The sequence below is a fragment of the Salvelinus alpinus genome, chromosome 1, assembly GCF_045679555.1.
Source record: "Salvelinus alpinus chromosome 1, SLU_Salpinus.1, whole genome shotgun sequence".
Taxonomy (NCBI): domain Eukaryota; kingdom Metazoa; phylum Chordata; class Actinopteri; order Salmoniformes; family Salmonidae; genus Salvelinus; species Salvelinus alpinus.
The window spans coordinates 40392046-40464134 of record NC_092086.1 but is presented as its reverse complement, the minus strand read 5'-3'; the positions used below and the strand labels follow the sequence as shown (position 1 = coordinate 40464134).

General features: G+C 43.3%; 2 protein-coding genes across 2 annotated transcripts in view; one reads left to right on the top strand and one right to left on the bottom strand.

The window, feature by feature from the left end:
- The window catches only part of LOC139575891 (SEC14-like protein 1), a 19830-nt gene extending 11606 nt beyond the window's left edge, over positions 1 to 8224 (top strand). Inside the window, exons 5-17 of the mRNA XM_071401305.1 lie at positions 1273 to 1401; positions 1796 to 2003; positions 2193 to 2302; positions 2464 to 2653; positions 4302 to 4390; positions 4511 to 4581; positions 4668 to 4839; positions 5003 to 5137; positions 5342 to 5476; positions 5679 to 5933; positions 7163 to 7341; positions 7608 to 7709; positions 7821 to 8224. Coding sequence (XP_071257406.1) covers positions 1273 to 1401; positions 1796 to 2003; positions 2193 to 2302; positions 2464 to 2653; positions 4302 to 4390; positions 4511 to 4581; positions 4668 to 4839; positions 5003 to 5137; positions 5342 to 5476; positions 5679 to 5933; positions 7163 to 7341; positions 7608 to 7709; positions 7821 to 7893 — 1848 coding nt within the window. The 3' untranslated portion in view covers positions 7894 to 8224. The remainder of the gene's footprint in view (positions 1 to 1272; positions 1402 to 1795; positions 2004 to 2192; positions 2303 to 2463; positions 2654 to 4301; positions 4391 to 4510; positions 4582 to 4667; positions 4840 to 5002; positions 5138 to 5341; positions 5477 to 5678; positions 5934 to 7162; positions 7342 to 7607; positions 7710 to 7820) is intronic.
- Positions 8225 to 47303: 39079 nt separating this feature from the next.
- LOC139575884 (neuronal pentraxin-1-like) lies at positions 47304 to 56607 on the bottom strand. The gene is made up of 5 exons (XM_071401291.1): positions 56072 to 56607; positions 55440 to 55647; positions 54088 to 54332; positions 53620 to 53799; positions 47304 to 49435 (listed from the first exon to the last, which is right to left on the bottom strand). The coding sequence occupies exons 1-5, from the start codon at positions 56531 to 56533 to the stop codon at positions 49214 to 49216; spliced, it is 1317 nt and encodes a 438-aa protein (XP_071257392.1). The 5' UTR covers positions 56534 to 56607; the 3' UTR covers positions 47304 to 49213.
- Between the last annotated feature and the right edge of the window lie 15482 nt (positions 56608 to 72089).

Sequence of the window (72089 nt, the reverse complement as noted above, 5' to 3'; positions counted from 1 at the left end):
ATTAGTGATTATAATATATTAGGATTGAGCTGCCTGTGTAAACATAGCCACACTCTCTATCACTGCAACAGGTTTTATAGCCCTTTATACTCGTACCCATATATGGGTTGAAAAAGTCAGATTTGGGGACTGATAAGCGCCTATTAATGACGTCGGAGCTCAGGCTCTGAACTTCACAGCTCAGTATGGGTTTTGAACTTGAGCACAGCACGCGACAGGAAGTTGCCCCATCCCTCCTGCTAATTGGACAACTTGTGCAAATTTTTAGTTGTCTGAATGAGGAAAATGCTATAAATTAAGAGGACTCGATGTATTTTTAAGGATGAGACGTTGAAGATGGTAATAAATACCGCTTTGATGTCATACAAGCAAGCCAAACACCCGTGAGTCCAAATGTGCACATCACATTTCCAAATCATAAAAGTCATGTCATATACAGTGTCAGTGTTTATGATCACTATGTTTGATGTACAGTTACAAGGTGACATGGCATCATATCCTGGTGTTTTTTAACAGAATGAGATGATGTTTGTTGTATTGTGAAGAATAATCTCAGTGGAACACATACGTGAATACATGCGTGACTCTTTTCTATGCGTACCAAAATTGACATCTGTTTCTATGAATTACCCTGTGAAAGCCTAACACTGTAAAATCTTATTTTATAACTTAGCTAGTCGTGGTGACAATAGAACAAGCTTTCACTCGATGCCCACCTGACCCAGATTGTGATTTATAATGGGACATTTTTGGATTGTGTAAGCAACGACCGTAATTGTGATGGTAGGAATGCAGGGTTGTGTTCCTTACATAACAACTACAAGAGAGCCAAAATATAGCACCTCATAGTTGAGGACTGTTATTTGAGTCTTAAGTGCATTGAAGTTACGTAGGAACTGCACACTTTGGAGAGGTGTGTGGCTGCTTGGAGACGCCAGTTAGTCCTCTCACTCAAACCCTTGTCACTTTTCTTCTCTTATGTTGCACCTACCCACATTTTCCAGGAATAGTCTCATGTTACTGAATGTATCCAGAGTATTTTCAGATTTGATCAACAAATGTGCTGAAAAATATAGTAAATGGAAAATCAACAGTGTAATGGTTGTGGCCTAACAATTTCGCCATAATCTCCAAACTGTTCCCTTTCAATTGCTACCATGCTTCTGTAAGAAACATTTAAATGTCGCCCTATCCATATAGGCCATTACCCACCAGTGTAAAGGGTTCATCCATTTGGCGTCTGTTTTGTGATGAGTTGTGCTTCCTCCACAGGTTCACCCAGAGAATGAGGAGTGGACGTGTTTCGAGCAGACAGCCAGTCTGGACATCAAGTCCTTCTTTGGCTTTGAGAACGCGGCCGAGAAGCTAGCCATGAAGCAATATGCCAACAGTATTAAAAAGGTGTGTTCATGTGTCAGTCTGTGAGCATGTGAGTACAGTATACATGTCAGTGTGGGGGATGGATGAGGCTATAGGATATATCATCATCATCATCATCATCCAGCATGCTGCTCCCCCATATAGACCCAGTGTTACATGAGCATGCTTTCGCAGTCTATTTCCAGGCGTTCTGTGATCCAGTCTGGCAGATCTGTGTAAACTGAGTGTGTTAACCAGGATCTTCTCACATTTGCCTGTTGGGCCATATATCCTGCTCAGCTTTGTCACACAATGGGGTGTGCTCGTATGCGGCCAGGCGCGTGTGTAAACAAACCTGCACTATTTACCCACAGTGTTTGCTCATTACACTAGCTACCTGTACTGTCCTTATGCAGTCATGTGCTCTTTCCTCCAGGGCAAAGAGATCATAGAGTATTACCTGAAGGAGTTGGAGGACGAGGGGGTGACCCACGTCCCCCGCTGGAGCCCCCCTCAGGCCCCCCCACCCACTGCCAGGCTCCAGCTGCCACTCACCAGTGCCCCTGCCAATGCCATGCCTGTGCCCACTGCCAAAGAGACCCCCACTGCCAGCCCCACAGATCTACCGGCTGGCTCCCCAGATGGTCAGTGTTCCGAGTCAGAATCAACACAATAATAAACGCACACAATCTGAAGGATCTGTCACGGCTGAAGTCCCAATCTCATTCCACTGGCTCTGAAAGCAAACATTCTGGCCTTGCCTTGGGCTGGTAGACTGTGGGTATGCATTTGGGTATGTGTGTGAATTGACTGTGTCTGTGTTTCGATTGCAGACAAGTTGGATGCAGACTACATCAGGCGTTACCTAGGAGACCTGACGCCGCTGCAGGAGAGCTGTCTTATAAGACTACGCCAGTGGCTGCAGGAGACCCACAAGGGCAAGGTTGGACACGTGTATGAACACACCTAACACTCAAACTCTGACTCAAATAGCTGCAAGCGAGCAAAACTTGAATCCAAAGAACGTAGATGTAAGTAAAACACACATCCAACTCACACACACCACAACATCTGAATAAACACAATCTCCTCTCCCTCCCCTAGATCCCTAAGGACCAGCACGTGCTGCGTTTCCTGCGGGCCCGGGACTTTAACCTGGAGAAGGCCCGGGAGATCCTGTGTCAGTCGCTCACCTGGAGGAAGCAGCACCAGGTGGACTTCCTGCTGGACTCCTGGGAGAGACCTCAGCTGCTACATGACTACTACACCGGGGGCTGGCACCACCACGACAGAGGTAGGTACCTCTCGGAGCAGGATAGGGTTTTAACGGCAGGGTAGTGTTCAACGGGCACAGACAGAAGATGAAAATATATTTTGAAATGGGAAATTAGTGTTCTTATTGCACAAATTCAGGAAGTACTGCACCACCACAGTTTCACAGTGTTTTCTTCCGTTTGGTTTCTAGTGAATGTGTCCCAGCTCTTATATGTATTGGTAATGACTAACTGTAATGTCTGGTTGCTTCTCTGGAAGTGACATCACTAGCTATGTTTCCATGAACTTGTCCAGTGATTATTTGTAGTAATTTTTTTGGGGCATTTTGCATACAAAATAGTTGCTACAATTGCCTGCTATGGGGCATTTCTGTTGAACTGTTTTGTGTCTGTAAAAACAGCTGGACGTAATGACGTCACACCTAAACATTTAAAATACGATTATTTGCAAGAACCTAGTGTTGAACACAAATTTAAGTGATTGAAGTGTTTTCATTATCCATTTTGGCAAATTGTGCATTAATAAGCCTGTATGCCCACTCCCACCGATCCGTTTCATGTCTCAGGTAGCTTGCAAAAGTCAGCATGGATAGAATGCAAGAAATGACAAATATTTCTCATGTGCCGATGTATGCCACGGACTGTGCCATGGTGAAACCTGCACTCCTCTAGCTCAGAAGTAGTTGGATGGTGAAACAACCAGAAAAGCAAGGCAAAGCAATACAGGCATTCTTGAAAGTCAGGACAATCCTTGTCCTGCAAAGAAACATTATTTGTATAGTTGAACATTTTGATTTAGCAAGCAGCAGGCATTTAGAATGAAATGTGGAGAGGAGCTTTATAGTTACATGATGACGTCACGTGACCCGCGTACCGTCAAAATTATTGGGCAATCATTATTTATTCGAAGCACCGTTTCATTATTTATTCGAAGCACCGTTTCTATCATTTGTCACAATAAGGAATGTTGGACAAAATAAAAATCCACCCCTGTCAAACAGATGATACAATGTTGTTGATCTTTAGAACGTTTCCCCTACAGCTGCCGTTTCCATTTCACTGCCACAATGTTTTTATATTTGTATAAACCTGGGTCAATGGAAACCTGCCTACTATGTGTCAAGGGAAATCTCCCAGTCTGTGGGGCATGAGTCAGACGGGTAGCTGACAGATTGCTATAGCATATGATGTGGTTAGCAGAGATGTAAAATACCTGTCCAGGCATTGTAAGATCTGGCATGTGTCAGAAACGTCTGGGCAGAGGAAATTACCCATTATCTCCACTTAGCTGATAGCCAATCGGACATCTAGGACCTCAGACCAGGAAGTGGCCCATAGTAACCACAATAACCCCCACCTAAAAGCAAATACAGCTGGTAGTAAAATGTCTATATTTACATGAATGATTTTAATGTGAGTTGTAAATGGATATACTGTAGATGTGATTATGGTCAACACAACTCAATAGAGAAACTGAATCAGATTAACTGAATACTGTCTGCGTCTGTTTAATGTCATGATCATTACTGATCCTCTGTAGCTTTAACAGTGACCTCACTGTTAAAGCTACAGAGGATCAGTAATGATCATGACATTAAACAGACGCAGACAGTATTCAGTTAACTCAATAGAGAAACTGAATGTGTTTGTGTCCATGTCTGTCTATAGATGGACGCCCTCTGTATATTCTGCGACTCGGTCAAATGGATACCAAGGGTTTAGTGCGCGCCTTGGGCGAGGAGTCCCTTCTGAGACAAGTGAGTATGACACACACACATCCAGATGCAGGGTATAAACACACACATAAATACATAAACACATACTATTTGCAAATGCTCTCCCTTCCCCTAACCTCTCACCTCTTCACTCTCCCTCAGGTCCTGTCCATCAACGAGGAAGGTCTGAGGCGTTGTGAAGAGAACACCAGAGTCTTTGGCCGACCCATCAGGTAGCTACCATTTCACACTCACTCCTCTTATGTCTCTCATCCCTGAATACAATATGTCCTATAACCCTCCTGTCTCTATCTGTCAGCTGCTGGACGTGCCTGGTGGACCTGGAGGGGTTAAACATGCGTCACCTGTGGCGTCCGGGGGTTAAAGCCCTGCTGAGGATCATAGAGGTGGTGGAGGCTAACTACCCAGAGACCCTGGGATGTCTGCTCATACTGAGGGCTCCACGGGTCTTCCCTGTGCTCTGGACCCTGGTGAGAGCCTGTAACATCACACATTGTAGTGTACATTACATTGTACAGTGCTTTCTCTCTCTCTTTCTCTCCAACTTGATCACGTTCAGTTGTATTCAATTGCATGTGCAGCGCAAACATATGAGACGACCTTTGACCCTGAGTGTCTGTGCTCTGTTCTCAGGTCAGTCCATTCATTGACGAGAACACCAGGAAGAAGTTCCTGGTGTATGCTGCGAATGACTACCAGGGGCCTGGAGGTCTGGTAGACTACATCGATAGAGAGGTCATCCCTGACTTCCTGGGAGGAGACTGCCTGGTGAGTCTGTCTGGCAGACCGGAGTCTCATCTGGCTGTTGTAGACAGTACCCTTCTACATGCATATGAATTCATATTGGCTAATGCTGCTAGTACATAATATAGTTAACATTGGGTCATCTTATTATACATTTTCCTAGCTGTGTGTGCTGATAGAACTGTGGGATGATTGTGTCTCTTGTGTCCTCTCTCATGTCATATCCAGTGTGAGATCCCTGAAGGAGGTATGGTCCCCAAATCTCTGTACAGGACAGCAGAGGCGCTGGAAAGTGAGGAGCTGCGGCTGTGGACAGACACCATCTACAAGACTGCCAGTGTCTTCAAGGGGGCCCCACATGAGGTAACCTGATCTAAACAGTAACTACAGTATGTGTTTTCCAGCTTCTCAGTTGACTGTGTTTAAACAGTGGGTTAGGTTGCTCCCCCTAGTGGAGAAATACAACGTTACAGCAAAAAGCTATAAAAACCCATTACAGTGATTTAACGATCATTTGTCTGTAGTTTTGTCCTACTGTGTTCACTCACTACCGATCCTGTTCCAGCTGCTGATTGAAATCTCCGAGCCCTCTTCTGTGATCACCTGGGACTTTGACGTGTGTAAAGGGGACGTCATCTTCAACATCTACCACTCCAGGAGGGCGCCCCAGCCCCCCAAGAGGGACGTCCAGGGGGCCCACGGCAGCATCGTGTCGCCAGCCACCAACAACATGCAGCTGATTGACAGATTCTGGATTCTGGGGAAAGACTACAGTATGGTGGAGACAGCACTCACCTGCAAGGAGGGAGAGAGTGTTCAGGTAAGAGACTGAAACAGGCACCGTCACATCCACAGCTGGTACAGGTGGGTCTGATGATTGGTAGTACCTCATTTGGATTTGTGTAAGTGGGTCTGTTCAATTGGCTGTGTTTCTGAACGTTTCCGAATATATGTGTTCGTGATAAAATGTACTACTTTTTATTTGGATATATTTTTTTTAACCTTTATTTAACCAGGTAGGCTAGTTGAGAACAAGTTCTCATTTACAACTCCGACCTTGCCAAGATAAAGCAAAGCAGTTCGACACATACAACAACACAGAGTTACACCATAAACAAACATACAGTCAGTAATACAGTAGAACAAGTCTACATACAGTGTGTGAAAATGAGGTAAGATAAGGGAGGTAAGGCAATAAATAGGCCATGGTGGCGAAGTAATTACAATATACCACTACGGAAACGAACCACCAACCTCAGATCTGAATCCTAAGACGTGAGTGTAACTGAAACATCTACTGATGTCAATGGGAGTTCTGTGCTGTCTCTTCATTCCTAAGCAGTGTCTCTGACCAGTGTTTCTGTCAGCTGGTAATTGCTGGCTTTTGGATGTTTTTTTAAAATGTTTTTTTTACATTATATATATATTTATATACCTAAAAGCCGACAAATAAAAACATTGTAATGCATTGAAGTTGGTTTAGGTTGTCTTTCAATCCCATCATCTGTCTACTCCGGCTGTCTGTCTTTAGTTCACATTCTCACTAGCAAACTTGCAACATTTTATCAGCTGGTACCATCCCACAAAGTTTCCCGTGCCAGCGAGTCTAACAGACAAAGCTGTGTGAATACAGAGGATAAATATTAAAGTATTTTATTACGTTTTGCTAGATGAATCTCTCTAAAAGACCATTTACAGAGATGTCATACAAGTCCACCAAGGAGGAGAATTTAGATGAAGTCATTTAGTTTCCCTCTTCTAATCTAATGCCTGGTCCAGTAGCCAAAGGGACAGAGGGAGACATGCAAGGAGCTGACGTTCAATTTGTAGGCTATCCTTCCTCCTCCTTGCGTAGCTCAATAATCATTGCAGTCACTTCCATGTGGTGTCACTCGGCAGTGGACACGCCTTCCAAAGTATTTGCCTACATATGAGGGAATTCAAATGGGTTTCTATTACATAAAGTCTGTCATTTAGCTATTGCCGGCATTTGAATGGAAACGCTGCCTTTGACCCTCCACCTCACCTGTCTCCTCCTCCTCTCCCCAGGGCTCCCATGTGACGCGGTGGCCCGGGTTCTACATCCTCCAATGGCGGTTCCACTGCTCCCCGGCCTGCTCTACCTCCAGTCTGCCCCGGGTGGACGACGTGCTGGCCTCCCTGCAGGTCTCCTCCCACAAGTGTAAGGTCATGTTCTACACCGAGGTGCTGGGCTCCGAAGACTTCAGGTCAGTCACCATTCACTATACTGTATAACGCAGTGTATTGTTATAGTGATGCTTAGTGTGTAGGGCTGCTGCATGTCAGTGAGTAAATGTTTTAGGCTAGCTTGTTTTTTTAGGCAGTGTGTAGTTGTGTGGGGGAAATGTATTTGTGATAATTTATAAGGGTGTTTATAAAGATTCTTAGGGAAACAGTGCTCTAAGAAAAGGTGTTTGATAGATATTTAATCTATTGTCTGTGTGTCTGTCTGCCTGTCTGTCTGTCTGTCCAGGGGCTCTATGACCAGTCTGGAGTCCAGTCACAGTGGCTTTTCCCAGCTGAGTGCCGCCACCACCACCTCTAGCCAATCACAGTCCAGCTCCACCGTATCAAGGTAGCATCCAGCCAATAGGAGGTGAAGGAGTTTGAGTTTTGCAACATGGAGATCCCATTTAGGATCTAACTGACTTCTGATACTGTTGACTTCTGCCCTGTTGCCTTAAAGAAAAACCAGTGCTGTACCAACACCTGCCAATGAGGACTTAACCCTACCCAAGGGGATGAGAGAACTGTTATGAACTGTGTGGAACAAGGATAGCCTATCCTTAATGCCATGTGGTGGAACAGTGGAGTTCCTACCTGTGAGCACCTTCTAGTACTTGCATTTAAAGCACTGGAATATATTATTAAAATATACATGTACATTTTTTAATCTGTATCTATAATTTGCGACATTAAGATTGCTCTGGAAGTGGAACATCTGCTATATGAATAAATGCATATGAAGATGTCTTGCAAACAATCATCATCCTCTTTCTTTCAAAACCATTGTTCTTTCTTTTTTAAGGGAGGTGACAGAAATGTTTCCCATTTTATTGAAACTGAATAATAAAGCGCTTCCTATTTTCAGCGTTTGTGTAATACAATGATGACTACTGTTTCAGATGGTACTGTTGAAGTTACCTTTATTCACCATAGGATGTCAGTGTGTTACACGAGGAACGGTGCTACACACAACCATACTAGAGTAGCCCTTCTCCAGCCAGTGATTGTCTTACCAGCCACTCTGTCACTCCTTCCTTTGTACTCAACCTTTTATAGTTGTGTTGCTGAAATGGAGAAAGGCATAAGTTATAACTGATATGGCCTATCAGCGATATTACTGTGAGAGGTTCCTAAACCTCCGCCATGTCTTTTCTAAAACACTATTTGACCTTGCGTCAACAAGGTGGTACAGGCTACTGGTTGTTACATGTTTATTATTCTGTGCTCATTTTAAATGCAGTATTGCGTTCCTTCGCCCGCCTTGTGGTTGTGATTTACATAAAACTTTTAATTTCCATAAACTCATCAGATGCCTCTAGCTAAAGCCGACTAATTTATTTTTCCTTTTGTCGTTCCGTTGCCCTTGACTGTATTGTGTTATACAGTAGCTGCTGATACGTACACAATCAAATGGCTGGCGGCTGCAGTGCTTGGTTGAGAGGCGGCCTGCTTTGCAGTGCTTGGTTGTTGGGCTCCCTGCTGGGTTGTCAGTGTTGGTAAAACAGGAAGTGTGCTGTCTGTTGTTACCAGGAGGATGTTTGCTGAATATTTCATTCCGCTCTAATGACCTCCTGGGACACATGTTGTCCACAAACTCCGACTCGGAGCCACACTTCCTCAAGTCTCATTGGCCAGTTAATGATTGAACTTTGTGCCCTTTACAGTCTAATTCCGTTCTCTTGATCGGGTAACCATCCGCATTGAGTTGGGGTCGACCAAATCTCTGTCATATCCAAGCTATGTCAATAAACATTAGTATTCACCTTTATTTTCCAAACACATTTACATGTACAGGAATTTAACTTGGTGAAATGGTACTGCCACAATAAACAATATACAGGCAGACAAACTATATATATATACAGTGGGGAGAACAAGTATTTGATACACTGCCGATTTTGCAGGTTTTCCTACTTACAAAGCATGTAGAGGTCTGTAATTTTTATCATAGGTACACTTCAACTGTGAGAGACGGAATCTAAAACAAAAATCCAGAAAATCACATTGTATGATTTTAAAATAATTAATTTGCATTTTATTGCATGACATAAGTATTTGATCACCTACCAACCAGTAAGAATTCCGGCTCTCACAGACCTGTTAGTTTTTCTTTAAGAAGCCCTCCTGTTCTCCACTCATTACCTGTATTAACTGCACCTGTTTGAACTCGTTACCTGTATAAAAGACACCTGTCCACACACTCAATCAAACAGATTCCAACCTCTCCACAATGGCCAAGACCAGAGAGCTGTGTAAGGACATCAGGGATAAAATTGTAGACCTGCACAAGGCTGGGATGGGCTACAGGACAATAGGCAAGCAGCTTGGTGAGAAGGAAACAACTGTTGGCGCAATTATTAGAAAATGGAAGAAGTTCAAGATGACGGTCAATCACCCTCGGTCTGGGGCTCCATGCAAGATTTCACCTCGTGGGGCATCAATGATCATGAGGAAGGTGAGGGATCAGCCCAGAACTACACGGCAGGACCTGGTCAATGACCTGAAGAGAGCTGGGACCACAGTCTCAAAGAAAACCATTAGTAACACACTACGCCGTCATGGATTAAAATCCTGCAGCGCACGCAAGGTCCCCCTGCTTAAGCCAGTGCATGTCCAGGCCTGTCTGAAGTTTGCCAATGACCATCTGGATGATCCAGAGGAGGAATGGGAGAAGGTCATGTGGTCTGATGAGACAAAAATAGAGCTTTTTGGTCTAACTCCACTCGCCGTGTTTGGAGGAAGAAGAAGTATGAGTACAACCCCAAGAACACCATCCCAACCGTGAAGCATGGAGGTGGAAACATCATTCTTTGGGGATGCTTTTCTGCAAAGGGGACAGGACGACTGCACCGTATTGAGGGGAGGATGGATGGGGCCATGTATCGCGAGATCTTGGCCAACAACCTCCTTCCCTCAGTAAGAGCATTGAAGATGGGTCGTGGCTGGGTCTTCCAGCATGACAACGACACGAAACACACAGCCATGGCAACTAAGGAGTGGCTCCGTAAGAAGCATCTCAAGGTCCTGGAGTGGCCTAGCCAGTCTCCAGACCTGAACCCAATAGAAAATCTTTGGAGGGAGCTGAAAGTCCGTATTGCCCAGCGACAGCCCCGAAACCTGAAGGATCTGGAGAAGATCTGTAGGGAGGAGTGGGCCAAAATCCCTGCTGCAGTGTGTGCAAACCTAGTCAAGAACTACAGGAAACGTATGATCTCTGTAATTGCAAACAAAGGTTTCTGTACCAAATATTAAGTTCTGCTTTTCTGATGTATCAAATACTTATGTCATGCAATAAAATGCAAATTAATTACTTAAAAATCCTACAATGTGATTTTCTGGATTTTTGTTTTAGATTCCGTCTCTCATAGTTGAAGTGTACCTATGATAAAAATTACAGACCTCTACATGCTTTGTAAGTAGGAAAACCTGCAAAATCGGCAGTGTATCAAATACTTGTTCTCCCCACTGTATATATATACACACATGCAGACAAACTAGCTCCGCCTCAATGTAAGAGCACGGAGTATACAATATACAGTTGAAGTCGGAAGTTTACATACACCTTAGCCAAATACATTTAAACTCAGTTTTTCACAATTCCTGACATTTAATCCTAGTAAAAATGCTCTGTCTTAGGTCAGTTAGGATCACCAGTTTATTTGAAGAATGTGAAATGTCAGAATAATAGAGATTTATTTCTTTCATCACATTCCCAGTGAGTCAGAAGTTTACATACACTCAATTAGTATTTGGTAGCATTGCCTTTAAATTGTTTAACTTCTGTCATGTTTATTCCCGTGTGGCTCAGTTGGTAGAGCATGGCGCTTGCAACGCCAGGGTTGTGGGTTCATTCCCCACGGGGGGACCAGGATGAATATGTATGAACTTTCCAAATTGTAAGTCGCTCTGGATAAGAGCGTCAGCTAAATGACTTAAATGTTTAGGGTAGCCTTCCACAAGCTTCCCACAATAAGTTGGGTGAATTTTGTCCCATTCCTCCTGACAGAGCTGGTGTAACTGAGTCAGGTTTGTAGGTCTCCTTGCTCGCACACACTTTTTCAGTTCTGCCCACACATTTTCTATGGGATTGAGGTCAGGGCTTTTTGATGGCCACTTTGTTGTCCTGAAGCCATTTCGCCACAACTTTGGAAGTATGCTTGAGGTTGTTGTCCAATTGGAAGACCAAGCTTTAACTTCCTGACTGATGTTTTGAGATGTTGCTTCAATAAATCCACATAATTTTCCTCCCTCATGATGCCATCTATTTTGTGAAGTGCACCAGTCCCTCCTGCAGCAAAGCACCCCCACAACACGATGCTTCCACCCCTGTGCTTCACGGTTGAGATGGTGTTCTTTGGCTTGCAAGCCTCCCCCCTTTTCCTCCAAACAGAACGATGATCATTATGGGCAAACAGTTATATTTTTGTTTCATCAGACCAGAGGACATTTTTCCAAAAAGTACGATCTTTGTCCCCATGTGCAGTTGCAAACCGTAGTCTAGCTTTTTTATGGCGGTTTTGAGCGGCCTTTCAGGTTATGTCGATATAGGACTCGTTTTACTGTGGATATAGATACGTTTGTACCTGTTTCCTCCAGCATCTTCACAAGGTCCTTTGGTGTTGTTCTGGGATTGATTTGCACTTTTCGCACCAAAGTACATTCATCTCTAGAAGACAGAACGCATCTCCTTCCTGAGCGGTATGACGGCTGCGTGGTCCCATGGTGTTATAATTGCATACTATTGTTTGTACAGATGAACGTGGTACCTTCAGGCGTTTGGAAATTGCTCCCAAGGATGAACCAGACTTGTGGAGGTCTACATTTTTGTCTGTTCTTTTGATTTTCCCATGATGTCAAGCAAAGAGGCAGTTTGAAGGTAGGCCTTGAAATACATCCACAGGTACACCTCCAATTGAGGTCAATTAGACTATCAGAAGCTTCTAAAGCATGACATAATTTTCTGTAATTTTCCAAGCTGTTTAAAGGCACAGTCAACATAGTGTATGTAAATGTCTGACCCACTGGAATTGTGATACAGTGAAATAATCTATAAGCAATTGTTGGAAAAATGACTTGTGTCATGCACAAAGTAGATGTCCTAAACGACTTGCCAAAATATTTGTTTGTTAACAATCAATTTGTGGAGTGGTTAAAAAATGTGTTTTAATGACTCCAACCTAAGTGTATGTAAACTTCCGACTTCAACTGTATATATACAATATACAAGATATACAGACAAACTAGCTCCACCATATTGTTTTATTTACTTTATTGCTCTTTTGCACAGCAGTATTTCCAAAATTTCTACTTGCACATCATCATCTGCACATATATCATTCAAGTGTTAATTTGAGTTTACACAAATCGACATGCGGTATGTGCAATCTTATGTAAGCTAAGAACTACAAGCTTCACTAAACACTAAGCTACGTTTTAAATTATGTATGAAGAGATGTTTACCTTTTTTTTTTTTTTTATGTACTGGATGATGTGCGGTGGGAAATATCTATGAGTTTGGTGCATATGTGGATGTGTAGAGAGTGCAATGACCAATGTGCAGTTCTAGGATGATAGTGCAGGGTGCATAGTCCATGAATGAGAAGATCATCGTGAACCAGGTGGCGGGAGGTTTTGGTCTTGATTGACCTGAACCATCCTCTGGTGTGCCTTCTTGGCGATTGCTGTGGTGTTGTCCTCCCACTTGAGGTTGTGGGAGATGATGGACCCCAGGAATTTGAATGTATCAGCCATGCTTACAGCTGAGCCATTGATTTTTAAAGGGGAGAGATGGTGAAGGTTATTTCCTGAAGTCAATCACCATCTCCACGGTTGTGTATGCATTGGCCATGTTGCAGTGGCACCTCAACCATAGACATGCTGCAGCGGTTAGAGAGGACCTCTGTAGACAGTATACTGAGGATGCACACACAGTCCAGACTGGGGAGGAGTGCTGCCATCTTGCCAAGATGAGTCACTGATGTTGGTTTGTTGATCTATTATGAGCATAGTGCTGGGGGGATGATTCCATACCATGTGCCACTTTCCAGAGTTGCCTGAAATGTACATCTCTTAGGAAGCCATTGATATAGAGTAGAGTGATACCATCATGGCATTGCTGCCTGCCACTCTGCACTTTGTTTCCTGTATGCTGTGTGCTATTCATGTTGAATAGCTAGCTATACCTTATTTACTGTGCTTCATTCTGTTTGATGTCAATAGGGCATCTCATTGTATGCGTTTGCTTTTCTATGTCCCTCTCTGTCTCTTTCTCTCCATTTCTCCCTCTCTTTTCCTCTTCTCTTTCGGCCCCCCAGGCTACATTCTCTCAGTCCTGTGCTCCATGTGACCATATTAAGACAGTGTAACCAGACAGACGGCTAGAAAGTCATGCTCCAGCGTGTGGCTTCTCATTAAAAACCAGGGCCGTGTTTCCTTCGCTTCCATCTGAAAAGCCTGACCTTCCTGTTCATTGAAAAGGAGAATTCCGGATGAGTCTGGTAAATAATTTTTAGGGAAGAAGTTGAACAGAAACGTTTAAAGTAATGCATGTGCCATGTTAGTATGCAGTGTCTAAAGTTTCTACAGCTCTGACTCAGTGCCTCAGAGCTTTGATTGAGGTTAGTCTAGAAAGAGAATACTGATCACAGTTTTTTAGCCATGTGAACATATATTCTCAGAGAACATTGAGTATCTCAGTTGTTTTAAAAGCTGTCTAATAACTAAACTCATATTCTGTAGTACACTATGATGGCCTGATTCATTTGTCCACAACAAGATAGATACAGTCAAGTCTATTTCTCTGTGATTCCTCATCCTATCTCTTATATCTTACTGCATTGCTTTCCCTGGAACAATAGTGCCATCAATCTATCCTAAATTTAGGACAAGTTTCCAAAGCGTTGCCCTTGTTTGCAGCTATCTGTCTCTGTTATGTTTAAGTACATTTTGTATTGGTTCCTGAAGATCAATCCTGGTGTTATTTCTCTGGTGTGTTTTCTTGGCCGACCGCCGTCCAGACTTGACATTTCCGTTCCATAACCCCTTAAACCGAGGGCAGGACTGGTGCGTCAGGTATAGGCTGGCCCTTCCTAAATGTTACGAGAACATCAAGCAATCCATTTTCCCTGACGTGGGGCACCCATCAATTTCAGCCTGAATGCCAGGCTCAGCTCATATCTTTTGTTTCTTCAATTATTAATGGCTCAGGTTGGTATGTTGTGAAATAGCAATAGAGAATGTACACTCTTTGAATTACAGTAGGTTCTGACTAACTGAAAAACATTCTGAACTTACTACAAGACATGAAAGTCAATATAGCTAGAATATTCTTTTGCAGATGATTTTCTGTAAACAGATTGGTGATTTTCTAAAGCCGAACTTGAAGCATAACAAAACAGTGGCTGAACAGCTATTGGCTACCTGTGTATGAGGACAGTCAGTACGTGGACTGAATGGGTAGACTGAGAGCCCAGCTGTGTAGCTCAGAGCAGTCTGCTCTCAGTCTGTGTTCCCTGACCCATTAGAATGAGCCCAGTCTAGATGGAACCATGGTTGGTGCAGAGGAAGGGAAAAGTCTGCTGTGATTACCTGGACAGATCTGTCTCTGCCAGCGGGGCCAATCACACCGCGGGGAAGGGAGGAGAGGGTGGTGTCTAAGACATCCTTCTTCCCCTGGCTTACCTGCCAAGCCTCAGTGAACACAGGCTGACTGTAGGGCAGCCCTCAATACTCTGGGACAAGGTGGATGACTGAAATAGAGAAAAAGAAAGGGTTGGAGGTCGGATGATGAAGAGAGAGAGAGATTCAGGACAGCTAGCTTCTGGGCATCCTTGGGGATTGGCAGGCTGCCTATTGGCCCTTTTCTCTCCCGTCTCATGCTGTGGTGAGATGTTATTTTGGAGGGAGTATTGCAGGACTCCTGTCAGGGGTTTCTGTTTTGGAGCCTGTGGCTACGTCTGTTTTAGTGGCTGGGTGTCTCAACAATGCCACTGTTCTGTCTCACTCTCCTTAGCCCTCTGTCTGTTCATCCAGTGAACTCTTCCCCTTCTCAGTCTCTATGGGTAAAAAGCACTCTTCCCCTTCTCAGTCTCTATGGGTAAAAAGTACTCTTCCCCTTCTCAGTCTCTATGGGTAAAAAGTACTCTTCCCCTTCTCAGTCTCTATGGGTAAAAAGTACTCTTCCCCTTCTCAGTCTCTATGGATAAAAAGTACTCTTCCCCTTCTCAGTCTCTATGGGTAAAAAGTACTCTTCCCCTTCTCAGTCTCTATGGGTAAAAAGTACTCTTCCCCTTCTCAGTCTCTATGGGTAAAAAGTACTCTTCCCCTTCTCAGTCTCTATGGGTAAAAAGTACTCTTCCCCTTCTCAGTCTCTATGGGTAAAAAGTACTCTTCCCCTTCTCAGTCTCTATGGGTAAAAAGTACTCTTCCCCTTCTCAGTCTCTATGGGTAAAAAGTACTCTTCCCCTTCTCAGTCTCTATGGGTAAAAAGTACTCTTCCCCTTCTCAGTCTCTATGGGTAAAAAGTACTCTTCCCCTTCTCAGTCTCTATGGGTAAAAAGTACTCTTCCCCTTCTCAGTCTCTATGGGTAAAAAGTACTCTTCCCCTTCTCAGTCTCTATGGGTAAAAAGTACTCTTCCCCTTCTCAGTCTCTATGGGTAAAAAGTACTCTTCCCCTTCTCAGTCTCTATGGGTAAAAAGTATTAAACTGTGTAATGCAACCTCTGGAAGTGTTCTGTACAGGTAACTGCCAAAATAATGGAAACATTTGAGCAATTGAGGGACACAAAGTATATTGAAAGCAGGTGCTTCCACACAGGTGTGGTTCCTGAGTTAATTAGGCAATTAATATCCCATCATACTTAGGGTCATGAATAAAAATGCTGGGCAGGCCATTATTTTGGCTACCATGGCTATGCCCCCATAAGATGACAATGCACCCATCCACCGGGCACGAGTGGTCACTGAATAGTTTGATGAGCATGAAAACGATGTAAACCATATGCCATGGCCGTCTCAGTCACCAGATCTCAACCCAATGTAACACTTATGGGAGATTCTGGAGCAGCGCCTGAGACAGTGTTTTCCACCACCATCAACAAAACACCAAATGATTGAATTTCTCGTTGAAGAATGGTGTCACATCCCTCCAATAGAGTTCCAGACACTTGTAGAATCTATGTCAAGGTGCATTGAAGCTGTTCTGGTGGCTCGGGGTGGCCCAACACCCTATTAAGACACTATGTTGGTGTTTCCTTTATTTTGGCAGTTACCTGTACCTGTACTGAGCCCGTAGATGCACTTTCCATGCAGCTGTAATGAAGCAGAGACCCGGGAGGAAGAAGTGAGAGAAGGTAGGAGCAGCACAGCTCTGTGAGGAAAATGCTTTCTGGCAGCGATGATGTCTGCACCCTCTCACTATACTGATGAGGTCGTTACTGTAAGCCAGGCCGTAACCGCTCCCATGATGCATACTGGCAACCAACTCAATCTGTCTGTGTTTGTGGCCTGTGTGTCTTCCTAGCTCGTATGAACAAACTGCTTCATCATAACTGTTGATTAAGATCATTCATTTCAGGCCGTGGAGGGATGCCTTTCCTCTCTGGTGTTTATGTGGCCCACTGACAGTAAGTACACCATCAGTCTGGGCCTGATTACACATCTTTAAGGCCAGTGGAGGAGACTGATAGGCCCGTTGGCCCAATTTTCTATCCACTGTGACAGTAATTGTCCATCTGGTCCATTGGCTGTAGCACAGGGTAGTGGTATGGGTAGACTCTGGTCAGGAAGGGTTATTGGGCTGTACATTCATAGACAGGGGGGACATCTTCATTGTCTAAAGTCCTCCCCTCGTCTCCTCTCCTTCATCTGAACTAATCTTATAACACAGGTTAGATGAAAGCAACCTGGTAGGTGTCTGTTGGGAATTTGCTTCACCTGCCCTGCTCATTCTAATCAGTGCAAAGCAAGGAAAGGAGATGGACAGAGGAAGCCATTGTAGACAATTGAGATGCACCCAACGTTTCCTCTGCTGTCCAAAAGAGGAACAATCATTCTTCCCAGAGATGCAGATGGGGCTGTTGTTATTGTCCGTCCGTGGGGACTGTGAGAAGAGTGGTTCTGACAGCAGACTGACAGTAGATGGAGTCTGACAGGCCCTGCAGTGCTTGAAGGGAAAATGTAATCTGTCTGGACAGAATTACATTACATTAGATTTGTGCCACCATGTTCTTGCCAGTAATGGGCTGTTTAGGAAATGAACAAGCTCCACACTCAATAACTACCCATATTGGCTGGCTGGGAATTCTTGACAGGGATGAAGGCTTGAGCCCCATCACCATGCAGCCTGAATGGACTGCTGTAAATAGCCTGTCAAGATAGGATAAGACTGTACATCCAGAGTCTTTGTGCAGTGTTGATCTGCTAAACCTATTATGCACTTATTGTGGAAAGGACAATCCTGTCTGATTGATGATCTGGCGGAGGAGACAGAGAATTACTACACATGCCTATTCAACATGTTTAATCACTGTTTAGCTGGGCTCAATCTTTTTTTTCTATATTAGATGTTATTTGTCAACACAATCTGCGTTCAATGGAGAATTATTTTCACTAGGAGCTGTACAACTGCAAGTGTCCAATCTGGTCATCTTGGCATGGTAGTGTGTCTGTGTCACCTTGGCAACGATGAAAAGAAGAAAAGGAGTCCCAACAAGCCAGTTAGAGCCTGAGAGTGAGGGAGGGGCTTACCGCTAGATATACATCTCAGGCAATTACCCATGAGACTTGATCTTGCTGCCAGGCTCTCTTTAAAGCTGATATTAGCGTTAGTCTGGATACTCCATGTTTTCCTGCATCCCATCTAAAGAAGTCGTCTAAGTCTAATGGATTATGGGAAATGGCCTTTTGTCAGCGTGTGTACGTAGTATTTGCTATTCCCCCAGTCACTCTCAGCAGGCGGGCTAGGAGGAGTGGCTCTCCACAGAAGACATGATGGATGCTGTGTGGTTTAGCGGTGAGAATATAGTGGGACTCATGTTGCAGGTCTGATAGGAGACATGGAGCATCTGTCCGATGGCTCTGGCTGTATGGTTAACCTGATGGTAGACACATGCCTGTGTGTCTAGCAGTTGAGCACCGAGAGACAGCCAGGGGACTGTTATGGATGGCATGTCCTCACATGACCAATCTTCAACTTAGAAAGTTCCCTTGTCATCTTCAATTTGCTCTTTGGATCAGGTGAAATAACTCAACTGCCTCTTAACTGAATTGATCTGAGTGAACACATTGCTACTTCTATTTTGTTGACACTCTTTGTGTGTCCTCACTGGACATCACTAGGCTCTGTGGCTGGGTGTATTGAGTGATGAACCTCTGCACCGTCAGCCTCAAGGCAAATGCTTTCCAGCCTGTTCCATTAAATTGCCATTATACCCTGATGCACTGATAAAACTAAGCAGATCCAAATGGGCTCTCTCAGTCCTCCTCTCTCAGACTGACACAACAACGCGGTGAACTGCATTAAACAGGGAGTTGTCACATCCTGACCATAGAGAGCCTTTATTTTCTATGGTGGAGTAGGTCAGGGCGTGACTGAGGGGTGTTCTACTTTATTATTTCTATGTGGGGTTCTAGGTTTAATTTTCCATGTTGGTGATTTGTATGATTCCCAATTAGAGGCAGCTGGTAATCGTTGTCTCTAATTGGGGGATCATATTTAAGTAGTGTTTGTTCCCACCTGTGTTTGTGGGATATTGGATTTTGTGTTTTGAGTTAGTGCACGTAGCACCTCTGTAGTCACGGTTCGTTGTTAGTTTTTTGTCTTTGATAAGTTTCACTTTATCATTAAAATTATGTGGAACTCAACATCCGCTGCGCCTTGGTCCGTTTCAACAAACGAACGTGACAGGAGTACATTAATATACCCCAGTAATGCCTCGCTCAACCACATTTTCTGGCTTTTTTATTGGAAGCAATTCGCTATGAAATGTGCAGGTTCCGTCCAGGTTATAGAGAGCAAACGTCTGACTTGACAATTGATTTCTATGATGTACTGTAAATCCAGGAGTGCTGAGGAATTACATGCAGTAAACAGAGTTAAATGGCTCGTTAACATCCAGTGTTGAGGAGGACTATGATAGGTGACCTTGTAAAAAGCATAATAAGATCATGCTCTCACGTGTCAAGTTTCATGTGAATCCCCCTGTTATCAAAGTGGAAAACTGTAGTGATGGAGTGCTCGACAGAGTGATATCTATTGGTAGGATGTAGTACATAGCCTACTGAGGAAATAATTGATCAGCATTAATCAATGCTTTAATCCAAAACATTTTAAGCCACAGTTCGATGTACAGCAATATAATTCAGATGTGCCTAATATTGATATACCATTGTTGTGTTAGGGTTTGGGAGCAACTACAGCTCTGTGGTTGAGCAAGCTGCTAAGCTGTTTTTCAGCCATCTGGTTGTGCTGTTTCACTTCTCATCAGCAGCTCTGTACTCTGCACTGCTGCAATGTCTGGACCGGATGTCACCTCTCTGCTTTTCTGCAACAGACAGGAGCCCCGTGTACATCACAGCCAATCATACCCCACGTTTGTGTCTGTACAATACTGTGTGTCCTCATGATCTGTCTCTCTCTCCATCTATCTTTTTCTGTCGTCTCTAAGCCCTCCTCAGTCTTTTCATAAGAAATGTCTTGAGCAGTGAGCCCAACAACCTCATGCGTATTTTCTGGGTTTCTTATTCCACGTAGTCAAACAAAGCTTTTTTATATCCACTTTATTATCCGCATCATACAGATGCAAACATTTCTGTCTGGCTGTCAGACCCTGTTCTCTCACTCCTGTCATATCATCCACTGCATTAATATATTGTTTTGGATCACAAACTGACTGAGTGCCATTGGTGGGCATTTTAATAATTCTGAGCATGACTCAACAAGTTCATGGTTAGAACCATAGAATTAGGAATTAGAATAATAATAGCATTTGAATAGGATCTCTATGGTTAGATCAGTCTGTTGGATCTTCAACTGAGACAATTAGACCATGCCTGGTTAATCACAACAGAGAAATAGAGAGGGGTGAGGGGGGTCAGTCCTTGAGTACAGTACCATCACTTTAAATTGATGGAAGTTTGTACATTACATTATTCTTAGCAGTACAGTCAGAATTGTATCCCATAACTTGTACTTGCAAAGTGAATAGTATGACAAGATGCCTTGGCGTTCCTCTCCTTTGTTCCAGCATATGCTTCAGTGTAATCTGATTGATCCTAGCGTCAGTTAGAATCAAGGGCAGCCGGGTCCGGATTAAACGGATCTCACACACTCAGTAGATGAAAGGGTCCAGACTGGGCCTCTGTGGCAGGGACCGGTGTAAGGTGTGCTCATGCCAAGGCTGGGGATTTCCCTTACTCAACGTGATTAGAGCTAGAGAGGAAGTCTTCAAAGTGGCGCATGCACAGTGACTGATGGAGTACACAACTGATCTGCAATGCAGATGTACACCTGATATATGAGAGGATTTTGATAAAGAGATTTGGGATTTGGGATATCTTGGTACTCCTGGTTGAACTGTGCTGAGCTTAGTGTATTCGTCCCATTGTGTGACAATGGAGATGATTCCAAATGGAACCCCACTGTCCTTTTCCCTCTCTCTGACTGCAGTAATGTAAATGATCCATTGCGGCTTTAAATGCTCACAGTCCTTACTCAATTCTGTGCTGATTGCCTGCACAGAACAATAAAAATTCATTATGGTCTTTGCCTCAGGTGAGTGTTGGAAATTTGCAGAATTTCATTGTAATGTTCCCGAGGGCTGCAGTGCTAAAATGTAATTTCAGTTTGAATAGTTTCCCCAGACCTATGAGGCTTGCCTTGTGCAGAGCAATAGAAAGGAACAGTTACCAGTGTTATTATCTAGCCCAGCCCCATTACACTAAGGTTGTGTCCTGATCTGGGTGCTTCCACCTCAGCTCTTTGTGTTCAAGCCATTCAATGACTACATGTTGCTGTGTAACTATGTCAGTTCACTGCTAACAACCTGTCTCGTTTAATCATTAGATTTGAAGATTCAGATACGAATCCAATCAGTTTGTTGCTCACTGAAAATCAATTGTAACACTTTGTTTTAAGGGGCCGTAATAAACCATTTATAAACCATTTATAAGGCATTTACCAACAGTTTGCTCACCATTTATTATTCATTACTCCTGCATTTGTAAAAGTTAGTAAGGTACTTCACAAATGTATATATATTTCCTTAAATATCCTTGGTTGTGTGCTTGTTCTTTTACCAGGTACTGCTGGAATGTCTACCAATAGCATGCCCATCCTTTTGTGAGAAATTACACTGGTCACTCAATACATTTATAAAGTATTAATAAAGCATAAACAGCACTCACTTTAGATTAGGGGCTGCAAAAATACTTTACTATTGATTAGTAAATTGTTTATAAATATGCGAGTAATGATTAATAAATGGTGAACACACACTTTATACATGCCATATAAATGGTTTATTACCGACCCTTAAAATAAAGTGTTACTAAATCAATGATGTTATTGAGGTGTCTGTTCCGATCTGAACCCTCCAAGCTGTAGCCCCATTTCTCCCCCTGCTGTCATCGCAGTTGTCCGAATGACACACGTTCAGTCTGCTTAACAACAAGTGTTTGGATTGCTGGTTTCATGCCATGCACTGTCATCTGTTTGAATTAATTAAGTATGTTTTTTTGCCATTATACCACAGGATCTCATAGCAGCATGTATGAGTCGAGGTTGCGGTTCCTGCGGTATATTTGATCTGTACATGTGCCAGCACTGGTAACACAAGCCTCCCTCTTATGGGCGAGTGAAGTGAGTTTGGAAAAGCTGAAAGTTTCTCTCTCTCTCTCTCTCTCTCTCTCTCTTAGAAATCGTTTTCACATACAAACTTTATATGTCCAAAGTCAGAATCAAATAGTATTCCAAAAAATATCATGGTCACTGTGGTAGAACGTTTATTTTGATTGTCGATTTTTTTCTTCTGCATTTATAAAAAGTCCCATCAGTAGCCTGATTTCAGATGTGTCCATGTAAACAGTAATATTAGGGAAATCGTTATTCTTCCAAGCATGCAAACATTTTAAGCAAACTAATATATGAATGTGACTATCCACAATAATCGTATTATTGTGTGCATCTAACCGTGCTCAGTGTGTCAAAGGGGAGTGTAGGTACGAGTGTCAAAGGGGAGTGTAGGTACGAGTGTCAAAGGGGAGTGTAGGTACGAGTGTCAAAGGGGAGTGTAGGTACGAGTGTCAAAGGGGAGTGTAGGTACGAGTGTCAAAGGGGAGTGTAGGTACGAGTGTCAAAGGGGAGTGTAGGTACGAGTGTCAAAGGGGAGTGTAGGTACGAGTGTCAAAGGGGAGTGTAGGTACGAGTGTCAAAGGGGAGTGTAGGTACGAGTGTCAAAGGGGAGTGTAGGTACGAGTGTCAAAGGGGAGTGTAGGTACGAGTGTCCAAGGGGAGTGTAGGTACGAGTGTCCAAGGGGAGTGTAGGTACGAGTGTCCAAGGGGAGTGTAGGTACGAGTGTCCAAGGGGAGTGTAGGTACGAGTGTCCAAGGGGAGTGTAGGTACGAGTGTCCAAGGGGAGTGTAGGTACGAGTGTCCAAGGGGAGTGTAGGTACGAGTGTCAAAGGGGAGTGTAGGTACGAGTGTCAAAGGGGAGTGTAGGTACGAGTGTCAAAGGGGAGTGTAGGTACGAGTGTCAAAGGGGAGTGTAGGTACGAGTGTCCAAGGGGAGTGTAGGTACGAGTGTCCAAGGGGAGTGTAGGTACGAGTGTCCAAGGGGAGTGTAGGTACGAGTGTCCAAGGGGAGTGTAGGTACGAGTGTCCAAGGGGAGTGTAGGTACGAGTGTCCAAGGGGAGTGTAGGTACGAGTGTCCAAGGGGAGTGTAGGTACGAGTGTCCAAGGGGAGTGTAGGTACGAGTGTCCAAGGGGAGTGTAGGTACGAGTGTCCAAGGGGAGTGTAGGTACGAGTGTCCAAGGGGAGTGTAGGTACGAGTGTCAAAGGGGAGTGTAGGTACGAGTGTCAAAGGGGAGTGTAGGTACGAGTGTCAAAGGGGAGTGTAGGTACGAGTGTCAAAGGGGAGTGTAGGTACGAGTGTCAAAGGGGAGTGTAGGTACGAGTGTCAAAGGGGAGTGTAGGTACGAGTGTCAAAGGGGAGTGTAGGTACGAGTGTCAAAGGGGAGTGTAGGTACGAGTGTCAAAGGGGAGTGTAGGTACGAGTGTCAAAGGGGAGTGTAGGTACGAGTGTCAAAGGGGAGTGTAGGTACGAGTGTCAAAGGGGAGTGTAGGTACGAGTGTCCAAGGGGAGTGTAGGTACGAGTGTCCAAGGGGAGTGTAGGTACGAGTGTCCAAGGGGAGTGTAGGTACGAGTGTCAAAGGGGAGTGTAGGTACGAGTGTCCAAGGGGAGTGTAGGTACGAGTGTCCAAGGGGAGTGTAGGTACGAGTGTCCAAGGGGAGTGTAGGTACGAGTGTCCAAGGGGAGTGTAGGTGGGAGTGTCAAAGGGGAGTGTAGGTACGAGTGTCAAAGGGGAGTGTAGGTACGAGTGTCCAAGGGGAGTGTAGGTACGAGTGTCAAAGGGGAGTGTAGGTACGAGTGTCAAAGGGGAGTGTAGGTACGAGTGTCAAAGGGGAGTGTAGGTACGAGTGTCCAAGGGGAGTGTAGGTACGAGTGTCCAAGGGGAGTGTAGGTACGAGTGTCAAAGGGGAGTGTAGGTACGAGTGTCAAAGGGGAGTGTAGGTACGAGTGTCAAAGGGGAGTGTAGGTGGGAGTGTGCACATATGAATCATACTTAGTCGAGCATGAGCCATGATTGGCGCCTTATGTGGGAATCATAGGTGCAATCTACTGATGAGATGTGACGGATGTTAGAATTGATCAGGCTAGGGTCTGTATTCTCTATACTTACATTAGGCTTCCTATCTATGTTAGCCCTATATTGTTTATTTGTGGCTCCCACCTCACACAACAACTTTAAACATCTGCTATCTGAGCAGCTAACCGATCGCTGCAGCTGTACATAGTCCATCGGTATATAGCCCACCCAATTTACCTACCTCACCCCCATACTGCTTTTATTTATTTACTTTTCTGCTCTTTTGCACACCAGTATCTCTACTTGCACATGATCATCTGATGATTTATCACTCCAGTGTTAATCTGCTAAATTCTAATTATTCGATTTATTGCCTACCTCCTCATGCCTTTTGCACACATTGTATATAGATTCTCTTTTTTCTACCATGTTATTGACTTGTTTATTGTTTACTCCATGTGTAACTCTGTGTTGTTGTCTGTTCACACTGCTATGCTTTATCTTGGCCAGGTCGCAGTTGCAAATGAGAACTTGTTCTCAACTAGCCTACCTGGTTAAATAAAGGTGAAATAAAAATAAAATAAACACCTATAGACTAAAGACCATGTGCCAAATGTACAGATGTTTAACAGATACTTTACCAAGGTCTGGATAACAAACAATAGGCATATTGTTTTTGTGTTGAGGATAGTGAACTGCCTTTTTAACACCTGAATCAATCAAAGCCATGCTCTCTCTGCTGTAAATCCTTTTTTATGAGCTACAATCAATTCGCTATTAATAAAACAATCAGTGGCGCCCATGTTTGCTGCCCTCCCTCTGAATCCTGCCAGCCTATCAAGTCCATAACGAGGTAATACCTGCTGGAGTTATTGTTTTCTTCTCCCGTCTTGCTAACCTGCGAGCCAAGCCTTGCTTCCCAGCTGGCGGGGAAGGGTTTTTTAGTGACAGACAGAGCGGGGGAAGGTGATTTATGGATTTTGCTCCTGTGGCCCAAATTAGTCAGACCAGGGTTCAATTGCACAGCAATGCAAGCGGGCACCTGGGCGAGTCTGGGAATGAGGGTCAGTGGGATGAGGCTGGGGCGGCAGTTTGAGGGCAGTGCCCAGCTCACTCTTCATCACACTGGCTGACTGACTGCCTGACTGACTGCCTGACTAATGGGAGGTCTAAGTACCAAACTCTACCTGCCTGCTACTACTGCTGGGCTGGCTCTGTGGCTGTGCTGTTTGGTCTCACAGCTACACTCTTCGAATAACGGGTTCCAAAAGGGTTATTTGGTTCTAGGAAGAACCCTTTTTGGTATCCAGGTAGAACCCATTTGGGTTCCATGTAGAACCCTCTGTAGAAAGGGTTCTACATGGAACCCAAAAGGGTTCTACCTGGAACCAAAAGGGGTTCTTCAAAGTGTTCTATGGGGCCAGCTGAAAGAACCCTTTTAAGGTTCTAGATAGCACCTTTTTTTCCTAAGAGTGTACTGTTAAGGTTACAACTCTGGGAATAACTGGCCTTGCAGATAAGCCTCTGTTCCATCCACACTGGTTAATTGATGTTACTTTGACCTCTCCGACTATTGGTCCAGGGCTGACCAGTGCATGTGAGGGGTGGAGACCGCTTTATATCAATGGATGAATGGGGACTTAATATTAATGACTTGTCAAGGGTATAGAGTGGCATGTAGAGTCTGGGTTTGAACTCTATCTAACCTGTCCTAGTATTGTTAATACACCATCTGTGTTTGAACTGAGCCCCATCATAGCAGTTGCTATTTGTTTGGTATAGATTATTACAGAATATTATTCCTGCTCTGTTCTCACTTTTGTTGATATCAAAAACAAGACTAATGGAAGAAAATGTGGTTGTATGACTGCTCTCATACAGTATATACTTGTTCCTCATGATTATTTATAAGCTGTGCTTGCTGTTTGTTTGATTAGTTGTTGTTCAAACCCGTGACGAACTCAGCATTTTCATTACATTAGGGCTTTTCCCAGAAACACTTTCAGCATTTCAATGTGGGTCAGTTGAGTGTGTTTTCATTTCACCCATTGAGGGCTGAGGCGTAGCCTATAAAACACATCACCCTCTCTATGAGGTGTGGAACCAGGTGTCTTTCAGCAGCATTACACAGTAAATAGCCTTCTGAGGAGAAGGTGGCGTTTTATTGACTTGGGAGCCATCTCATGTTTTCCTACACAGTATCCTGCTGCCGTATTATCCCATGGATCAATATTGCACCTCCAACCAGCCAGGCAAGGAAAGCATCACTCTGCTCAGCACAGTGTGTGGAAACAAACACATACGTATCTAGTTCTACTCCTCTATATGCAAGTCATTGGCCAGATGTCTTCTTTGTATGGGCAGATCCTACTGGGTGGACTGTGTGGTGTTGGGAGGAAGAGGACAGGGAGAAGATAGACATCCTGGGTTGTTTTTGATTGTTCTACTGATCCAGCGTTGCTACGTCCTCAGCTCTGGCTGCATTATGTGCAAAACTATAATGGCATTAGGAGTGGGAACAGGATGGATGGATGGTGGAGTGTAAATGGGATGGTTAAAATACTCAGGACAGCAGTGAGAGAAGTACAGGGTAGCTGAGGACAACGGTAGAAGGTCGGGAAGGATTCACGGAGTAGGGTTGTAAATAGGAGGGAATAGTACCAGAATTTATCTGAACATTTACTGTAAACTATTACTGGAAATGATTTATTAAAGCAATAATACATGAGAGGCTATGTGTTATGACATTTTACCATGATAAAAATGTCATAACACATGGACTCGAGTGTATTATTGCTTTTATACAACGGGTTACCAGCATTAAAATCAACATTATTTCCCAAACCATCAATTTTTCAACAAAAGGTGATGCTACATTTACTAACTCTTCTTCTTGTTTCATTTCTTTAATATCCTCCTCCTCCTCTTCTTGTTGGCACCATTCATTAAATGTTAGTGGATAAAACAAATCAAAAGTCACTTTAAAATCAACCATGACGAGTTACAGGTGCTAAGACTAGTAGTTGTAAAAGTAGTAGCGTAGTGGGTTGCTAGGTAACGATGCCACTATGAACGCGGCCATGTGTATGTTGTCTCATATATCATGGGCAGGAGAGGCTCTAACAATGGGAATTCCAAACGAGCCGTTGTATAAGCATTTATACATTTCTCATAGAAACAAATCAGAATTCAAAATGGTTGGGAATTTTCAATCGCATAAAGATACTGTAAATGACACATGGTTGATACACAAAAAAAAACATCAGATGGGTAAACCAGATAGAAATACACCAAATAACATGTTTTTCTTTGTGTGTGTGTGTGCATGCATGTGTGCGTTCGAGCGCGTATCATATGATTGCATTTGAAAGAGACAGGCGTGAGGGCGTTGTTTACAGAAGACCAAAGCATAAATGAACTTATACAGTGTACATTTTGCTTTTGGACATGTTTGATGTTTATCACAAACCAGAGATGGACGCATTGATGTTTTCAGCACTTGTAAGTATGAGGGACTGGGCTTTTGAGTAGTTTACAGATGAAGGCTGCTGTCGCCGCCCCCTCCTCCCTCCCCACCAGCTGCACTGTTGGAGCCTTTGTGAATAGCATTGCGTCAGAATCTTCAGTGACAAAAAGAACAACGGCAAAGATCTGAAGTACATGAGATGGGATGCCAATATGAGACGAGGTGGGGGAGGACAGGGCTGCACACTGAGAGGTGAAGAAATTGAGAGATCCAAGGCCTCTAAAGGCATTAGAATAACATATGCATATCTGTAACTAAATTGGCACAATAGCGGCAGATATGTTATTACAATGGCGCGACAATGTTCAGCCATTCTATTAATGAATGTGGAGCTAAAATCCATCATGCTAAGTGTAGCTACGATGGTTCCCTTTGTCTATTATGATGAGTGCTTCCATCACATCCGAAGATTGTGATTTGTGTAATGTCAAAGGGAAAACTGTGTGTGTGTGTGAATGGAAGGGATCTTTGTTCATTTCCATTCATGTACTGTATGTGTGAACGTGTATATTGTATATACAGGGTCCATGAGGAGCAATCTGTGTTATTTTGTTTCCAGGCGCAGTACCTTCTGGTAGAGATTAGGCTGTACTCTGGGACTCTGGGATCTCTATCAAACCTCTCTCTGTGCTGAGGACCAGATGCTTTGTGTGTGCTCTGCTCCACCCAGATGACATCGCATGATTGTAGCACAACTTTCTACCCTCTGTGGACACACTCGCACACACCACACACACACACACCTCCCTCTCTACATGTTTGGAGCCACCTGTCTCATCCACCTGACACAAACAGATGCGTCTCTGCAATGTAAACATAATGCTTTGGATTACCTTTGCTGTCTTCCAGGTATATAAGAGAATCAAACCTCCCTTTCAGAACACTGTGCTGGCAGCTGACACCTGCTGTTGTGCAAATGATGTAGATAACACCAGCATATGTGATTTATGATAAACAGGTAAATACTCAGTTCTTGACTTGGGCAGGAGCTCACCGGAGCTGAGTACCGGCACCTCTTTCAGTCAAAGTAAATAGTCCTTATCTATTTGCGTTTTGAAAAATATTATATAATCGGACAGGATCTCCCTTACATGTGTCTTACATTTTACTCTCACCAGGTAGCTGCAGTATGTATTTGCCTTGCTTTTCATTCCAAGAAACACCACCAATTCTAATGTTTTGTATATGGGTTAATGACTGGATAGAAAGTCAGTGGGCATTAGAAACATTAGCGATAGGAACTGATAGTTACCCTGACTTTGCTGAGGAGTCCAGTGACATTAACTTAAAAATTAGAGAAACAATCCTCTGTGGTTATTAATGGCTGAATTAGCTCTGAGGGATGGCAGGGTTAATGCTGAGCTGTTGTATTGCCTGTAGTTACTAATGATGGTGGAAGTATGGTCATTGAATGTAGTGAACATACACCAGTGTTTTGATTTGTTATCCTTCAGTCTATTCTAGTCTGAAGAAATAGCAGGTTGTTATGTGGCAAAGAAAGGTTCTTAATTCATTGGTGTTGTAAGATGATGCCATGTTTTACAAAGTATGTGGACTGGTGAACTCTTAAGGGTTCTCTTTGACATGTGTTAGTAACACTTGACTGGTTCAGATGCCTTACAAGTCAGTGCATAAATAATAATTTACAAAACAACTTTACAAAACTCCCAGTATATTTCATACGTACCCTACATTGGCTTGCCCACATCTTTGGCCAGGCCATGGGTTGTGTTGCCAGCTCTGATCTTAAATATCCCCCACTTTGGGATGAATCATCACTTCACTCTTCTTCCAGTCAGTGAAGCTGGCCACACATGCTGACAAATGGCACCCAGACAGGCTTTGTCACCCAGGCCATTACTCAGAGGGTCTGAATGGCAGAACAGAGAGGAGGCTGACTGATGCCAGGGGATCAGAGTCACACAGACATAACGTGGACAAACACCATGACGAGGCACCAGGAACTCATTCACGCTCTGCAACCCTCTTTATGTATCAGTAACCAGCCTTCACTCAATTTGCCACTCAGAAGGCCTCCCACACGTGCCATTACCCACAGCTAGTTTACACTACACAACACAGTAGCCTGGTTCAAGGGAAAGATAATTACACTTGTAAGGAAAACAGCATGTGTACCCTTTCTTTCCTACAAGATACAGTATGAGTCACCCGTGAGTTAAAGGCACTGGACTCATGCTATTCCTCTACCAATGACATCCATGGTGTAACATACATGTATCTAGGCGTGTGTGTGTGTGTGTGTGTGTGTGTGTGTGTGTGTGTGTGTGTGTGTGTGTGTGTGTGTGTGTGTGTGTGTGTGTGTGTGTGTGTGTGTGTGCGTGCGTGCGCGTGTCTGCGTCTGCATGTGTCTGAGTGTGATTGCACAAGTAACATCTAGTGGGCGTCGGTATGATTCATTATTTTACAGCACACCTTCCTCTGCAGCCTGGATTCATTTGTTAGAGCACTACTTCCATTTGTTTTGTGAAGAGAAGAATAACATGAGTGAATACGCGGTAGAATGGCTTTGATTGATGAGGAGCGCCATGAAGTGTTTATCAAGCAAGGATATGTTACCTTGGACAGTACTATCATTTTGTCCCACTTCTAAAAACAAGAGCTCAGCAGAGAGGGCTACAATGACAATTGCATCTGACAGTGTGTCATGTTTAACATACAGTACTGCTGTCCGTCTCTGGATCCCACAGCCTTTCCTCTTTAACTTTGCCTGCAATCACATGCCAGCAAAGTTACTTCACCTTAACTCGTAAGAGTTGTCTTGAATTAAGGGTTTGGAGAAAATGGCAGAGAGAAAGTATGACCATCTTGCAATTACAGTCTAACTGAGGTGTTACTGATTCATGCAATTCCTCACATACTTTTATTTACTCAAGCTGTCTGCCCTCCATGTCCTCTCAGTGACAGATGTCTGTTTTCTAGACGAGCTAGAAGTTAACCCTAAACAACTCCCTCTGTCAGGCTGGCATAGAGCGGTGAGGTGGAGGAGCTCCGTGGACCCTTCGTGTCCAAAAGTAATTCAGCCATTCATTATAGCCATGGGCGCTCTGTAGAGTTACTACTTTCTCTAGTTTTCTCATGTCAATTAACTCATGACATTCCTGGATTGCTCATTATATTAATAAAGTCAGATTTAATCAACAAATAAGATAGTCAGTGTAAAAAAAGTTAAGGGTACAAGACTGTGTAGATATCTGGCTGTGTTGGCAAAATCACTACATATCCCATGGAGCCAAGCGGGGAGAGGGATGTTTGTATCTCAGTACGTATCTCAGTCAGCTAACCCTACACCAATGATCCTGGTGGATCGCAAAACTGTACTTGGATCCACGTTAAGTAACAACGATATCCTTCCCCACCATTGTCTTACGACACAACAGATAGCTCGAACCAGTCATGACTATTCCACAAAACAATAAATCATTTTCAAGTCTCTTTCTTAGTTACATGATCCTATAACTAGCAAATTAGTTTTTAAGTTGAAGGTACAGTATTTATGAAGTTTGGCAATGAAAACTACCGTAGTTCAGCTAGTTTAGCCAGGGAAAACAAGCTTGGGACAGGATATAGCTGGGTGCACATGCGCACTAGGCTAATTCAGGACACAGATTGTAGTTTTTATGCCCTGGTATTCAGAGCAGGCGGCGAAAAGTTTGTTAAAACAATTCAGAGACTGAAACGAATACTTCAGATGAAAAATATTTAAGGAGAGCAAATTGATATACAAATCAGCTGTAACTGTCAATAGTAAAACAAAGCTTCAAATTATGTTTGAGTGAATCTGAATCCAGAAAATGTATGGTGAAGTCTCTTCCGGACCTGGTAGACTCCTCCTCACCACTCCAGTCAGGAGTGAGAGGTCAGGTTCTGGAAATAGTTCTCTGTAGTCCAAACTAAGTGAGGGGGAGAAGCTCTTTTAATTACCAGGCCTGCCATATTCCATTTTACAGGTCAAACACTCACTTAGTTTGGCACCTGGGGAGCACAGTCCTGCCTCCATCTCTGCAAAATGAGTTTTCCCCTCAGCAGAGGAGTATCAATATTAAAGCAGCAGAGGCTAGATATGTCAGGTATGATGCAGCAGGAAAACATGTCAGGTAAATGTTTGTGGGGTCATGATATTTTTGTGCCTTCCCTCAAAATTGGTTACTAGGATTTGGAGGGAAAATGTTTGCTCTCCTTCATCGACTGCATTTGCTGATGTCAGCACAAACTTTTGCCATTTGTGAGTGCTTTGTCTGTTTGTGAGTCAGTGAAGTCCAGTTTAAAGTAATTCACAGAGTTTGATCCTATGTCTTCGTTTTTGCAACTTACTCTACTAGAGCATATAATGCAAATAGATTCAAATGGAACCATTTCTTCAAAATAATGATTTAGTTTTGTGTGAAATGCAGATGATAGCCTCTTCTCTAACTACTCTACCGAAAGCTGACCTAGGTAGTCAAGGTTGGAGGGCATGTCAGGCTTTTCCCACGGGGAAATAATGATGAAAGAATCAAATAACGTTAACATTAATCCCTGTGTTAGTGTTAAGCTGTGGCATCGTAGGCACCACGAGACAATAACATAATTACAGAGTAAGTCACGCCATCAGGGATTAAATGGGCCTCTGACCCAGCCCATAGGGCTCGTCTTGTGTGGAATAGAGCGCTGCATTGGTTTTACTGGGCCTGTATCAAAGCCTGGTTATCTGTCATAAAACCACCGGCTAAAGCAGTCTGTATCTCTATAAACCCACTATTAGTTAAAAGCTTTAAATGGTTTTCACTGTCCACCCAGTTTACTTTGTAAAGCCTGTAAGGATAGACTTTCCATGATAACATGGACTCATTCGAGGCCTTTCATATATGTGTATGTCAATTCGATATCAAATTATTGTAGCCGTTGTGGGATTATCAAAACAGACCTACGTCCATAGAAATTGGAACGGCCGTTGCTGACCTGTTTTTTCATGAATATTTGATTTATGAGCTGGAGATTAGATCAGTCACGAAACAATTTAGCACTGAGCTGGGGAGGGGCTGGGGTGAGGACACACTTGTTAGTGTGTTGCACACATCAAAGAAAGTGAATTGCAATGGATTGTCCTCATTTACAGTTGGTCTGGGTTGAAAATATTTTTCTCTGTGAGGCAGGGAAGAATGATATTTACCACAATGAGAGAGAGAGTGGTTTCATATCAGGCCCTTGTTTGATCTTATTGAAATTGAATAACAGCTCTCTCAATTTCCGTCTCTATACAGCAAACACACTGCATGACAGCATAAAAAAGATTTGTTTACATGTTTCAATTTGTATTATTTTCTCCATCCAATCTGATAAACGTGTTGATATTATGCACTGAAGCGGGATCAAGATAGGAGTGTGTTCAGAACTTTGACCTTGAATAAACAACACATTGAGTCACTCAAAACAAAACTAAATGTTTAATTGTGATTGTGGGACCATTAGAGGACATCCCAAGTGACCACAGAGACTCATTTTAGAGCTGTCCTTTCAGCACCTCCACAGGACCATGGACAGCAACCAGTGACAAGGCTGTCCTTCAGCACCACCCTGCCTGGGCAGGACTATGGACAGATCCTCAGTACTTGTGGTGCCTATTATTTCTTCACAGGTCTTGCTGGAGCTGGTTTGCTTACCTATTCAGAATCTACATTATAAATGCAATGAAGCAAAACTAGTTCTCCTCAAAAGGACAGAACTTTTCAACGAGTGATAGATGTAATTTTATATCAAGGAGTAAGTTCTATGAAATTCTAAAGTAGAGTATGTTTTGAAAGCAAAAGTCTCAAATACTGCATCTGTCCTTACATCCACTATACATAACGTGGTAAAAGGCCACAGGGATGTCAGTTCTGTAACATCAATAAGGAATTAGTTCACTCAGTCCAAATTAAAATAATCTGGTTTGTTTTGCTTCTTCTCTACAATTACCTTGGATTTGCATTTTTATGGCACTCTCTCACTTTCAAGTCCAGTATTTCTTCACAGTTTGACTTACACAATCAATCTGTGGGGGAATGTGTTCTTGTCTTGCTGTAAATGGATTTAGCCTATCATAAATTGTTTGTAGTGTATGTAGCCTGATATTGTAAACAAACTCTACAATCCAAGAAAAATAAGGACACAAATAGCAGTTTAATGGAACATTTCCCCATGTATTCAGCTATTGTCCTGTTGTAACATAGTTATAATGTTATGTTATGACCAGACTGGTTGGTTGAGAAAGTGACCTTGGATTAGGAGCTGGTCCCTATGGTGACCTGGGGTGAGAGCCACGTCCTGGGATTATTGCTGTGTTACACCACTCCTCTGCCTGTGTCATACCAGGGATTATTCAATATCACTGTGCCAGGTTTTAGGACCTGCGCAGGGTTGATGTCAAATGTGTTTTGAATGTGCTCTAGTTCAATAATCATATGTAATCATTACGGACGTAACACAAATGGGTCACTCATTCATTGTAAAAGCCTCTTTAATAAAGAAACTAAATTGTCTTATTACATTTATTTAACATTACTTTTAGAAAGAGGCTTAATAGACAACCAGTCAGTGCATGTTTTCAGTACCAGCCTTCGTGCCACTCTCCCCGTCTTCCACAGCAGCCATGTGAGCATCTCTAAGCTGTGTTTACTAGTTTGGGTCTCTGACGCCCTCAGCATCTGTCTCATCAGCAGCTCAGCAGCCTTCATCAGCTTTGTCACTATTCCTCTGGTGGGCTGAGACTGACAGTCAAGTCCCTCTCAGAACCAACAGGCTGTCCAAGAGCCTGGCTTCTGTAGAGCAGGAGAAGTGCTGACTGAGATCAGACAGAGAACAATTTGACTGCAATGAGTATCTTCAATGGAGATTTTGTGTTGTCACTGCAAACACATTCTTTGTGCATTACGAGAACACTGTTTACTCCCAGGTTCCTACTGGGCACCATCCCTAGGAAGGCTGCTCATATGTATTCAGCTCACTTTTTGATTTGAAAGGCACGTCTTTCGAATTTGACTCACCTTGACCTACCGTAGCCTACTGAACTTTGATTCTACTGGAGTTTGTTTTCCCCATTTAAACACAGTACACGCTTCCTGCACTCTTGACCTGATCTTGACATGAACTTGTCTGTTTACACTTATAAGATCTGATCACACTCCGATCACAATGCGTCTTTTAATCATCTACACCTGTCTAAAAATGTTGGTACAATCAGAATGTGGACAAGATCAGAACATAGTACGCATGTTAGAACCAGGTATAAACGGGGCGTATGTATCTTAGTCAGGAGCCAGATGTTTTGCTACATGATGTGTCTGTGATGACTCACACTACCAGGACTGTGGGGCAGAACTGGTACTTATACTCTGCTGAGGTCATCCCTGTGCTGGTATGCATTGCTTAGCAAGGTACAGTATGACTGCTCCATATTTCTGTAATGGAGTTGCTGTGGAGTCTCTCAGTTGGATTTGGCCCGGTGGTTCCAGACCCGGCCTCCAGATGATTGATGTCTCTCTTGGTTGGTGGGAAGCTCTGGTTCTGGCCCCGGAGATATTTAATATGTTCTGTGTCTATCCAGGGTATTGCTGTCAGAGCAGGGTGGTGCTTGGATAGATTGAGTCACCTTGTGTGGATACACACACGCACGTACACACACATACAGTAATTTACTAAAGGCAATTTTCCTGGATCATTAGTCCAGCGTGTGTTTTCTCCATCCACCTGTGTCACAGACTATGCCTAATTACACTGATCTTTTGCTCCATGCAGAACTGCAGAGAAACACACAGGGGCTTCGGTCTGTACTCAATAGAAACCTAACTTTATTAACATTTCCTTGACAATGACAATTTCTCTAGAAAGATGGCCCTATGAGAGTCACTGATGAAAAGGGCAAACAGGGCATGTGATTGTTCAAGTCTCCTATTTCACATGTGCCACAGGGAGGCTGTTAAGTTTGAATGGGGATGAGTGGTAGTATATTATTATTCCCTGGTCCAACAGCCCAAGCCTGTTTCATTCTTTCCCAACTCATGTCACAGTCATCTCTCTCATCTGTCCTGTATGCTCTTAAGAGAGGCACAGTTAGCCGCTGCCATCCTTCTTCCTCTCCTCTCCCTCCATCCTTGTCACAGGTCCCCCAGCGCTGCTTCGGCGATGACGTCTACAGTCTTCACGGTCAGTTATCTTGCCTTTATTGCTTAAGTGGCTGTGACACAGATAGTGTATCACACTCTAGCCCAGTCCCAGTGTCTAACCACCAAAGTAATTAAGTCTTCTAATGAATCATCCACTGGACTCACACACACCAATCATCTGCACTCTGACACACTAGACACCACACACACCATTCATCTGCACTCTGACACACTAGACACCACACACACCATTCATCTGCACTCTGACACACTAGACACCACACACACACCATTCATCTGCACTCTGACACACTAGACACCACACACACCATTCATCTGCACTCTGACACACTAGACACCACACACACCATTCATCTGCACTCTGACACACTAGACACCACACACACCATTCATCTGCACTCTGACACACTAGACACCACACACACCATTCATCTGCACTCTGACACACTAGACACCACACACACCATTCATCTGCACTCTGACACACTAGACACCACACACACCAATCATCTGCACTCTGACACACTAGACACCACACACACCATTCATCTGCACTCTGACACACTAGACACCACACACACCAATCATCTGCACTCTGACACACTAGACACCACACACACCAATCATCTGCACTCTGACACACTAGACACCACACACACACCAATAATATGCACTCTGACACACTAGACCCCACACACACCAATCATCTGCACTCTGACACACTAGACACCACACACACCAATAATATGCACTCTGACACACTAGACACCACACACACCATTCATCTCACATAATTGTGCAGATTAGATGTGTGTTCTTTCACTTACAAGATGGTTTTCAATGTGTATTTGTATATTTGAGTGAATGTGAGTGATTCAGTCTTCTGTATAGAAAATCAGTAATGGGGTTTTGTTTAGAGATGACTAACATCTGGATGATGTTTCTTTGCTGACCAAAAAGCCATATCCCAAGGATAATGACTGTGGAGGGTACTGTACTCACACAGAATCACACAGACGTTATTTGAGTGACTACCTGAGCACTGTTACAATAGAAAGGACAGACAATGACACTTCTACTTGTCTGACTCCTCCAGTAGCGAAACATACCATCACTCAATGACATTTCCTCCATGGACCCTGGGACTAAACACCTCCCTCTGCAACTGGATCCTGGACTTCCTGACAGGCCGCCCCCAGGTGGTAAGGGTAGGTAACAACACGTCTGCCACGGTGATCCTCAACACTGGGGCCCCTCAGGGGTGTGTACTCCTTTACTCCCTGTTTACCCACGACTGCATGGCCAAACACGATTCCAACACCATCATTAAGTTTGCTGACAACATAACAATGGTAGGCCTGATCACCGACAACTATAAGACAGCCTATAGGGAGGAGGTCAGAGAACTGGCAGTGTGGTGCCAGGACAACAACCTCTCCCTCAATGTGAGCAAGACAAAGGAGCTGATCGTGGACTACAGGAAAAGGCGGGCCGAACAGGCCCTCATTAACATCAACAGGGCTGTAGTGGAGTGGGTCGAGAGTTTCAAGTTTCTTGGTGTCCACATCACCAACAAACTATCATGGTCCAAACACACCAAGACAGTCATGAAGAGGGCACGACAACACCTTTTCCCCCTCAGGAGACTGAAAAGATTTGGCATGGGTCCCCAGATCCTCAAAGCTGCAGCATTGAGAGCATTCTGAACGGTTGCATCACGGCGTGGTATGGCAACTGCTCAGCATCTGACTCACTGTTTATTATCACCCCTACCTACATGTACAAATTTATTTGTTAAATATTTTATTTGTTAAATATTGTTAAATATTTTATTTGTTAAATATTTTCATCTTGAACTGCGCTGTTGGTTAAGGGCTTGTAAGCATTTCACGGTAGGGTCTACACCTGTTGTATTCCGCGCATGTGACGAATAAAGTTTGATTTGATGTTACCCAATATTCTTCCCCAATGAGCTGACCTGGGGTCATTTCTAGTGGTGCCAGTCCTTCTTCATTAGAGGCATTAATTGGCAGCTGATTATCTCTGTGGTGTCTTAATGGCTGTAGCAGCCCATTAGTGAAATGATCATCCTGGCTCCCACTGAACAGCCAATTAGATGGACATGACATAGTCTACTTACACTCTAATAATTTAGGATAAAGTAATCCTTCTAATCCCCCCCCCCCCCTTAAAAGAGTTAGATGCACTATTGTAAAGTGGTTGTTCCACTGGATATCATAAGGTGAATGCACCAATTTGTAAGTCGCTCTGGATAAGAGCGTCTGCTAAATGACTTAAATGTAAATGTAAATGTAATGGATCACTTCATCCAGGCTCTCAATAGCTACACACACAGTAAATGGTCTAAGTTAAGAAATGGGACCAGGCAGTCATCATGTCCTCAAGCCTATAGACCGATCAAGACACCCCTGTCCAGTGTGTCCACATTGTCTTGGAATGCATATAGCATCATCACTGTATACATCCCTGTCCAGTGTGTCCACATTGTCTTGGAATTCATATAGTATAATCACTGTCAACATCATGCCGGTGCTGTAGGCTGACCTGCTGTATCTGTGAAGCTGGCTGGTGTTCCATGTGTCCATGCTGCCAGAGACTCTCTACCATTGCAATCCCATAATGAGCAGCCACGTTGTTCTATTGACTGTAGTAAGAGGAGGCAGAATGACAGTGGAGGAAAGGAGCAGTGTTTGGGAATGCAGCCAGGAGATGTAGAGGGTGGGAGGGGGGATTGACAAAGGGAGACGGAATCAATGTGTCCGTTAGGAGCTGCAGGTACACTCACATTCACTCTCTTTCTCACACACACTTTCTTTCTAACACACACACACACACACACACACACACACACACACACACACACACACACACACACACACACACACACACACACACACACACACACACACACACACACACACACACACACACACACACACACACACCAGTGTCAGACTGCAGAACTCTCATTAGCTGTGTTACAGTGAGTCGGTGTGTGTGCCTGTCCAGAGCTGCAGAGACTGTTCAGGGACGGAGGGGACATTGTTAAAATAATTTTCCATTCTAGCAGAAGCACACCATTGGATGTCGTATAATGGTCTCCACATAGCGTGACAAAAAAGGTATGTTGACTTGGGAAGTTAGTAATGAGACTTTCCAGAGCCATCCAGTGTCCCATGGCTAGGATCAGAAGTGGCCTATATTAACTCTGGTGGTGACAGTCTTGCCCCCTGACCCTTTGGAGCAGTGGGATCACTGAGGTTTGTGACTGCAGGGTCCTGCTCTGTGCCAGCTCTGGGTCTGTGACTGCAGTGGCCTGCTGTGGGCCAGCTCTGGGGCTGTGACTGCAGGGGCCAGCTCTGGGCCAGCTCTGGGTCTGTGACTACAGGGGCCAGCTCTGGGCCAGCTCTGGGTCTGTGACTACAGGGGCCTGCTCTGGGTCTGTGGGAGTCAGTGTTGATCACAGCTATGCCTATGTTCTGCTAATTCCCATCAGAAGACAGACACGTCACCAGGCCAGGAGCCAAGTGCGAAGCAGGACCACTGTCTCTGTCTCATAAGGCCAGGTGTCCTTGACCCTGATATGGCCTGTGGCGTGCTGCTGGTTAGGGAAAAAAGGAAACACAATTATTCAGTCACTTCTACTCTTATCTTCCTATTGACGTAGATAACTTCAGGGCTGCCGTAAACTCTAAAACTGTTATATAACTTGGGGGGGGGGGGGGGGGTCTGAGGACATGGATTATTCATAGAGGAGAGACGGTGATGACGCAGTCTGTGTGTGTCTCAGACTGGCGATGATGATGCTGGTTGCGTCAAGTCACCCGAAAAGGCAGTTGTGTGCAGAGTTCAGAGAAGTGAAGTATCGCTTGGGTGGATGTTTGTGGTGCATATGAATATTTTGGAAACATCAGTAAGCTTCTTGGAACTTTTTAATCTCTCAGTGATTGCATTACTCTCACCATTCAAAAATAAGCACCAGGCTTTCAGCAGAAGATGAGGAAACTCATCTAAAAATAATTACATGATGAAACATATCCCTGTGTTATTAAGATTTACAATTATATCCTTTAGACAGTCATGGTTACCCAACAGTACAAATGCCGCAATCTCCTGTGGTTTGTGATTCAGAATGGTTATACATTACTCTTTCACTTTACAGATAAAAATGTCTCAATGTAGGTCGTCTATTCTGGTCGATCACTGACTGGCCCTCTCGATATTCTTACATTCTATAAAACACGCCACTACTACAATACAGAAATTGTTATAAGTCTCCTGAATATTGGAAATCTGAAGTGTGAATAAGGAATAATGGTTCTGTGCTTTGATGAGGTTAGGAGTGAATACTGTCTCCTTCACTTCTTTCTCCAAAATATTAAATTTCTCTGAAAAAGTCAATTCTCTGAATGATTTTGTCCTATCCCTTTCTATCCATCTCACAATTCTTACCCCCAAGGAATGTCTATTCAGCATACCCTCATAATACCTGCATTCTACATGAATGTCGTTTGAGAGTTAACCTTAACTCTAATTTCTGTCTGCCTGAAAAATATTTAAGGCTGATCCGGGAGGACCAGCTAGAACTGGGCACTAGTAGAGAGCTATAGCTGCCAGTTGATAAGGTTCAGCCACTGGTCTGTCCGGCAAGAACAAGTCAGATGTCTTCAGAACAGGATTATTGCAGATATTGGGTTCAACACACCACACTCCTCTGTAATGATGGCTCACAGTAAAAGTGAGAGTGTATAAGAGTGGTTCTATGAAGAAATTAAGATAGATTCCAGTAATGGCCATACAGAGCATTGGCAGTAGCACAGTTGGACAATATCATACACAGATACACATGGCCTCTAATAAGTAAGCTAGCTTAGCATATACTATGGCCTGTCCTGTCGTATCATAGTAGTATGGCCTGTATACAACCAATAGACTGGCTTAGCATAGTATGTACATCAATACACACATCTATGCACTACAATGTTCAATTACTGATTACTAATACAGAAGCAATAATGGAATGCAGTTACAGCATAAAGACCCAAATACTGGTAAGCATATAACTGAAAACATGACCATAATGCAACCAGATTCTGCATGAGCACGAGACCACTGTGGAATAGTAACTGTGCCACGAGGAAGGCAAAGGCTAAATTAGGCTACTTGTTAGACAAGGCTACATACAGTGCACAGTAGCACTACATAAAGGCCCTACATGTCAATAAATATGAACATAAATGAACACAGACAATATGAACATAATAATATGAATAGGCTATCCTAAACAAGGCGTGTGGTACACAGCATAGACAAGCTAGCATGACTAGGCTAGCTGGCTAGGAATAGCATGACACACATGGAAAAGGAATAACTGGTAAATATCTCGACTGCCTTGGCAACACCCAACTAAAATACCAATGACATGTCAACAGTACTTACACTTAGATGAACGCACTAAAACACAGGTCAAATATAGATTGGTGAGGAACAGTCCAAGACGTCCATCCTCTTCTGACCACGATCTCGCTCTGATGGCAGCAGCAGAGGTCAGTGAGCTGCATGGGAATGGTGAACTATGATTGGCTGATACAAGTGTGGTGACTTGTAGGTACCACTAATAAATAAGGGGTGTTGGGAGAGTACAGCTAACTAATAGTTCAGGGGTGCTGAAACTACGGGCTGGTCTTTTTAACACGGCCTGCCCTGTACTTCCATCTATGTGTCTGTCCTCCATTCTGAAGAAGTGGTACTGTATGCAGTTCTGGCCAACATCTTCTCCTGGCCACTATTTAATCCAAGTTGTCTACACTGTCTGGGCTGGGTTGATTGTGACTCAGCCCTATGAAATCTTTAAATTCTCTAGAGTCTTTCAAAGAGTTCCATTCAGTACAGAAGAGACTGTGGTACATACATGTCACGGCCATTTAAAGGAGTGGACCAAGGCGCAGCGGGATTAGAATCCATTCCTCTATTTATTTAAACAAAGAACACTTTAACAAACTCACAAAACAACAAACCGAACCGTGAAGCCAACGTAGTGCTCACAGGCAACTAAACAAGGACAACTACCCACAAAACCAACTTGGAAAATGGCAACCTAAATAGGCTCCCCAATCAGAGACAACAAAAAACAGCTGTCTCTGATTGGGAACCCATCCAGGCCACCATCAACCTAATTACCCCTAGACAATACAAAATCCCCATAGATAACAAAAACCCTAGACAAGACAAAAACCCATAGACAATACAAAAACTAAACAAACCACCCTTGTCACACCCTGACCTAACCAAATAATAAAGAAACCAAATATAACTAAAGTCAGGGCGTGACAATACATCCCTTTGTGTTCTAGAGACTAGAGTACTTCTTTCTCTCTTTTTTGGCTTTGCAGCTAGCTTTCGTCATACTTTAGAAAAACATTTCCCAACATAATCTGTTTTCATTTGAAGTTGTAATCCTTTGGAGTGATATCCCAATTTTTCAGTCCTAGAAAAATGATTAAGGTTGCAGCTTTTGTTCTTATCTTCATATTTTATTTTTGTTGGGGTTCTTATGAAAAGGGCCAATGTGCCCAACGTAGCAGATGTTGAACTTTGTTCACATTCTGGCTGCTGCCAGTAATTTATAGTTTCTGTTTTATTTGTATGCATGAGAGTTGCTGTTGATTTCCTGTTTTTCAGACACATAGAATTGTCAGTATAGCTCACCTGTTTGTGTTTCTGTCTGGTTAGGTGTGAAGCTCCCCCTCCTTCCCCCCTCTTCCCCCCTTCTGGCACCAGCCCTGTCACACCTTCTCTGTATGTTCACACACATAGCAGGGCACCAGTAGTCTGTGCTCTGTGCCCAAACCCAGGAATAGTGAGGAGGTGCAGGGTGGTGTGCTGGGTGGGGGTGAGAGATGGTGGGAAGGCGCTGTAGTGAGGTGCGTACTGGCGGCAGAGAAGTCAGGCGCAGGAGAGCGAAAACTGATTTACAACGGTGTCGTTTAATATCCATAAACCACCGTCAACAGAACAATACAATGAATGGGTCAAACAAAACCCGGTAAATACCAGCATACCGTGCACAAGCACTACAAGAAACAATTACGAACAAGGACATGGGGGGAACAGAGGGTTAAATACACAACATGTAATTGGGCTATTACAGTACACTTGGTCTCTAAACACCCATGCCAGTAGACCCTTTTACGCCTACTGGGGGGGATGGGGGTGACACACACAACATAACATGTGTTCCCCTCCCCTCTCCCTGGTGGCAACAGCACTCTGCCACCCCCTCTAGGGGGCTGTGGCCTCCCAGCAGACACTGAGCTGCAGAGTGTGGCACAGCGCCAGGGGAGGAAGAGCCAACAGGAAGTGGGCTGGATTGGCCCATTAATCTGCACTGTCATCCTTTAGACAAGACAAACTGTATGGGCCCCCAGAGACGCCACGACCCAAAACCCACTGAACTGCTCAAATGGTGGCTTCTGAGGGTGCTGCAGTTTGATACTTACCATCTATATACTCCCCACATTTTATTTATGCTGATGATTTCATACAACCTGCAGTGATATTTACCCCTGGTGCTAAGAGCAGGTCATTTGTATGTAAAGCACGCTGAACTAGCTTCTTCTCTTAAAAGCATTGGTCCAAAATGACTTTACCCCTAGAGAAGATATCAGATACCTGCCTATCTGGGATAGCTCGGGGAGGGTTCTTCAAAGGAATCTGCCCAGCCTAATGTTTGTGTTTGTATTTCCCCAGAGAGGCAAAGCGTCGACTGCGGCGGTGGAAGAAGTAGTGAATCTGTGGCTGGCTGGTGCACTGGCAAAAGAGAATATCTGGAGGAGAATTTCCTTTGCTTCCCGGGATGAAATAAATTATTCATTCAGTGACATGGAGTGTTGAGCATGAGTCTGACAGCCATAGAGAAGGCTGTGAGATTATGGGAGAATATGGATGTATCTCATGTATATTCTGTTTCAGTTTGCCTTACAAACGCCTCTTGTCTTGTCTCTCCGCCAGTCTACCACAGGGCTCTGTTATGGACAGTCAGAGGGGATCCACTGTAGCTCTGCCTGCTGTAATCCAACATGAAATAATTACCAGAGAGATGAATGGGAATGGTTTGCTAATGCTGTGCAATTATGAATAGGGTACATATTTAATAAGGCTGACCAGAAATGCTTAGCATAATACGATTTGATTGGAACAGTGATCTACTGCTTGTGCTTGCTCAAATGAGTTGGGAAGGAGTTTTAAACTAACTACAGAGAAGTTTCACAAGGCCTTTAATGGTAGGGTTTACATCAATGGTAATTGGTGATATTGGACTTCTCAGGATCACCCTTCATTCAGCCTCTCTAGGAAACTCTCCCTTTGGTCTAAGGACACTCCCACCCACATGGGGTATTGATACTTTGACTAATGACAGAGAGTCATACTGGATGTAGTGCTTCTATGACCTCTTTCTGATGATGTCATGTTTTTCCAAGCTCTGCAGCTGACCTATCAGAAGCTCTATCACTCTAACCACATGTACTGTCACGGACCAACATTCTTATCAACAATCCAATACGCACCTCCCAAGGTTTTTCTAAATATCACAAGAAGTGAGGATCATATTCAACATCAATATGACCTTTGCATAATTTCCTCCTCTCCTCTCTGCTGACCCACATTGAGGGGCTGTTTACCCACCCTGGTCATGCATTTTTCATCCGGCTCTGGTCACTGGTGGGACAGTGCCTGGCTTTTTCTCATTATGTATTCAAAGCAGGTGGAAGATGGCAGGAGAGAGAGATCTTGTTAGCTGCCACCTTCATACAGTCATAGCTAGCTGGATGCAGACGGCAAGGTCACACAGGCAAACCAAACCAGGCATCTGTGAGAATACCATAGTGGTCAGAGCTATGGACACACATACAAACACAAATACAATTCATAATTTAGGGCAGATCATTCTGAGTGGGCCAACTGTATGCAGTACTAGTCCTCACACATCACCTGTCAAATGCTTTATTAGCTGTGAATGGGATGACTTGCCAGTGTGGAGTGTGAGTCAAAGGGTCAGGGACAGTGTATATTTAAGCAATAAGGCACGGGGGGGTGTGGTATATGGCCAATATACCACGGCTAATGGCTGTTCTTAGGCACGATGCAACGCCTGGACCCTTAGCAATGGTATATTGGCCATATATCACAAACCCTTGAGGTGCCTTATTGCTATTATAAACTGGTTACCATATTATTAACTGGTTACAAACATAACTAGAGCAGTAAAAATAAATGTTGTGTCATACCAGTGGTATACGGTCTGATATACCACAGCTGTCAGCCAATCAGCATTCAGGTCTCAAAGCACCCAGTTTATAATGTACAATACAGTTGAATATGTAGTACTGTTGTGTGTAACATGGTAGATATTACTGGTTTGTTGACTGTCTGTTGAGAGCCAGTTACCTTCGAGTTGTGGATTGAAGTTCAAGCAATGAGATGCTGAAGTACACCTGTAGTAAGATATTGGGTTCCCAGTGCAGCACTGTGAGCTTGTTATCCAGGAGCCTCCAGCTACCAGCCTTTACCTGTTCATTACCGCCCAGTGTTATTCTTACTGCTCCTACTGCGTCACGCCAAGGGAGAGAGAATAAGGGTTTCTGAATATGGTGAAACACTGGAGTTGGTTGTTAGATTTCAGACCATGATATATAAGGACAAACCGATGTGGAGGAGATGACACTGATAGGAACCTTACATCAGAATAGTAGGGCTATTGGCCACGTAGTACTGACCAGAGTCCCTCCTGTCCAGCTAGGATAAAAATACACCTCAAAACATCTGGGCCAGGATTTGGGTCAGACCAAAAAAAGCCTGATCCGGACCAGACACACATGGTCCAGAGGTGAAGACAAGGTTGACCTATTATATCTCTGGTCTATTTCTGGCCAGTGCTCCAGGGGCCACGCAGAGGTTGAGGTCACTCAGGGGATAGATTGCCTGTCTGCTGTTCTCCACCACAGTAGGAATTATCTCTGTAACCCAACTCCGCCTGTGTCCAAAGCAGCAGGCGGTAATGGCTATGGGATATGTATAGGCTACAGCAGGATGGCACCTGGGGAAAAGACTTCAGATGTGTTCCATGTCCCAGAGGTGGATCATGGGAAGCCCACCACTCAACTGAGGTAGTTTTACCATGAATTATTGACCTGGCCTCATTACTGAGTTCATGAACCCTACTAGCTATAGGTCAAGCCCTGCTAATGGAACCATATACTACCGGTTTTACATGGTATTTCTGTGATTGTATATGGGATATAGGATGCATTGCAATGGGGCGGCAGGTAGCCTAGTGGTTAGAGCGTTGGGCCAGTAACCGAAAGGTTGCTAGATCGAATTCCCGATCTGACAAGGTTGTCGTTCTGCCCCTGAACAAGGCAGTTAATCCAGTGTTCCTAGGCCGTCATTGTAAATAAGAATTTGTTCTTAACTGACTTGCCTAGTTAAATTAAAAAGCTATTGTGACAAGGGCCCTTGTTTTTAGATATATCAGTTTTTAAATGCTTTGCCTGTAGTTTTTCACTCCCTCTTATGCAAAGTGTAACAACCAAGTGCTATTTTGATTGAGTGTACCCCTTTATTCTACACTTTGGTATGTTGCTGAACTCCTGCTGTCATGCTTTACTATAATTGGACGTCATTCTCACGTCAATCAAGTGTTTGTATGTAAGGAATGTATGTAAGGAAATGGGCATGTCGTCTGCGTATCTCAGTTAAACTCCTCTCTACCTGTCGTCGATTCAAAGCTATTGCTAATAGACATCAAGTTTCGGGAATACTGGTGTGTGTGTGTTCTTACGTGTGTGTGTGTATTTTTATGTCAGGAGGACAGAATATTTCCCAGGTAGCCCTTGACCTTGGTGGCAATGGAATGCACCTTGAGATGTTGTCTGGGTCGCGGTGGCCGGGAGATTTATCCAGTGGTAATGAGGACTAGCTTTTCTTTTAAGGAGGAGGCAGATAGTGTTGACCTTCTTTATCCTCTCCGGGTCCTGGCCACAACGTTTAGGGTTCAACTTTTAGGGTTCCATAAGAAGAGAGCAGTAGTGCTGTTACACCACTGACCCGGTTCATCCACTGATGCCACATACTGAAACCCAGGCCTCTCAATGCCTCTCAGTCTGTGCATATCTAGTAAGAGGAAATAAAAGGGAGTGGTGTACAAAGGTCTCTGAACCTGCCATTGATTCTTGACAATAGGTTTCACAATGTTAATTGAGACTATAGAGAAATGTAAGAGGACTCTCATATGCTTTCAAAAACATTTGTAGGCCTGTGACATGCATGGGTTACTCTGTGACAGTAATGTCACACTCACACAGGGATAGATTCAGGTATCACAATTTTATTTAAAAAATTAGAACTTTTTCATATTTCAGTGTTGCCATGCTTTGAGCATATAACAAGACAGTATAAAATCTCAACCCAAAAGGAGGATAGTAAAAGCAGATTTTGTTGATGCTGCTGCAGCAATTAGTTAAGTCATGCTGTTACTGTACAGATAACATTCCCATTAAAGTACAAACACCTCAATGAATTGCTTTTAAGTGCAATAATCATCTTATTATCCAACGTAATGTGTTATGATAATAAACATCTCTTTTGGAAATAAATCTCGTTGTAGGCCTACAGGAAAATAAATACGACACAAAATACTTTGCAAATCATAATGAATGTGCTGAGTTATTTCAACATCCCAAGGCACCCAGGCTTGTATGTTGGCAAAAAAAGATGTCATTCTTTACACAAAATTGCGTCAAGCAGGTGGTGATAGAGAAACGATAGCGATAGAGCAGAAAGCTGTGCCTGTTTCATAACCGTTTAAGTATACATTCCTTTTCAAGTCTACCCGTCGTTCACAGTGAAAATCCCAGGCAGTGGGAATATAAACAAAATCGCATGATTGGTTAAAATGCGTGTCCCCAGTCCAATAAAAACAAGGCAACAGTAAGCATGTCGTCCCCCACAAATGATGCAGCACCCCCCTTGGGCCAAACAGTATAATTTTGCAAATGACTGATTTCTATGGCAAGACACATCATTCACCCAAGTTTCGTTAAAATCGGGCCAGTGTTGTCTGAGATATCGTGTGTGACTAACGTACATACAGTTGATTACTATAGCATCACCCCTTGGGCCAATCAGTGTAATTTTGTGAATGTTGGATCTCTATGGCAAGAGGCATCATTCACCCAAAAACGGGCCAGTGGTGTCTGAGATATCTTGTGGGTTAACTAGACTCATCACTCTGAGTCATATGTTGAGTCTTGACAGCATTTGTTACAATACAAATATCCTTGACAAATTTTTGCCAGACCATGCCCAAGTGAATATTTATTGGTCAATAGTGGCCATGTTGTTTTAGGTACTAGTCTGGAAAATATTATCATAGATGCCACATATCAAGTTTCGTGCAGATCGTTCATTCGGTGCCAGAAGAGTAGCGTTTTAAGTGTTTTTCACAAAATTCTAAATAACGGAAATCCAGAATGGTGAAGCTTATTGGTCCCTGAGGCAAATTTGTTTATTTTGAGGAGAGGGACATATGTACCGAATTTCATGACTTTAGGTCAAACGGGTTAATGTGCGTGACCTTTCAAAGTTTGCATTTGAAAGATTTTACATTTCTTGTTATAGCGCCATCATCTGGCCAATCAGTATAATTTTGTAAATGCCAGATATCTAACGCAAGACGCATCATTCAAGTTTTGTCACAACCAGGCCAGTGCTGTCTGAGATGTCACGCGTGACTAATGTACGAACGCACTAATGTACTAATGGACGGAGACAGATCCCCAGTCCCCTCCCTGATTTCCTCGTTGGGGACAACTACATGGTCACCAATTCTACTGATGGTGGACGTTCTAAGTGGTCCTCTGTCGGGGAGTGCTGTCTGCATCTGCACTGCGTTGTGGTGATATGCTGGCCTGTATGTGTCAATTGCTCTGAAGACCATGAGATAACAAACCAGTTGAACGAAGCGCTTTGAAGCATCCAACCAGATGCCAAAACTATCCAACTGAAATATCCAAGATGAACAAGAAGGTCAGATTCTTATTTTAGACAGTTAGAAATCTAGTAAGTGTCCACACATAAAGTATTCAATATCTATAACAAATCCAGATGTCATTTACTGAAATAAATGCTTCTTTATCTATCAAATCAGACGCATTATCAACAGAGGCTTTAACACACGCATTTCTCATTGGCTTTTCACTTTTCCCTGCAGTTCAGTTCAGTTCAGTTGACGACAAGCCTCAAATGTCCACTTGGAGGCTCCTCCGTAAATATCAATGCTGCTCTCCAACCACGAAAACACGTTGCCTATCTGCGCTTTGCTGCTGCAAGTTGCCAGGTTGTATATCTCTCCAATAGACAACTTCCGGTCCCAGATATGAAAATTCGCCAGGTCTCCAACAAAAGCTTGTGTAGCATCAAAGCCCCCTCCAAGCGTATCCTGTGGAAAATAATATTGAATTAATGAAGATGGATATTGTGCTAACACAAAGGAAAACAATTATTTTAAGTTAACCTTTGGAGTTAATTTGTGCATTAAATAATTTATCCATGCGTCCATCCATGTGGCTTGTCAGAAGAAACCAAGGATAGCTCATATATCAAATTAGTAGACTTTTCATTTATCCAGATTACTGTTTTGACTAATGAATCACGTTACCATGCAAACGGCTTTCATTTTGCCATTGCAGTGTGAGCTGATAAATCAGAATTGGGGTTGCCCTGTTTCGTCAGCCTTGCCTCATACTTTACTTATTTCTGAGCACCTCCATGACATATGATACCTAGTAATGGTGTAGTTACTTTAGCTAGAAAGGGAGATTGGTTGGGGAGGATGGATGGGAGTAATCTGCAACAGTCTAGCAATCCAAAGGTTGTGTGATCGAGTCGCGTTGGGGACAACTGTAGCATTTTAACTTACTCTTCCCCTAACTCTTTTTAAAAAACTTAACCAATTTCACCTAACCTGCTACGTAAATTCTACTAACCTTTGTCATTTTAGTTCTCCTAACCTTTTACAAAAGTTATCCTAATCTTTGTTGTTAGTTCCCCTAACCGCCAACAATTTCCCCATAATTCTCCTTTGTTGTTATGGTGCAATAAGCAACCTGGTCCCAGAGAAAGACGTATAATTGTATACGTCCCCCAAAGTGTAGTATAAAATACTTCATTCAGTTCATATGCTATTGTACGGCCGGGTAAGACGTACAATATGATACTATACATCCTATAATTCGTATGATATTGTACGATCGCTATTCCATTCATAATGTAACGTACATAATGTAATATATCATACTAATTGGAGTGTCACAGATTTACCTACAGAATAATACGAATTGCCCCGAGACTATGTTGGTTTCATGAGTAAAAAGGATCATTTCTCATACTCCCAGTGGCTAGAGCTGCCGCTTTTTGGGAACAGAACACTTCCGGACACTTATAAGAAATCCTGCTACGCCCTCCGACGAACCATCAAACAGGCAAAGCTTCAATACAGGACCAAGATCGAATCCTACTACACCGGCTCTGACGCTCGTCGGATGTGGCAGGGCTTGCAAACTATCACGGATTAAAAAGGGAAACCCAGTCGCGAGCTGTCCGGTAATGCGAGCCTACAAGACGAGCTAAATACCTTCTATGCTCGCTTCAAGCCTTGTAACACTGAACCATGCATGAGAGCACGTGCTGTTCCAGACGACTGTGTGTTCACGCTCTCCGTAGCCGATGTGGGTAAGACCTTTAAACAGGTTAACGTTCAAAAGGCAGCAGGGCCAGACTAATTACCAGGGCGTGTACTTAGAGCATGCGCGGACCAGCTGGCAAGTGTCTTCACTGACATGTTCAACCTCTCCCTGACCCAGTCTGTAATACCTACATGTTTCAAGCAGACCACCATAGTGCCTGTGCCCAAGAATACGAAGGTAGCCTGTCTAAATGACTATCGCCCCGTAGCACTCACATCTGTAGCCATGAAATGCTTTGAAAGGCTGGTCATGGCTCACATCAACACCCTCATCCCAGACACCCTGGACCCACTCCAATTGGCATACCGCCCCAACAGATCCACGGATTATGCAATCTTATTGCACTCCACACTGCCCTTTCCCATCTGGACAAAAATAACACCTACGTGAGAATGCTCTTCACTGACTACAGCTCAGCGTTCAACACCAAAGTGCCTTCCAAGCTCATCACTAAGCTGAGGACCCTGGGACTAAACACCTCTCTATGCAACTGGATCCTGGACTTCCTGACGGGCCGCCCCCAGGTAGTAAGGGTAGGGAACAACAGATCCACCACTCTGACCCTCAACATTGCACCTTAAGGGCAATGCGGTGCCAGGACAACCTCTCTCTCAACATCAGCAAGACAAAGGAGCTGATTGTGGGTACAGGAAACGGAGGGCTGAGCATGCCTCCATCCACATAAACAGGGCTGTAGTGGATCAGCTTGAGAGCTTCAAGTTCCTCGGTGTCCACATCACTAAGGAATGATTATGGTCCACACACACCAACACAGTCGTGAAGAGTGCTCGACAATTCCTCTTCCCCTCAGGAGGTTGAAAAGATTTGCATGGGCCCTCAGATCCTCAAAAAGATCTACAGCTGCACCATTGAGAGCATCTTGACTGGCTGCATCACCGGTATGGCAACTGCTTGGCATCTGACCACAAGGCGCTACAAAGAGTAGTGCGTACGGCCCAGTACATCACTGGGGCTGAGCTCCGTGCCATCCAGGACCTCTATACAAGGCTGTGTCAGAGAAAGGCCCTAAAAATTGTCAAAGACTCCAGCCACCCAAGTCATAGACTGTTCTCTCTGGCGCTACCAATGCACCAAGTCTGTAACCAACATGACCCTGAACAGCTTACTACAAGCCATTAGACTGTTAAATAGTTAGTTCGGGGAGCTATTGGTTCACTATTTAACTATCTGCATTGACCCTTTTTGCAGTAACTCTTTTGACTCATCACATATGCTGCTGCTACTGTTTATTATCCATCTTGTTGCCTAGTCACTTTATCCCTACCTACTGTATATGTACATACAGTGAATTCGGAAAACATTCAGACCCCTTGACTTTTTCCATATTTTGTTACGTTACAGCCTTATTCTAAAATGTATTAAATTATAGATTTTTTTGTCAATATACACACAATGACCTATAATGACAAAGCGAAAACAGGTTTTTAGAAATGTTTGCCAATGTATTAAAATATAAAACAGAAAGGTTGAAGGAATTGTCCGTAGAGCTCCGAGACAGGTTTGTGTCAAGGCACAGATCTGGGGAAGGGTACCAAAACATTTCTGCAGCATTGAAGGTCCCCAAGAACACAGTGGCCTCCATCATTCTTAAATGGAAGAAGTTTGGAATCACCAAGACTCTTCCTAGAGCTGGCCGCCTGGCCAAACTGAGAAATCGTGGGACAAGGGCCTTGGTCAGGGAGGTGACCAAGAACCCAATGGTCACTCATACATAGCTCCAGAGTTCCTCTGTGGAGATGGGAGAACCTTCCAGAAGGACAGCCATCTCTGTAGCACTCCACCAATCAGGCCTTTATGGTAGAGCGGCCAGACGGAAGCCACTCCTCAGTAAAAGGCACATGACAGCCCGCTTGGAGTTTGCCAAAAGGCACCTAAAGGAATCTCAGACCATGAGAAACAAAATTCTCTGGTCTGATGAAACCAAGGTTTAACTCTTTGGCCTGAATGCCAAGCGTCATGTCTGGAGGAAACCTGGCACCATCCCTATGGTGAAGCATGGTGGTGGCAGCATCATGCTGTGGGGATGTTTTTCAGCGGCAGGGACTGGGAGACTAGTCAGGATCGAAGGAAAGAAGAATGTGAGAAACTCCCCAAATGCAGGTGTGCCAAGCTTGTAGCATCATACCCAAAAAGACTCAAGGCTGTAATTGCTTTTAGAGGTGCTGAAGTACTGCATAAAGGGTCTGAATACTTATGTAAATGTATATATCAGTTTTTCTTTTTTATACATTTTCTAAAATTTCTAAAAACCTGTTTTTACTTTGTCATTATGGGGTATTGTGTGTAGATGAGGAAAGTGTTTTTCTTAATCCATTTTATAATAAGGCTGTAACGTAACAAAATATGGAAAAAGCAGAAGGGGTCTGAATACTTTCCGAACGCACTGTATCTCCCTCAATTACCTCGTACCCCTGCACATCGACTCAGTACTGGTACCCCGTGTATATAGCCAAGTTATCGTTACTCATTGTGTATTTATTCCTCGTGTTATTATTTGTCTATTTTTCTATTATTTCTATTTTTTTCTCTCTGCGTTGTTTGGAAGGGCCTGGAGGTAAGCATTTCACTGTTTGTCTACACCTGTTGTTTACCAAGCATGTGACAAATATTATTTTATTTGATTGATTTAATTTGATAATTGATCCAAATTCATGCCTAAACGGGATAATTCCTCCATCTTATTATGGAACCTGAGAGTCAGAAACTCAGGTTTTTAATTGATGCATAAGCCTGTTCCTCTCTCAAGGTCTGACTGATGTTATGTTTGTGCTATAGGCCATGTCCCTTTTGATATTATGACCTAAGGTACCAAAGTGTATTGATTAAAAACTGACCATTAAAACTGTAATGGACATACCTGTTCTTGTCCCAATATCAGAACACCTTGTGGTTTGATTGGATGGTATGGAGCAAGGTTTTCTCCACTGCCCCTCATGACTCCATCTTGGAAAGCCTCCCATACTCCATCTCGAGTTGTCCATGTGACACAGATGTGATGCCACTTCCCGTCGTTGATAATGAATGGTAATTTAGCTACCTGGAATGGATTTCAGTATTTTCTTTTAGTATATGCATGGGTGGATATTATTTTTTTTTTTATCACTGCAGCAAACTAAAATAAAAAAGCTTGCATACTTATTAAAAAGCTTGAGGCTTTATAGTCAGTGTGGTCTAATTCAAAAATGATATTTCTAGGTAGTTTGCAGTGCAGGCATTCAGGCATGTTCATACATTAAGAATAATTTGATGCAATACTCTGCTTTCAAATAATATTTTGTCTACTGTTGGTGATATATGCATCATGTAAAATAACATGTGAGTATACCTTGTCATTGATGAGTATCTCCATAGGATTATTCCCCCACTCAATCAGCACCAGCTCGTTGGCCTGCCCTGGCACTGCGTAGGAGAATGGCGTGCCCACCCCAGGTGATGCATTGGATTTGAGCCACATGCAGACAGTGAATGCGTACATCTCAGGGAGACTCTTCTTCACTTTGGCATACATGTAGTTGGTCCTCAACGGGAATGTCAACTGGAATTTATCCAGCGGCCTGTTTTCTTTCTGACCTGTAAACAAAACAGAGGACAAGGTTAAAGATGTCACCTGTCACAATAATTATTGTGGGCTAGCCTAGGCCTATAGAAGCAGTGCTTGACTTCAGCAGGAGCTCACCAGTACTGAATAGTGGCACCTCAAATGTTCTACTGCTTGAGCTCCTGTTCCTCTTATAGAATATTAGCTCAAAATTATTGTGGAGCTCCAGCACCTAAATATAAACAGTACCAGCACCCAAAATTAGTACAGAAACATTTCACTCCAAGTCAAGCTCTGTATAGAAGTTAGAGCCTTTTATATAGGCTATCTGAGTGACACCAATTTGTTGGACATCAATGGTGGGACATTTGTCCTGGCTTTAACAAACAACTGTGATTGTCAGGTCAAGATGAACGTGAGGATTTGAGTTTTAAAAAATGAAGGTTGTAAAATATGTCGCTGAGCATCACGTAATGCGCAGGGGAGATTTGCAGCGGATTGCTGCTGAAGGTTGACTGATCAATGTAGCTATACAACAAAGTCCTGTTTCTTGTGGTTCCACGTTTTTTTTCTGCGGCATGATATGCATCACATGAGCAAAGCGGTTGGAATAGCGGTCCTGGTCTCTTCTCACCCCTCCCTCGGCGGAACTTTACAACCGTGTTTGTTGCCCGCTATAAGGAGCTGGAGCTTTACGCCATAAGGTCCTGGCGAACTTTGCTCTGCTCAAACGGCTAGTGGTGCAAGTGGAGACGGCTGTTTCAATAGAATTGAACCATTTGATCTGCATGAATTAAGGGAAAAGTGCTGAATACAGAAGGTTGCACCATCCTTTTTTTTTACGGATGCCTTAAACAGCAAATCACCTCTTAAGCCACACATCTTTGTGGAATTGGATATGCAAAGCAATGCAGCTATTCGTCGGATCCCATCCCCTCCCTCTCCTGCGATGCAATAGACACCAGCCATATTACCAATTGATTTCGTATATTGACATTAATCTATTCATTAGTAATAAACACCACTTCAGTTGGATTTGAAAGGTCTTTCAGAATAGGTCGTTTTTTGTTTTTTAAACGGCAATACTAAATTAGTTCAACTATGCCAGCCAAGTATTTGGCGCGTTTTTGAGCTCGCACCTTTCTCGAGGTCGGTGATTCTCTGGTGCAGGGATGTGAGAGTCGACTCCACTCTACCGCGCTGCTCCGTCTCGTTCCGCAGCCCAGGCTTGCCATCTTCTATACTGTTCACGCGGGATAACACCTGCTTCTCCAAATCGTCGATTTTACTCTGTAGCAGGTCTTTCAGACTGTTCGCCTGGACCGAGTTGTTGTTCCGACTGAATTGCTGTGGAATGAAATAATGATTAGTTTAAAAAAACGTTTAAAAAAACACTGAGAAACATTACAACCCATATGCTGAGGGACATCGTAAAGCTAATGCCAGATTAACTTCTTTAAGGTTTATTGCCCTGTTGAGTTAGCAACATGGTAGCCTACATCAAGCAACTAAATTCGTCTCCGGCAAGGTGTCTGTCCTCAGCATGACTTGTTAAGTTTCACGATTAGTGCAGAGTATTAACCTACATGGTGGAGGGCTCTTCACCCCTGGAAGTAAATGTGATAAACAAAGTACAAGGGCGGCAGTGCGAGTTGGACAGGACAGTGCAACGTGATTTAGCCCATAGTGTAAACATGTCGTTTTTCACCCAAAATGATTGGTGAAATGTATAAAGCCTATTATTTCGTTAAGATTATTTTTCTCCACATACCTCGAGATTTTCTAATCTCTGCTTTAGAGACTGTAAAGTCTGCGATAGTTGCGCCAAAGTGTCCGAGGGACCCCTTGATACATCCCCCATAGTATTTTTGGTCCCCGTCTCTTTTCTCCTTCCCCCAGGTCCGGGCTCGGGCGCACTCTGGCCCTCACAGCGAGTTAACTTGGAAGTCAGTTCTCTGATAGTCTCTTTTTGGTTCATAATGGTCTCCTTCTGCTGTAGGACGGTCTCCCGGAGCTGCATTACAGTGGTCTTCAGATCCTCTCCAGGCATACTGTTTTGCAAGGTAGCGGCGCATATGTCCATATCCTTGGGCACCGACGTGCAAATAAATTGAGTCTGTCCACCACCAAAGTCTTGGCACGAACCCTCCACGAATAAGTAAGAAAGTATAAAAAGTGTACAAGAGATTGCCTTCTTAATGGCCTGCATTTCGCCGTGTGTGTTGTGTTGCATTTGGTTTAGGAGCAGCGGTGGTGTGTTGCGAGTGATTTCAGGACCACGGAGCTGTCGCTTTTTGTTGTAATCCGTCCGTGGTGCGCGCCCGGTTTATATAGCGCGCGTGGTCTGCGTTGAGCAGATCCACCCCATCAGGGAGAGGAGGGGAGGAATCGCACTCTCGCAGCGTAATCACCTCTCGACGTCAAGGTGGAAGGAGCCTCATGCTCAAAGATGAAACTCGAGGCTCCTGGATGCTAAATCATTCATCACGACGACAATTTGTCATTTATTAATGTGTATTATCAATTTAAAATGTGCGGATTGGTAAACAGCAATGGCATTACTGGGTATCAGGAGAGTCAGCTGTGTTCGTTTTGTGCATAAAGGCAAAACCGACAGAACTGAATTCACATCGAAAGGAAGTTCAGGGACCCTCCACAGCATGGCTGATTCCCCTGTGACCTGTGACACTGATAGCCCCATATACATTTTCTCATGTTACAATATTCATAATAGATAACATGGTCTGCATGTTTACAGCAGCCAGCACAGCCATTAACATCAATATAATTACACGAGCAGCAGTTGTATTACCATCAATAGCTGCACTTCTTTGACTGTCACACGCAGGTTTATTAGAATGTTGTTAAGTGCTTTTCTTTATTTGGTACATTGCATGTATTTCTCATTGTACAGTATAATTTTTGTTGAAACGTGAAAATAATTGAATGCTCTAAATTAACATGTTCATAATCTTCTTCATCTGTTGTCAAGCTGGTACACCTTAAGTCAGGCCCCTCACACAGGCATGGTGGTTTGTATGTGACTCAGTGGTAATACCCAAAATGATGTCCCATGGGGTGTCAGCCTGTGAGGCCCTCGGGCAAAACAATACTGCAAAGTGTCAACACAGTCTGCAGTATTTGAATGCAGTATTTGTAATCATCTCAATAATTCAGGCCATAAGGACTTAATCTATCCCTTAGCCTTTTGCTATTTCACTTATTCAGGGAGAGCAATATTACTTTTTTGGTTGCCTACTCAGCCTTTATTAATTATATCAGTGTTGAAAATCAAATGAAAACAACTTGAATAAGTGATGAAAACATATTGGAGCTTAGATTAAAATGGATTTACTTTAGGCAACTGCAGAATGTGTACAGTACAATGGACAATATGAGTCTATGTGATGGAAGGACATGGAGGACTGAGAGGCATTAAACCTACAACACCTTCACTGACTTCACAAATTACACCTTCTATCCCCAGGGAAACTAATGCCACTAACACATTTTATTGGGGAAGTGATCCTAGATTTGTACCTACAGGCAACTTGTTCCCTGAGCAATGATCCTAGTCCAAGTTATTGAAATGAAGATTCTATACGTGTTTAGTGCTTACTTTGAATGTGGTAAGTGCTGCACCTGAATGCCAAAGCGTTTCACCTCCTATCAGCTGACAATCCTAGATAGCCTTACCATGAGGTACACTATATATACAAAAGTGTGTGGACAACACTTCAAATGTGTGTATTTGGCTATTTCAGCCAAACCCATTGCTGACAAGTGTATAAAATTGAGCACACAGCCATGCAATCACCATAGACAAACATTGGCAGTAGAATGTCCTTACTGAAGAGCTCAGTGACTTTCAACGTGGCACCGTCATAGAATGCCACCTTTCCAACAAGTCAGTTTGTCAAATCTCTGCCTTGATAGAGCTTCCATGGTCAACTGTAAGTGCTGTTGTTGTGAAGTGAAGAAGGAGCAACAACAGCTTAGCTGTGAATTGGTAGGCCACACAAGCTCACAGAACAGGCCCGCCGAGTGCTGAAGCTCGGCGGTAAAGATCGTCTGTCCTCGGTTGCAACACTCACTACAGAGTTCCAAACTGCCTCTGAACTTCATGAAATGGGTTTCCATAGCCGAGCAGCCGCACACAAGCCTTAGATCACAATGCACAATGCCAAGCGTCTCTTGGAGTGGTATAAAGCTTACCTCCATTGGACTCTGGAGCAGTGAAAACACGTTCTCTAGAGTGATGAATCTCGCTTCACCATCTGCCAGTCCGACGGACGAATCTGGATTTGACGGATGCCAGGAGAATGCTACCTGCCCGAATGCATATTGCCAACTGTAAAGTTTGGTGGAGGAGGAATAATGGTCTGGGGCTGTTGTTCATGGTTCGGGCTAGGGCCCTTAGTTCCATTGAAGGGAAATATGAATGCTACAGCATACAATGACATTGTAGACGATTCTGTGCTTTCAACTTTGTGGCAACAGTTTGGGGAATGCCCTTTCCTGTTTCAGCATCACAATGTCCCAATGCACAAAGCGAGGTCCATACAGAAAGTGTTTGTTGAGATTGGTGTGGAAGAACTTGACTGGCCTGCACAGACCCCTGACCTCAACCTCATCGAACACATTTGGGATGAATTGGAATGCCAACTGCGAGCCAGGCCTAATCGCTCAACATCAGTGCCCGACCTCACTAATGCTCTTGTGGCTGAATGCAAGCAAGTCCCCCCAGCAATGTTCAATACTAAACTCCATATTAATGCCCATGATTTTGGAATGAGTCGTTCGACAAGCAGGTGTCCACATGTTTTTGTAGTGTATATGTATAATGGCTGAACTGAGGGCGAGTGGTTCTTGGTTTTGCGCATGGAACTAAATGTGACATTCCTGCCTCTATTCAATCCTAAATGATCATCGCGGTTATTCTCTGATCAGATTATTCTGTTCTTAGGTGAAAATAAGTCAGATGTGTACAAGGAATTAAATGGGTAGGAGGAGATTTATTGACTCTAAGCTCTGTGTGTAACCATAAGGTTGCTAGGGGGCCATAATAATAATAATGTCTGTGTCCACTGATTCCTGCCACCAAAAAAAGCCAGCTCTTCTGTTCTCAGCTCTTCTGGGGCATTCAAGAGATGGAATGGAAGACTACATTTATGGTTATGTAATTGTCTGAGTGCTTCATAACAGGCTGTAAGGGGTAAACCTGGAAAGGGTGAAGTAATGCTGTCATAAGAAATGGTTGGAATTCACAATTTACAGTCGTTGATGATGTAAAATGTTTCACCAAGCTTTTATGGATTGGAAGATGGAGGAGCGTATCTTCTGCTCTGCCTCGTGTGAGCTCAAGCGAAAGTCAAAACTATCTAACCCTCTTCCATTAACTAGCCCTGGGCCACTGTAAATATTTTAGTCGCATTAATGCCTCTTACCAAAACCAAATGTTTTTCAAACTATGAGTGCAATATTGTCTTTTTCAGCAAGGCACTTAACCCTAATTGGTCCAGGGGTGCCGTACTACTATGGCTGACCCTGTAAAACAACACATTTCACTGCATCTAGCTGGTGTATGTGATAATAAAACATATATATTTAAAGATGATAGTGAACACTGCATTGCACTGTCATTCTACTTTTGTTTGGTTGTAAATGCTCTGTCTCGAATAGTCTTTGTAGTGACTTATCCCTGTTCTCTGCTCTGACACTATACAAGAACAAATACACACAACTGTTTTTCTTATTGGAGGTTTAACTCTTACATACTGTAACATACAGTTGAAGTCGGAAGTGTACATACACTTAGGTTGGAGTCATTAAAACTTGTTTTTCAAACACTTCACAAATTTCTTGTTAACAAACTATAGTTTTGGCAAGTCGGTTAGGACATCTACTTTGTGCATGACACAAGTAATTTTTCCAACAATTATTTACAAACAGATTATTTTACTTGTAATTCACTGTATCACAATTCCAGTGGGTCAGAAGTTTACATACACTAAGTTGACCGTGCCTTTAAACAGCTTGGAAAATTCCAGAAAATGATGTCATGGCTTTAGAAGCTTCTGATAGGCTAATTGACATCATTTGAGTCAATTGGAGGTGTACCTGTGGATGTATTTCAAGGCCTACCTTCAAACTCATGGGAAAAACTAAAGAAATCAGCCAAGACCTCAGAAAAAACATTGTAGACCTCCACAAGTCTGGTTCATCCTTGGGAGCAATTTCCAAACGCCTGAAGGTACCACGTTCATCTGTACAAACAATAGTATGCAAGTATAAACACCACGGGACCACGCAGCCATCATACCGCTCAGGAAGGAGACGCGTTCTGTCTCCTAGAGATTAATGTACTTTGGTGCGAATCAATCCCAGAACAACAGCAAAGGACCTTGTAAATGCTGGAGAAAACAGGTACAAAAGTATCTATATCCACAGTAAAATGAGTCCTATATCGACATAACCTGAAAGGCCGCTCAACAAGGAAGAAGCCACTGCTCCAAAACGGACAAAAAGCCAGACTACGGTTTGCAACTGCACATGGGGACAAAGATTGTACTTTTTTGGAGAAATGTCCTCTGGTCTGATGAAACAAAAATAGAACTGTTTGGCCATAATGACCATCGTTATGTTTGGAGGAAAAAGGGGGAGGCTTGCAAGCCGAAGAACACCATCCCAACCGTGGAGCACAGGGGTGGCAGCATCATGTTGTGGGGGTGCTTTGTTGCAGGAGGGACTGGTACACTTCACAAAATAGATGGCATCATGAGGGAGGCAAATTGTGTGGATTTATTGAAGCAACATCTCAAGAAATCAGTCAGGAAGTTAAAGTTTGGTCGCATGTGGGTCTTCCAAATGGACAATGACCCCAAGCATACTTCCAAAGTTGTGGCAAAATGGCTTAAGGACAACAAAGTCAAGGTATTGGAGTGGACAGCTCAAAGCCCTGACCTCAATCCTATAGAAAATTTGTGGGCAGAACTAAAAAAGCGTGTGCGAGCAAGGAGGCCTACAAACCTGACTCAGTTACATCAGCTCTGTCAGGAGGAATGGGCCAAAATTCACCCAACTTATTGTGGGAAGCTTGTGGAGCGCTACCTGAAACGTTTGACCCAAGGTCAACAATTTAAAGGCAATGCTACCAAATAGTAATTGAGTGTATGTAAACTTCTAACCCACTGGGAATGTGATAAAAGAAATTAAAGCTGAAAGAAATCATTCTCTCAACTATTATTCTGACATTTCACATTCTTAAAATTAAGTGGTGTTCCTAACTGACCTAAGCCAGGGAATTTTTACTTGGATTGAATGTCAGGAATTGTGAAAAACTGAGTTTAAATGTATTTGGCTAAGGTGTATGTAAACTTCCGACTTCAACTGTATCTACCCACCAACTAAATGAGAGCAATTGAGAGCATCCTGTCGGGCTGTATCACCGCCTGGTACGGCAACTGCACCGCCACATACGGTTACTAGTTCAACGCTCTAACCACTAGGCTACCTGCCGCCCCTGTATTTTATACAGTGTATACATATGGGGTGACAGATATCCTGGTGGTTAGAGCGTTTGACTAGTAACCGAAAGGTTGCAAGATCAAATCCCCGAGCTAACAAGGTAAACATCTGTCATTCTGCCCCTGAACAAGGCAGTTAACCCACTGTTCCTAGGCCATAATTGAAAAAAATAATTTGTTCTTAACTGACCTGCCTAGTTAAATAAACAAACCATCTATTGCCTATGCCGCTCATCCATATATGTACATATTCTTATTGCATCCCTGAAAGATTAGTGTGGGTAGCTGGATAGGTAGGATAACTGAAAGATTAGTGTGGGTAGCTGGATAGGTAGGATAACTGAAAGATTAGTGTGGGTAGCTGGATAGGTAGGATGACTGACAGTGAAGGTGAACAGGTGGTCACGTGTCAGGTGACAGAGGAATGGATGAGACTGAGGCAGGAATTCCTTTAACCATAAAGTGGTATGTTTACTGAGTAGTCTGTACTGCATAACAAAGGAAACAGAATAACATGTATCCAATCAAATTCATAATCACAAAAATCAAATCATAACAATCTTAACATAATTAGTGAATTCAACAATCCAGTTCCTTAAGAAGTCAATAGGAATCATCCTTGAGTCATTTATGCTCGTAACTATTTATCATAATCATGAGAAGAATAATACAAACAGTAATCGGTTATTCAATCTATAGTCCCCATTAGTTTGATATCAGAATTGATCAGTTCAGCAAACGATGACGTTTCATATTTCACCCTTTCAAGTGTCTTCATGTGTACATGTAATTTCCTTACATATTAACCATATATCGATGGCATAATTGGCCTGTGATGATCCGTAGGGCCGTGATCATTGACCATTCACATTACGCAATAGGTTTGAAACGTGCGCTCCAAGCCGCGCTCCGCGGTAATAACTATAAACAATAACTGATGGCCCGCTCTCCCGATCACAACAGATAGTTTAGATGAAAGGTTCAGATTCGGTGGATTCATGGACGCACAGAACTTCTGGATTAGACGGAGTTAAGGAAGAGATAGCAGCGAGGTCGGCCGATGCCGATTTCCTCCTTTTAATGAGTTGAGATCTGTCGGACATTTCCACCTGACCTAATTAAAGCGTCCCTGGCCCAGCTGAGTAAGTGGCCATGAATTAAAGGATTCTTAAAAAATATATATATATATTAAATTAAAGGATTCTTCCACCAACTCCATGGGCCTTTTCTACAATCCCTTTACATTGTGTGTATAAGGTAGTTGTTGATGAATTGTTACATTACTTGTTAGATATTACTGCACGGAAACTAGAAGCACAAGCATTTCGCTACACTCGCATTAACATCTGCTAACCATGTGACCAATACAATTTTATTTATTTTTGATTTGATTTGGGTATTCAATTTAATCTAATAGGTTGAAAAATTTATAAAAGCTGATTGCTGTATCTAAGTCTGATTACTGTTTACCCAATTTACATTAGGCTACTTGCAGAAATGTCAAATTCTTTAGCTAATAGGGAAATCACAGCCCATTCTATTTCAAACGTATAACATTATTGTTATCCACACCTACATGTAATGTACCCATTGGGACCCCTTGACTAAATTTTCCAGCATAGCTAAATGTCCAGGAGCCTATCACTCATTATATATTCATCTCTCTGCTGCCCACACAAACAAATCACTGGCCCATATGTTTCACACACCGGAACTGGATCCACATCCTCCTCCATTCCTCCATGCTCAGGTATCCCCAAAACACGCATCCATCCATCCCTCCCTTCCTCCATGACTTGACCTCCTCCCGTGTCTCACCATCCCTTCCTTCCTGCAGGCGTACAATACCTTCACTTAAGTGCTGTGTTGCTCCAAAATAATTAATCTGTTCTATTCAACGCATCCTGTGGATCAAGTTAAACCTGCCAACATCCTGACTCCTCTTAACAGAGGAAAAGCCATTACAACAGCTGCTGAATTTATAATACTGTTAGTTATGGCCCACTAGTGCATGCAATAATAATGGGCTCATTTGAATTGACTGTGTTGTTGGAAGGCCGTTTATTAAGCCAGACATAACATAACATGCATAGAATTGGAGATGCTAATATCATACAGATATACAGACAGATGCTCACTGCTTTCATACCACCTCCTTCAGCACCTCCCTTCACCCTGTAGAGAACCGCTATAGAGCCTTACACTGCCAGAGCAGAGCACCGCCGCCCACCTGTTAGGCTGCACCTCCTCAATAATGCATTCACACACAGTGGAAACATTCTAGAATGCAGGAGATCAATGGCTGTAATTTCAAATGTTGGCACCCAGCCTCACATCGCTCTTACTTTCCCACCTTCTGCTGTGGTGGAAGCCATTAGATTACAAAAGAGCACACCCAGTGCTATCAGAGGTTTTTATTTCCACCACCTACAACGTTTCTGCCTTTTTTCAGTTTTTAAATGGAGGTTGATGTGCATAAGATGGCAGTCTATGGTGATGATGAATGGTAAGCACTGTGGTAAGTTGCTTATTGGCAAGGGAATTGTTTAGCCCCAGCTTTTTGCCTCCTCTTTGCCTCTCTACCCTCATGAAGCACATTCAAGACTGACTGCCCCTTGGGCCTTTCCTATCTTTCCTTCTCATCTTCCTCCTCCTCAGTGCTCTGTTTAGTTTTGATTCCTCAGGGCCCATTCGAGGCACTCTGTTCCCCCATGACTGGAGGAAACAATATGTTGTACAGCTCCTTGGGTAACTGAGTGTAACAGATAGTGAATCTGAGCCTTGGAGGGTTAGCCTGGGTACCAGTCTGTCTAGCTAACATTCCACTGCTTGTACTCTGTGGCATATGACACAAACTGGTACCCAGGTTAGGGTTGACATTGACTGACCCCACAGTTTCCTCCAGGCAGCTTGCTAGGGGACATTATTTATTTACATCAAGTCTTTCATGTTCTCTACAATAATAAGGGCACCACACCCTTCTCTACTGAATACCTTCACTTAAGGCATGTACTGTAGCAGATGATAACGGGGGAAACGTAGGTGTTAGCTGTGAACCAGGCTTCCAGGCAGCTGGGGAGGGTGGAGAACTGAAAAGAAAACCCCCCAGCAATTTGATATTGAGCGAAATTGTCTCAGACAGTTATTGGACTGTATTTCATGACTATGTTATTATAATACAATCTAGAATTAAAGCTGCCTCGACAGTTACTGGGCTACAGCCAACTAGGTAAAACAGCAGTCATTTTGGGGTCACCGGGGCTCCAGTTTCCAGCCTCTTATGGGAGGAGTGGAAATGACAGTCTGTAGTAACACACTGAAGAATAGCCTTGGAGAAGCTAATTAAGCCATTGCCGTTATTACTGATTTCTCATTCTTGTTTGGTCTTTCCCCCATGGTCTGCACTCAGATGAAGAAGTTTTTCATACATCCGTCCCCTTATGTTTTATTAAAGGTTATCATTTCATTATTTTTCTCTGCGCAAGGTGGCCACCCGATAACGATCCAAGGCATCATCTGCCATTGGAGTCGTTTCCATGCTGATGCAACATTATTCTTTCTGTGTTGCGGTGCAGAGGGGGGTTGTTGGAGATAGTAGGAAACATTAAGCCATGCACTCAAACTTGGATGAGGAAGACAGAATGTTTTTATTGCCGTGGTGGAATTTGATGATGAGATGCAGAATGTTATCTAAATGTCTAGGTATACCGGTGCGATGCATTCCTTTTACTATGCCATGATCAATCATTACTTTGCTCCCTCTCTTGTACAGTACATGATCTACAAAGCACTCAGTTATTCATTGCCATTTTTCTGATGTGGTATTTTGACATGGGATGAGCAAACAGGCTTCCAGTAACAATCTCAGCTTGCCTCTGTAGATTACATGATTGGCTATTTTGTATGATTTGAATTTATGAATCATTAGCTTTCATGGCTTAGATCCTTTTCCTGTTGTAGTGAACATTGGGCATATGCTTGTACCCCTATAATGGTATTTATCATATGACCCCGGCCTGCTCATATTCCTATCAGGGAATGTAAACGAGTCGATTTGTCTGTAGATAGTGTACACCCCTGAAGCAGTCAGTTCAGTCAGAAACTTAGACACCTGCTGTGTAATGTTTATTTTTTATGATTACACCGTGTCAGATAATCTTTCTAAACCTGCAGGTATGATTTGAATTAGGCATCAGGCATTCTCTCGTTCTCATAGCCGGGGGTGTTAAATTTCAATCTCATACTGCTCTCAAACAAAGATGAAACCTGGCTCTGGAAAATCGCATAAGCAGCTTCTGTAAGATATTGGTTTAAATCAAACATGTTTTTTAATATTTGAACTATGTAGTACTACAGGCCTGTAGGCCACGGTATGGTGTAAGTACTATCCTACAACTACTAATGAGACAACCTAAGTATAACTGCATGTTTTATTAGACATAAATCCAGATGAATCCAGCCCTGCCAACGTTTCACGCTCAGCTCACAGTTTTAGCTCAAACCTTGGTAATCCTCCATTGGTTTTGGATTTTGAATACAAAGCGCCCGAACTAAGGTGAGAGTTCAGCGTAATGTACAGTATATGCAAAGGTGGATCACAGTGCAAACACATCACATGAATATGAAGCACACGGCTCAAGGCACTATCAGCCTCTGAATCTCTTACACTTTTGGATATCAGAAAAGAGATATTAGCAAAAATACTTCCAATATTGTGGGCTGCTGTGGGTATTGGATCCATGTTCACGTCAACACAGTATGTGTAACGCCCGTCTGAAGAAGTAGACCAATGTGCAGCGTGGTGAGTGTTCATGATTCTTTAATTACTCAGAACACCAAACAAAAACAACAAAAGACACGTTCTGCAGGCTTCACAGAGCTAACAGAAAACAAGATCCCACAACATAGGTGGGAAAACAGGCTACCTAAGTATGATTCCCAATCAGAGACAACGATAGACAGTTGCCTCTGATTAGGAACCACACTCGGCCAACCACAAAGAAATACAAAACATAGAATGCCCACCCCACATCACACCCTGACCTAACTAAATAGATAAATAAAACGGCTCTAAGGTCAGGGCGTGACAGTATGCACAATGTAAAGTTGTATACTATGCTTTCAAAACTCATATACAGTCATGACTCATAAACTCTTGGCAGCAGGTTATGTGTAGGTGGGAATCTCATGTCTGGGCATGTAGCAGTCTCCTGTCAGAGAGACAGAGGAAGCATGCAGAGCTGTCAAGAGGTCCAGTTTAATGAATGGATGTAGACAGACAAAATGAAACTAGCTGGCTTCCTCGAGCACTCTGTCTGGTACTTGTGCCCAATGTGATGGAATTGCTGAAGTCATGTCCGTCAAACTGTGTTCCAAAGTCTGGGTAAAATGTAATAAAAGATGTTGAACAAAGTTAGTTTCACAGTAAAGTAATTGATATTCAAAAACACCCACACTGTATTGATGAGATAAAGATTCCTAATGCACAGAGCCCATATGGGTGTTTTCCTCATTATGGCTGATTAGAAATGTATTCAAAGTAGCTTTTAAGATTCTGTGAAATGCTTCTGGAATGTGTTTTCCACTAACCTGTGTCTCTGGTTCTCTAGAGTTCTCTTTGCTCTGATCTGGATGACTTCCGCTACATCTCAATTATTCAAAATTATATTCTGGTAAGAGTAAAGGTTTTTTCTGCTTGAGGCGGCAATGGATGGAATGCAGGAAGTGCACATTGTTACCCTGGAAAGCATTGTCTCAAGTTGCTGGAGGACCTGAGAGAAGCGGATGGTCATGGGAAGGTTACAGTGTTTTTTCAGATGGTATTCAGAAAGTATTTAGACCCCTTGACTTTTTACACATTTTGTTTCGTTACATGCTTATTCTAAAATTGATTAAATCGTTTTTTACCCCTCATCAATCTACACACAATACCCAATACGGACAAAACAAAACAGTTTTTTTGAAAGTTTTGCAAATGTATTTTAAAAAACCCCGGAAATATCACATTTACATAAGTACTCAGACCCTTTACTCAGAACTAGGGTTGCAAAGGGTCAGAAACTTTCCGGTAAATTTGGGGAATTTTGCTTAAATTCATCAAAAAAGTTAGCTTATAACAGTGAAACTTCTTTGTGGGATACACATAAAGCAATTCTAGGTCTTGTGGCATATTTTGATTAAACTATCCCCAATTCAATGGAATTGCAACCCTCTGCATGCACAGTGCATTCTTCCATCACATGTACAGCTGATTCTCAAGATCTTGCACACTAATGAGATGCTATTGAGCCCACACTACTACACTGTCTGAGCCAAGGACTACATGCTTTCTGATAAGTTTCGATTACAATACTGGGTGGGGTGAATACATTTTAAATGACATACATGATTTTTTGTTAACTAGTAAATAGTTGCCTACAGCAAAGTGTCTTCAAAAATGTCTAACTTGTTATCAATTTCTGCTAGTTAGTTTTTGCTACCATGTGGGTTTTAACATGCTTGAGCCTGCTAACTGAGGAGTGTTAATTCATCTGTTTCTATGAATGTTTCATTTTCAAAACATTTATCTTACAAAGGAGTTGTTTAATCTAACTGCTTAACTATTTATCTGTACATGGAATTGTATTATTATTTTTTTACTCATTTTTACTCATCTTTACAGGAAAATGCCACGGGCACTATCTGATGTGTGGAGACATTTCACTGCAGCTAATGTGGAAGGAAAAACTGTGTACATTTGCAAATACTGTGCCAAATCATATGTGAAGAATGCAACAAAGATGCAGAATCATCTGGCCAAGTGCATAAAGTTCCCTCAGCGCTCACAACAAGCAACCTCTGACAAAAGTCCCTCTACTTCTATTCGAGGTGAAAATGATGACTCAGACACCTTATCGATAGCAACAGCTCATGGTCCTCCTGGAATCAGATGTTTTTTGACTCAATGGAGGAATGTAGTCAGAGAAATGCTGATGAACGTCTTGCTCGAGCTGTGTATGCAACTGGTTCAGCTCTGATGCTCGCAGGAAATATGTATTGGAAGAGATTTCTGAATGTTCTTCGCCCAGAATACACCCCTCCAACCAGACATGCAGACAAAGCATTTATCTACTCATTTGCTGGATGCAGACTTCAACAGAGTTCAAGTGAAGGTCAAGCAAATCATAGAGAAAGCAGATTGTAATGCAATCATCTCTGGTTGGTGGTTGAATGTTCGTGGGCAAGGAATAATTAACTACATCATCTCCACCCCTCAACCAGTATTCTATAAGAGCACAGACACAAGGGACAATGGACACACCAGTCTCTACATTGCAGGCAGCTGAAGGCAGTCATCAATGACTTTGGACCACAGAAGGTATTTGCACTGGTGACAGACAATGCTGCGAACATGAAGACTGCTTGGTCTAAAGTGGAGGAGTCCTATCCTCACATCACACCCATTGGCTGTGCTGTTCATGCATTGAATCTGCTCCACAAGGACATCATGGCTCTGAAAACAATGGATGCACTCTACGAGAGAGCCAGGGAAATGGTTATGTATGTGAAGGGTCATCAAGTTATAGCAGCAATCTACCTCACCAAGAAAAGTGAGAAGAATAAGAGCACCACATTGAAGCTGCCCAGCTGCTCATCATGTTTGACAGTCTCCTGGGGTGGAAGGAGTCTCTCCAAGAAATGGCCATATCACAGTCTGCCGATATGGACAACCCCATCAAGAGGATCCTCCTGGATGATGTATTTTGGGAGAGAGTGGTAAGCAGCCTGAAACTCCTGAAACTTATAGCAGTAGCCATTGCAGGGAGACAATGCCATCCTGTCTGATGTTCAGACTCTGCTTGCAGATGTCAGAGAAGAAATCCGTACAGCCCTGCCCACTTCACTGTTGCTCCAAGCAGAGGAAACTGCAGTTCTGAAATACATCAAAAAGCGTGAAGACTTCTGCCTGTAGCCCATACACTCTGCAGCGTACATGTTGGACCCCAAGTATGCTGGCAAGAGCATCCTGTCTGGTGCAGAGATCAACAAGGCCCATGGTGTCATCACTACTGTGTCTCGCCACCTTGGCCTGGATGAGGGCAAGGTTCTTGGCAGTCTGGCGAAGTACACTTCCAAGTAAGGGCTTTGGGATGGAGATACAATATGGCAGTTGTGCCAACGTATCTCATCAGCCACCTGGTGGAAGGGATTTTGTGGATCTGAGGCTCTTTCCCCTGTTGCCTTCATCATCCTCCAAATCCTACCAACATCAGCCGCCTCCGTGCGCAACTGGTCCTTGTTTGGGAACACACACAACATAGCACCCAACAGGCTGACCAATGCAAGGATTGAAAAATTAGTGGCCATCTGGGCAAATTTGAGGATTTTTGAGCCTGACAACGAGCCATCTTCAAAATGGTTGGAAAGTGACAGTGAAGATGAGCCCTCAGAGTCTGATGTTCAAGAGGTGGACATTGAGGAGGTCCAGGGAGAAGACATGGAAGCATGAGAGGAAGACATCAAAAAATTCTCTCAACCAGCTTCATGAGGTAGTCACCTGGAATGCATTTCAATTAACAGGTCTGTCTTTTTAAAAGTTAATTTGTGGAATTTCTTTCCTTCTTAATGCGTTTGAGAAAATCAGTTGTGTTGTGACAAGGTAGGGGGAGGTATACAGAAGATAGCCCTAATAGGGAAAAGACCAAGTCCATCTAATGGCAAGAACAGCTCAAATAAGCAAAAATAGTCAAAATAAAGAAAAACCTTTAATTGAGTAGGTGTGTCCAAGCTTTTGACTGGTACTGTATGTGTAACATGCATCTTACTGAATGCACTGTTGAACATGCGTGAGATGGATCAGAGCTGTATGTACGTTGGTCATTGTCACAATCTGTTCATTGTGCCTGAATGACTGTGAGTCGATGGTATAAACTCACTGATATGAATGTGATGTAACGTAGGGGAAGATATTTTGGGAAGAAGTGACTGAGAGTGAATTGATTCACTGGGGTAGCTCCACTTACCACTAGGGGCCATCTGTCTCTGTCTCTGGCAACTATCTCCTAACTCTCTGATTGGAAATACATTACGTGTACATGTACTGTACACCCCAGAGTGAATAGAAACACAGATACACTCACTTCCTTGAGCTTGGAAAGCATGATAATAACTGTAGAAGGATAATGGTTTTACCCTAAATAGATGTAGGCACAATACAAAAGGCTTTATGGAAGTAGGGTTAGAATTGATCGTGACTTACAGTCTGTCCATCAACATCTTGACCTTAACAACCATTGGTCCTCAGACTGTGCTCAGAGCAGTGCTATTAAGCCAAACCTGTCTATTGTCTTGTAGAAGCCCAATAAACTCCCCCCTCCAGCTCCGATGGCTGGTCTGAAAACAGATCAGGATCAATGTCTCCACATGAAACACCCGTCTCCCCAAAGCACCAGCGGAACCCAGGCGATCCCACTCCACTCCTGTGTGGAATCACAATGTTGTGGCAGAAAGCGGAGGCAGATGTTTTTTATACACTTGTGTTGTCTGGAGGGAATGCAGCTCAGGCAGTATAGGCCCCTGCACTGTCCCCCTCTCTCTCTCTCTCTCTCTCTCTCTCTCTCTCTCCCTCTTCCCTCTTCCCTCTCTCCCTCTTTCCCTCTCTCCCTCTCGCCGTCTCTCCCATGCTCACTGTCTCTCTACTCTCTGAGTCATTTTTTCTTTCTCTTACTCTCAGCCTGTCTTAATTTTACCTTACTATTATTTTCTCCTTTGATTTTGTTGCTCTTATTTTATAGTATTTATCTCTTCCACCCTCTCCACATCTTTAAAGAAAAATAATAATTCTCACTCTATCCTTCTCAATTCCAAGGAGTGCCTCCTTGCCAAACCCATGCTGTGCTCACGTCCTCTGTCCATGAGTGCACACAAGCGCATGCGTACACATACACACACACACACGCACGCACACACGCACAAACACACACGCACACATGCACACACACATGCGCACGTGCACGCACACACACACACACACACACACACACGTCCACTCTGACAGGCCTGCCTGTTCTTCTTCTTCTGTCAGACAGAGAGCCTGAGAGACCCCACTCACACTCCAGCATCAATAATACAACTCAAGCCTTCCCCCTGCTTCTAAAAATAGATATCCTTTTTGTTGAATATTTCATTCCCCCTACTTCTTCTTCTCTCCTCTATCTCCTTTACGTAGGAAAAAGAGGGGCTTTTAGGGAGGCCAGAGAGGTGGAAGAAACAAAAAACTCACAA

Bases quoted from the DNA above. Each gene is read 5' to 3' on its own strand.
- LOC139575884 (XM_071401291.1), bottom strand. From the start codon at position 56,533: ATGCAACACAACACACACGGCGAAATGCAGGCCATTAAGAAGGCAATC. The intron at 55,648-56,071 runs GTATGTGGAGAA...TTCATTCCACAG, and splicing joins AGAGATTAGAAAATCTCGAG to CAATTCAGTCGGAACAACAA. The intron at 49,436-53,619 runs GTATGTCCATTA...TATTTTCCACAG, and splicing joins TGATATTGGGACAAGAACAG to GATACGCTTGGAGGGGGCTT.